This window comes from Pelecanus crispus, chromosome 13, assembly GCF_030463565.1.
Source record: "Pelecanus crispus isolate bPelCri1 chromosome 13, bPelCri1.pri, whole genome shotgun sequence".
NCBI lineage: Eukaryota > Metazoa > Chordata > Aves > Pelecaniformes > Pelecanidae > Pelecanus > Pelecanus crispus.
In genome coordinates this window covers 1,234,549-1,301,743 of record NC_134655.1, presented here as the reverse complement: position 1 = coordinate 1,301,743, position 67,195 = coordinate 1,234,549, and the positions used below count along the sequence as shown (strand labels likewise).

Below are 67,195 nucleotides of genomic sequence, written 5' to 3'. Positions count from 1 at the left end.
CGCGCTCTCCCAGTTTGAATCTTTCTGTTACTGTCACCAGTGCAGTTGACTTCAACAGACACAGCCAGCCTTCCTTTTTAAACAGATCACTATAAAATGATACTCTGCTCATTTGGGGGGTAGAGATGAGTAAAAAACCACTTGCCTTTTTTAACCCCTTGAAGAATGCAGACAAAGGCAAGCCCAGACCACTCCTCACGAGCAGGTTTGAAGGGTAGAACACTCAAGCCCTCCCCGTGTTTGGATCTGCTGGCAGCTAGCCACGCAAAGGCCTTTTGCTGAGTGCAACGTGGCATGAAATTGCAGGGCTTTTTGCTGCTCCGTGCCGGCCGTAGGATTGTGAACCTTTCCGGCTTGCTCTGCACAGGGGGGACACTGCTTGTCTCTTCAGTCAAGGTCTGCAGTTACCAGAGGAACCTGCTGACACTCAATTAAGTATTTAGCAGACTTTGCAGACCCCCTGCTGCTTAATAAGAAACACCCAGAGATTCTCCTTTCAAACACCAACATGTTTTATTAACGTACAGAGGAATAAGAGGGAGGATGTAAAATGTCAGGTTTTCTGTATAAAATCATTCTTTCAAATACAAATTGACTGACTGGGTCTCTCTGACAGGCTGGTGGTGGGTTCGTGTTTGCAGGCGTTAGGCCAAGAAGCCAGCTGAGCCCTACATTTCGTGGTGAGGCTCCTTTGCCTTTCAGTTTGCTGCAATGGATTCGTCCTGCCCATGCCAACATGGTCCCGCATCTACAATGGGCAGCTGCTGCGGCTTTGCTTTTGGCTAATCCTGTCTGGCCTGGTTTCTTCACACTGAAACTGCTCTGTTCCTGGAAGTCCTCTGCCTGAGGAAGCAAGGAGAGGAGGAGCGTGCCCAGAACTGTACAGCTCTTGCCGGTGAATGGGCGATAGGAGCTGGCGGCAAGGAGCCGTCTTTGCATTTGCACTTCCATGAGCAGCTAAAACCAGACTGTGCCTGCATTCCTTCTTTTCTGATGTTCATTACTTTCCCTCTGAGCTGAAACTTGTTGATCCTGCTCTTGGTTGTAGCCTAAGGGAGACCTTCTAGGGCTGGGAAAGTGCCATTTGGATGCCAACACAATGTAAGAGCTTGAAAAGGGTTTGTAGCTGGTATCTCAGCTCTCTTCTCTCCCTCCCCTCTCACACCTGGTCAAACTTTGTGACATTGGTTTTAATAGAAGACATCTGGGAGGAAAACACAAGGGGCAAGTGATACCAAAGGAGGCTGTCGTGGTTTTTTCCCAGGCAGCAGCTCAGCACCACGCAGCCATCGCTCACTCCCCCTACCCTGATGGGATGGGGGAGAGAATCGGAGGAGTAAGAGTGAGAAACACTCCTGGGTTGAGATAAGAACAGTTTAATAATTGAAATAAAGTAAAATAGTAATGATAATAATAACAATATAATAATGATAATAACAATAACAATATACAAAGCAAGTGATGCCCAATGCAATTGCTCACCACCCGCCAACTGATGCCCAGCCTGTCCCCGAGCAGCGATCGCTGCTCCCCGGCCAACCCCCCCAGTTTCTATACTGCCCATGACGCCGTATGGTATGGAATGGCCCTTGGGGGCAGTTGGGATCAACTTTTCTGGCTGTGCTCCCTCCCAGTTTCTTGTGCCCCTGGCAGAGCATGGGAAGCTGAAAAGTCCTTGACTGGCATAAGCAGTGCTGAGCAACAACTAAACCATCAGCGTGTTATCAACATTCTTCTCCTACTAAATCCAAACCACAGCACTGTGCCTGCTACTAGGAAGAAAATTAACTCTATCCCAGCCGAAACCAGGACAGAGGCTGAAGTCACTGTTAAACAGGCGTGCAGCACGCGATAGCAATGGCCAGAGCTGGGATGAATTCATGGCAGTCTGTTTGTTGCAATATTAATAATGTGCAGATCTGAGACTGGTTGGTTTTGAACCATTTAAGGCTAAAATGTTGATCTGAGTGTAGCTGCTAATGCAGACATGATTAAATCCGCTCTTAGAGCATAAAAAGAGACGTTAGCCATTTGGGGCCAGGTTGTTAAGTAAGGTGAAAGGATTCCCCTGTGCCTGTAACTGGTATCGGTCTTACGAATACGAGCAGGTCCTGGCTGTTCTGCCCGTCCTCGGGAGAGGATCACGGCTCTTCGGTGTTTGGGATGCTGCTCCTTACAGCATTACCAAAGGTCGCTGCTGGGAAATGGCCAAGATGCTTCAGTCTTCACTGGAGTGAACGGGAGCTGGGCATTTAAATACGCGAGTTCCCATGCACTCTGCAAGTATGGGACAGAGCAACCCTTGCTCAGCTGCGGGCAGGCACTGGACTGCTGACTGCATGCTTCGCTCTTGTTTCAACAACGTTAAAGCTGACTTTTGCCAGCTGGGACCAACTTTATTTTGCAGCAAGGAGGGCAGCAACAGCTGGGGACAGGTCTATAGCTTTAAACTCCTAAGCTTCTCTTTTTCTTTGCTATTTCACCTTTTTGGCGCTTGTGGCTTCTCTACCAGGAGGACATGCAGAGCTTGGTGCTCTCTCCTGCTTCTTTGAGGCACTGAGTGCATTTTAGCTGGCTCCTGTGTCCCCAAAGTATTTCAGTCCTCTAGAGAACAGTATCTCCCTCCCCCACGTCCTGGTACAATGAGCTGGTGTTCATGTCCCTCCTGGGTCTGGAACGATCTTGTTTCAGGGGAGGTTTAGGTTGGATATTAGGAAAAATTTCTTCATGGACAGGGTAGTCAAGCATTGGAACAGGCTGCCCAGAGAGGTGGGGGAGTCCCCATCCCTGGAAGAGTTCAAAAACCAGGCAGATGTGGCACTTTGGGACATGGTTTAGTCTAGTCTACCCTTAATTGGTTTAGTGGTGGACTTGGTAGTGTAGGTTAATGGTTGGACTGGATGATCTTAAAGGTCTTTTCCAACCTAAACAATTCTATGATTCTATGATTCTAAAGCAAGCTGCTTCTCCTGCCTCTCTCCGCCCAAGGGATCCTGTCTTCTGACAACTCTGGTTCATCTGGCATTATTTCTTTTTAATTAAGGGCAGCTCTGTGACTGGTGTTGGAGGGTCAGGTTGGAACAAAACAGCTGAAAACTGGCACCTGGGCTAGCGAGGGGCGATGTACGTGCCAGGAGGGCAGAGATGGACAGGACAGAGGAAGTCACATTCCTTCCATGTGTGCGTGGTCACCCTCAGCTTGTCTCCAGCGCTGATTTGGGGCTGAAGCTGGCCCTGCTCCGTGCATTGATTGGCCTTGAATTACCTACTGTGACCCAAACTTACCAACTTTACCTGACAGATCTCCAGACCTGACCCACAGCATCCTCTGCTCGCTAGAGTTGTCAGCCTTCTCCAGGTTGTCCAGGCTATAAGGGCACTGACCCAAATCAGCCCCCAGCAAGCAAGTCCCCTGCTTACACCATGTTTTCTCGCCTATGTGACTTCCATGGTGGGGTCCCCACGAGTCAGGGCTACACTCCAGGCTTGCGCAATGCATTGAGGATCCCAAAAAAGAAAGATGTTGGCTCAACCTGTGAACAAAGCGCCAGCCATTTCAGGTGTGTGGGAGGGAAACTGTATCCATAGGGACAGAGCATCCCAGTTAGCTGCTAGCATCCTAAATACTGCCTGTTAGGGGACTTTTTTCCCTGACAAGTGATCTGACACCTCCATGGGCCTCCCCATTGCGTGGCCCAACAAGCAGACCCTTGTTTGAAGTGATGAGAGGTTTGTCATAAGTGGAAATTCTTGGCATTAGGATGAGAGGAAATGGCCTCAAGTTTCCTCAGGGGAGGTTTAGATTGGATATTAGGAGAAATTTCTCTACTGAAAGAGTGGTCAAGCATTGGAACAGGCTGCCCAGAGAGGTGGGGGAGTCACCATCCCTGGAGGTGTTAAAAAAATGTGTAGACGTGGCACTTTGGGACATGGTTTAGTGGGCATGGGGGTGTTGGGTTGATGGTTGGACTGATGATCTTAGAGGTCCTTTCCAACCTTAATGATTCCTAGTTTTACTTTCATTAAAAAATTAATCCAGCCACCAAGCCAGGAAACCTTTACTGGTTTAGTGGTGGCCTTGGTAGTGTAGGTTAATGGTTGGACTTGATGATCTTACAGGTCTTTTCCAACCTAAACGATTCTATGATTCTGTGAAAACCCCCGGTGATGCACGTGGCAGCAGATGGAACGGTCAGCACACCCCATCTATCTCTTCCCACCCTACCAGCCCCCAGCACCGTGCAGCTGCCCTGGCGCCTCCTGAGCACGCTAGAGCCAGAGCTCGGGTGAGTGCATGAGTTTTAGGGAGTACCAACAGAGATGCAATGGTGGAGATGTTAACCTGAAGCAAATCACTCCACAACAGCTGCTTGCAACCCGGCAGGGCAGGCCCTGGTGCATAGGAGAGGGCCAAGGAGACAAGGAGCTGGGCTGAATTTGCCACAGTTTGGGGTAGGGCAGAATTTGGACGAGACGTTGCATTAGGCTTGACGTGCCACTGGCTTACCCACTGCTACATCCTTGGAATGGTATGAGGCGTTGATTTGAAGTCACAGAATCCATTTGCCTGTAAATGTGGACAAATACAGAAATACATAGAACTCAGATTTTTTTTATAAGCACAATCATTAAAAAAATATCATTCTACTAAGATGTCTGCACTGGAACATTTCAGTCTTTATCAGTTTTCTCTGTTGACTTCATTTGTCCACCAAGAAAATGCAGCCAGCTCTAGTGTGGAGCACAGCAGTGGCACTGCAAAATTGTTACAGACAAATCTACTCCAGTGGGTAGGTAAGTTTATAGAAAACGTGCTGGTCTAGATATTCCTCAGTCTTTCTGTTTTCATTGAAACCCATTTCTCTTTCAGAAATGTGATTTGTTTGTAAAACATTTGCACTTCAGTGAAAGCTAAGCTAAAATAACCCCAACACCTGGAAAATATTTTGCTTTATTTGCAGGTCTTTTCTCTTCTCCCTTTTTTCTCTCTCCATTTTTTTCCATGACAAGATGAAAAGGGGAAAGAAGAAAGAAAGAGAGAGAGGTAAGAGAGAAGAAGAAACCAACAGAAAAATCATCAAAAACTTGGTAGCTAAAACTTTCTCATAGGTTTTCTTGAAGTTTTGGCAAGAGATACAAGCATGATTTTTTAGAAAAACATGCTGGAAAAGTTCTCGGGGATTAATTATTTTAAATGGTAAATTTGTGAAAGCTCTTTGCCATATTTTGGTTAGTTCTAGCAGCTCTTTCAGCTGAGATCGGACCTTCTCTGTTGCCTTTTCCACCTTAGTTTGACCACGAGGACGAACATCTCTGTCGCCCTTTACAAATGGCATGAACCTTGGTGTCGTGGTGCTGTGGCCAAGACACGTCGGGGTCCAGCCCCACTGCTCTGTTGGAGCTCAGCCTTGTTGGCAGGAGGAAGACAAACTACAGGCATCAAAATGCAGGGCACCCCTTTTTTCCCTTCAGAGCTGTGGTCTTGCAGGCGATCCCCCTCCCAGGAGCCAGCGGCTGAAGGAGGCTGTGGACTTCACAGCTGCTGAAGACCGCGGATCAAGGCTGGATGCTTTTCTGGAAGAGCACATCTCCTGGATCTCCTCCATTGCATCCTATGTCAGGGGGAGACTTGGCCGCTTCCAGGTTACACAGGGGGTTGGAAAAGTGAGGGCTGGTTCCTTGGTCCCAGCCTCATCCGGATTTGAGCCATCTCTGCCTTCCCTTTCCTGGGCTTACAAACTCTTCCCTGGAAGGACAGCCCCTTGGGCCAGCAATGGTGCCTGGCTAGCCAGGAGCTCGCCTGTCCCTGGGGAGGGGGAAGCTGGAGCAGATGGTTTGGCTGGATGCTGCCATTAGCTTCTGCCAAGGACATCTGGTCCCCTAAGCTGTGCGGTCACATACTACCACCTTGTGCCATACACGGGCGGGGTGAGTGTCACCCCGGCGCGGGGAGCCTGGGGCGGATTTCCCAGGAAAAGGTAAAGAGAATGGGGGCTCTTAGGGCTCCCCAGGTCAGGTTGGTCACATAAAAAAAAGCCAAGTTACTGCTCATCTCTCCCTCCCATGAACAAGAGGATATTTCAGGCCATTGATGGTCCACCAGATGTACATGGTGCCTGGATCTTATCCTGGCTCTCTGCCCAGGGACAAAGTGTCCCAGCAACAGAGGGAGATGATAAGGGATGTTATCAAAGCTTTTCTTTGGCTTTTTCAGCTGGCAATTGTCACTCGTGGTCCTCTCCCTCTCCTCCTCATCCCACATCCATCTCAAAGCGACCACATCTCAACCTTCCTTCCCTTTTCACACAAATCTCCCCACCCCACGTTTCCACATGAGACAAATGGCCGTAAATCACTTGGTTTTCCTGCAAGGAAATGAAAAATCCTAGAAGGATCTGAATCCCCTTCCCCCTCCTCCGGACCAGAGGATGGATCAGCGTGGTTCAGAGGCTGTGTTCAGAGCTAGTCCCAGGCGTCCGTGAAATGCTGCAGCTCCTTCCAGGTGGGTTACGACACGAAGGCAAAAACGATTCAGGCCCAGCCAGGAAACGGCCGTGCGAGAGAAATGGAGGGGTCCTGCCGCCTTGGCACAGTGCCTTCTCCTCTCGGCCCCACGGGTGGCACGGCTTGGCTAAGAGCTGTACTTGTTACTCAAGCGGGAGCTGCTCCGGTCCAGCCCAAGCTCCTGCCCGTTGGCTTTCCACTTCCCAACAGAGCCCTTCTCGTCGGTCGGCGTGATGCTCAGAGCCGGTCTCTGGCACCAGCAGCACAGGCAGGACTGCGAGGAGACAAGAGGGTGGAGAGAGAGGTTGCAAGTGTGGGTTACAGGGTAAAAGAGGAGGAAATATTCCCTTACTGATGTTGGCAAGGCAACCCGTGCAGTGCCAGGCTGAGGAACACAGCCTGTGTTTCTGAGCCTTGCTGTCCTGCGGATCTGCCGGGAGCAGGTTTTCCAAGATAGGGCTGGCGTGGATTGCAAATGAAGTTACCAAAATCTTGGGTACCTTCTGCAGTTGTGTTTTCTTGCCCTTGGGGGGCAGAAAATACGGGTAATGCTTTTTTGCCACAGCAGCTGGGAAGTGATTCCCATCCCATCCCATCCCATCCCATCCCATCCCATCCCATCCCATCCCATCCCATCCCATCCCATCTCATCCCATCCCATCCCATCTCATCCCATCCCATCCCTTTCTCAGGGCTCCACTACTCCTGAAAATTATCTCCGAATAACTTGGGCTCCAAGTTTAAAGCAGCCCCAGTCCCTGGTGTGATGGTTTGCGGGGATGCTTCTGATCCCAAACGACAAGGACTTTTTTGGCTTGCCCTAGGTCCTGCACTGGCAAAAGCCTCCCCGTAGCAGGGCAGCGAGCTCTAGTGTACTCAAAGCTGGGAAGAGAGGCACCTAGCAGGGGGGAAAATTGGAAGGAGAAATATGATCAGTGTATGAGCAAATAGGGGACTCTTGCGGTCTGCTGGCAGTCCTGGCGTGTCCCTGATGGGACACTTGTCTGGGAGCCAGGAGCTGCGAGGTCCAGACCCGTCTCCACCACTGCTTGCTGGGTTTGTTTGCCAAACCACTCTTTACCTTTCCCCTCATCTCATAAGCACACAGTCCACTGCAATGGGGGTGCTTCTGCCTGCACCGTGCCTGGTCCATGGGAGCTTGTGCCCCTGGGACCAGTGTCTGGGAGCGGTCACCATAGCCAGGAGCTCTGGAGGGGTCAACCCTACCTGGAAGCAGTTCTTGAATTTCCGGCTAACGAAGTAGAGAGCCACAGGGTTGATGCAGGAGTTGAGGGAGGCCATGTTGATCCCGAAGTAATCCATCACTAGGAGGAAACTGAGGCGGGAGGGGAGAGAAGAGGGTGGAGGTGTTGGAAGCTCACTGAGTGGAGAACTGAGGGAGGGCTTCCAAACTGCCTGCGAGCTGCCTGTCCCAGCAACCTGCTTCCATGGAGGGCCAGTGACCGGTAGAGTTGAGCACAAAACAGTCCCTCCTGCAGTTGGGCAATTGCCCAACACTTTTTCCTGCCAGGAGCATTTCCCAAGGAAACCAAAAGCATGAGATCTGATTTCCCCTGGTGAATATCATGTTCTCAAACTCAAGCACAGTAGCAGTGTCTGGCCTGAACTGGATTTTGGTGTGATGGGTAGAGAGGAGAGGGGAAGACAGGCACCTGCCAAGTGGCAGAAAGTGTGCAGAGCCCTCAGAGGTGATGCCGTCCCTTTAGCCCTGCAGGGAATGCTTCTCTGCCCAGGAGACCTCTTTAACCCATAGCTTTATAGAGACACTGCAAAATTTAATTTCTTTTGTTCTTATGGTCCCCCACTCCCTTTCTCTGTGCCTGTCAGGAGAGCAATGCCATCTCGAAAGGAGCTGTTGAAACAAGGTGTTTGGAAGGCAACTCCACCAGCCTGCGATGAGCCCAGCAGAGCCTCTGCCCGTGCCCTCAGGACCTCCCAGCATGGACCCCTCCTGCTGATGCCCCTACCTGAGCAGTTCACATCTGTTGGGGTCTGTCTGGTCATAGATAGTCTTTTTGAGGATGCGGCTGAGGTGGAGCGGCAGCCAGCAGAGTGCAAAGATCACCACGAGGCAGAACACAGTCTTGGCCACCTCCCGGCGCTGCAAAGAGAAGGTGGGCAGGAGAGAAGGGATGGTCTGGCTGAGCACTGGAGAGCAGGTGGAGCAAAGCACCATCTCCCCATGCTGAGTATGGGCCCTTCAAGTAATTTCTGTAACCTGATGACCAGCAGCACAGTATGGACCAGCCTCCTTCACGCCCCCTCCCACCATTGCTCCCGGTGACTTTGCTGGGGTGATACTCCCTGGGACATGGGGGCCTCATCCATCCACCCTTCACACTATATTATCGTGACAGCCAGCTGGTCTGCCTCAAGGGATCATTCTGCAAAGTGTGGGAGGGGACAGTAAACTATTCTACTACTTTTTGTGCTCAAAAAACCGGTAGACGTGGCACTTTGGAACATGGTTTAGTAGGCATGGTGGTGTTGGGTTGATGGTTGGACTGATGATCTTAGAGATCTTTTCCAACCTTAATGATTCCTAGTTTTTACTTTCATTAAAAATAATCCAGTCACCAAGCCAGGAAACATAGAATCACATGAAATTAATTACTACTCTCCCCTTAACTGGTTTAGTGGTGGACTTGGCAGTGTTAGGTTAATGGTTGGACTTGATCTTGAAGGTCTTTTCCAACCTAAACAATTCTATGATTCTCTTCCCTGCACGCCTTGTCTGTGATATGGTACATTCAGCATTTGGTCCAGTTTGGTGTGATCTGGGCTGGCACAGCACAGCCAGAGATAAATGACCACAAGAAATTGAATATCAAGCTGGTCCATGGCCAAAAGGCTGGTGGTTTGGGTTTTCCCTAAGACTGGAGATTGTAGAGCTGAAGGCCCATCTCCCTGGTTTAATCTGTGCATCTGCATCAATGTACCAATATCTGTTGACCACTGCGAGGCCATGTCAGCTCATACATGTCCTTTACAGGGACAGGTGGGTGTCCTCCCCTTCGACAGTGCTCCCTCCTAGTTTGGGAAATATCGGAGCTTCTGCCCTCCTGGTTTTCTTACCCGTTTCATGTGGTCATTCAGAGCAATTCTCATGCCATTTCTCTTGCTCAACATCTCGCATGACATGAGGGTGTAGAAGATGCCAGTGCACAGCAAGGGGAGGCAGAAATAGAAGCCAAAAAGCCACCAGTCCTTCACATCACGGTAGAACTGCATGCAAAAGAAAGAGCAACTGGAAACTGGGGAAAGCGGGGGGAATTGGGGCATGAATTGACCCGGTCCCTGACACCGATCCCGGCCCCTACCAGACACTTCTGCTGTGTGGAAGTATAACAGCTCCTGTGCTAAGGGCACATGGGATTATCTTCCCCCAAGGCTGGTGCATATTTAACCTAAGAAGGAAAGGCTGGTTTACATCTGGCTGCCAGCCCAATCTAGCACTCCTGCACAAGAAACAGTTGCAAGGAGCTTATTTGGCAGACACAGTGGGATAAGTTCTGATGCTTTGTAAGGGTCTTCATTCCCTTGCTCACACTTAGCTGACCCTGTGATAAAAGTTACCCATCCAGACTGCAAAGACCCTTTTTGGCCTGCTGGGACAGCATAGCATGTTCTGAAGCTTCCCGAGATACGTCATGACCTTCTGATGTGGATGGTGAAGACACGACACAGCTTAAAGACCAGCTGCCTGTTTTCTGGCCCCACATTCAAAGCAAGTCTGCCCCATGTCACTACAATGCTGGGTCTTCTGTGCTTTGTCTGATACTGCTCTCCCTGTGTTCACCCCGATGTCTAGGAGAAGGCATCTACAGAAGCATCTAATGCTCTAACCAAGGAAGGACGATGCCCTGGTTGCCTGTGTCTCTCTCTCCCTCGTACTGCAGCTGGAGTGGGACAGAGTACATACCATCATGAAGCTGGATTTCTGTTCGGAGGCAAGCATGCACACCCACAGGTGCTGTTCCCAGTAGCTGAGCTCCACCATGTCAAAGGCTATCGCTTCGGGGACTGCAAGCACAATGGCCACTACCCAGATCAGCACCACCTCCACTGCCTTCCACATGGGGATTCCAATCCCCTGGATCCGACTCCAGGATGCCACTGCTCGGTACCTGCCCAACGTGTGAGAACGCAACAGGAGCAGATTGGAGAAAAGCAACCATCAGGAAGGGGCCGAGAAGGTGCAGATTAGAGTTGTCTCCAAAGGCCCTTTCCCTTATGCCTTCCTCCTCCACCCCTGAACCTTCCCCTTCAGTGGAATGGGAGAGACCAGAAACAGGGGCTCAATGGATGAATGTGGTGGTAGCTATCCTTGACCAAGGTCTACTTGCCCTTGAGGAGGTGCCACCCTTCCCCACCACCCCAGCAGTTGTTCCAGCACATCATGATCCTCCCCTCAACCTTTCCCAGCAGGATTTAAACTCTGTCACCAGAGTCACCTCCTGTTGGATTTCAACTCTACATGACAGCACCCAGTCCCCATCTCTGAATTTGACCTGGGACCAAGCCACCCTGCAGTCTGCCTTTTGGTTACAATGAAGGGACATGCTACAGTCAAATATGGGTCAGGCTGGGCAGTGCAGCTGTGGAAGTTGTTTCTTACCTGTCGATGCTGAGAGCACAAAGGCTGAGGACTGTGATGCCCACTGAGGCCTTCTGGATGAAGGGGACCAGCTTGCACACCTGCACGCCAAAGGGCCAGTCCTTTGCCAAGAGCTGGGGAAGAACCGCAGGGTTAACGAGCTGCTTCGGGAAAGCGTGTCCGGCTTCCCGTGTAGCAGGTGGTTACCCACAAGGTGCGAGAAGCCCACAAAGAGCATCTGAAAGCACTCTGAGGTTACCTCCACTGGGATTACGCGGTGTGTGCTCAGCAGTATTTTGTGTTGTACTGGGAACCATTCATTTCCCCAAGGGCTTGTTGTGAAATGAGTTGATGGAAGGATGGTCCAGACACCAGGTACTGACTCCAGACCCTGGGTGGGTTTGAATGGATCTGAATCCTAAAAGCCACAATGGGCTTTGGGTTGCTTTCAGAAGGAAAATGGGTGTCATTCTCTGAAACAGCCAAAATCCAGCAAGGACAGCTTCTTTCAGGTGGCTTTCAAAGCCATGTAGTCTTAAGTCCTTACCGTACTCTGACCCTCTTACCACACTTAGATTCCTTATAGAACACATATTCTGTGGCCCCAAGCTCAGCTGGGGCAAGCAGAGGGTATCGATGGGGACAAGATGCCCTGAAGGCAGGAGGAATCCAGGCCACTGACTCATGAGGATGAGAGTGAGCCTGGGTTCACAACCCTTATATGCCCATGACACCTAAGCATTACCCATCCTAAGGTTGCCCCTACTCAGAGCCGCTCCCCTGTGCAAGCTCTTTAGTTTGGCCTCAGCAGCAAGACAAATCGATCCAGAAGCTCTCGTGGAAATCAGGGTATCAGGTGAAGACAACTGACCAACCCTACCCTTTCCTTTGGTCTGCAAACCTGGGTAGTCCACCCATCTCAAATGTTACTGTGTCATGAGGGAGACACACCATGAGGGAACTGGGCTACTCTTAGGACCAGGTTGCTCATAGTCGGTTTGGGCTTCTCAAACAAGCAACAATTTCTCCTCCAGGAGGTGGCTGGAAGGGAGAGATGCAGAAGGGAGAGGGGCTGCTCAGGTGGCCTAGGGAAATCCTGAACATCAGTCAGGAAATGTCAGTGTAGATGTGGCCAGAGCAGGGAGTCCTGACCCTGGAGATTTGACCCAGTTTTCCTGTTACAAGGCAGGCAACAGCAATGCAAGATGTTGCCCTTAGCCTGGACAAAATATCTTGACTTTTCTTTGTGTTGGCTGCAAGCTGTGCTAGTTGCAGCTCCGAGAGACAGCCAAGTGTGTCTCCAAGCCAGCAGCTTGTGTTAACAGGAGGTGTCCTGTAGATGAGGTCTTTGGTCTAAGCCATGAACTCTGCACAAAGCTCAGTGCAACCCCAGTTGACGCCTGACCAGGACGCAGAGCTGGGTATTGAGCCTGTGACCGGTTTATCTGCCAGCTTTCCTCAGTGAGGACATTCTACAGCCTCCGTCTGGTCCCACATGCCCCTTGGTTCAGTGTCTCTGAAAGAAGCCCCTGTTTTATAATACAGCCCTCCTCCTTTCTCCTGGATGAGTCTTCACGTTTAGCTAGAATGAAAAAGATATTTGCTTGAGGCTGATTAGCTGAACTGGGCTGGGAGAAGCATCCCCAGTCCACAAGAACAATAATTTTTGCTCAGCTGAAATAAACATCAGGTTGTAATGTCAGGAGACTGCAAGCGATTCTTTTCTTGTGATTTTAGATGAGATTTAAAAGATCTGGAAGGTTGTGTGCTCGTGTGTGTGTATGCATAACACAGCTGTAGCCGAGAACACCTCTGCTTTCCCAGGAACGTACTCTGGGCTTTCTGTCTGTTTATGTTTTTCTCATCCTTTCAAGAGCAGAAACACCCGCCCCCTCTCCCTTGCAAAACTGGAGCCTGCAATGAAGAGCAGAGGAGAGGTATTCCCCAGGGCACCGAGGCAGGTGGGAGCAGACACCATCCCTGCAATCACGAGGCTGCCGCAGCGCTCGTGCCGCACGGAGCCTACCTTATATACGTTGATGGGCAGAGCAATGAGGATGTAGAGAAGGTCTCCCAGCGCCAAGCTAGCAATGAGGACATTTGGCCCATTCCTCATGCACTTGTTCTTGTAAATGATCCTCAGGAGCGTGGAGTTCCCGATGATACCAACTATGAAGATGGTGCAGGACACGATGGTGTTGATGTACTTGAAGATGTGTCTGATATCTGCAGGCTTCACGCACACGGGCAGCAGGGGTGGCTCAGAGCTGGTGCTCCTGGGCAGGCTCTCCGAGTGGTTCAACAGCTTGGCATCCTGGAACAGGCTTGGCTGGACCAGACTGTAAGCCTGCTCCTGGCTAAGCACCTCAAAGGGGATGGTGCTCTCCTGGAAAGCCCTTGGGGTCTGGCCCTGTGCCCTGGAGAAGAGGCAAGTCAGGAAAATGGCCAGAGCAGTGGGAGCAGAGATTCTTGCCATTGAGGACCAAATGGCAAAGCTGGGTGCAGAAGTCCTCGCAGTGCTCGTGGGACGTCCTTGCTTGGGTCTTGGTTGGATCTGCAGATGGAGAAAGGGGCAAAGGAGAGGAACTGGTTAGCAGAGGAAGGAGCAACAAGATGAGACTGAATGAAAGCAATTGCTGGAGAAAGCCCACCATCACAGTGATCAGAAATAATGCCAGATTAGATCCCACCTGGTTAAAGCAGCTGACTCCTGTGGGTGGGAGTCTTTGCTGCTAAAATTAAACATGCCTGTTCAGAAACACAAACTAAAAGGAAAACAAGCAGTCTCTTACGCCTCTTACACAGTATTTCAGCAAACGAGGGCACCTGCCTCTTCTCAAGTAGGTGTGTTGAATCAGCTGTTGCACCTTCCGAGGTTGGCAGTGCTGCTCACCCAGCAAATCTGACTTTTCTGCCCAGCACAGCCTTTTATGCCCACCCCACACTTCTCATTTAGTTTCTGACTGTTTGAAGTAGCAGTTTTGGGGCACCTGCCCTGGCGATGCCTGCACATCTGGGTGATTCTGCAAACCCCATCTTGGGGTCCACAGAAGCAGTGGACCTTTTCTTCCAGTTCATGCCTTGCAAAAACTGGGGCAGCACTAACATCCCACTCCTCAGCAGCTCCCATGGGCCGCCGTACGCCATCTTTCAGTGCAGAGTGAAAAGGCTCAGCACAGTCTTGCTGGGAACCATGATGGGAAAATACTACAAGGGTTTTTCCAGAAATGCTGTATTGATACCTGACATCTTATTCCAATTTATGTGCAAGTAGAACAGCCCCTTCTTCCCCATCCTTATCGTAGTTAATTGAACCACTTCCTTTCCAAATCCACTGTGCCCATTCGATCTGGTACTCGGGGATATAAATCTCCCTGTGCTGTTTGCAGTTTTGACTGCTGAGCACAGTAAAAGGTCTCTCAAGCTCACCGAGGCTCGAGCACTACGATTAAATATCACCAGAGAGGATTCTGCTTTGCAAATCTCAGACGATGCTTTCAGGCTGGGCTAGCCACGCTGCTGCTCCACAACCACATGAGGAAGCTGAGGATGGCTGTAGCACTGCCCTGGCATGATGTGAATTTGTGGAAGGGGCTTCTGGATGATCCAGATATGACCACCTCTGGGAAGCGAGCCCACAGAGGGCGTGGAAGGTGTCAGCACCCTGTCAGCCTGTGCCCCAGCACTGCCTGTGCCACAGACAGGGACGGATCTTGGCTCTCCTGGTTAGAGTGGGTGAAGGACATGTTTCTCAAACTATGAAACTTTACAGCTTTGAAGGGAAGAAAGAATGTTGTGCTTAGACAGAAGCAGGAGCCTCTCCTTGCTTCCCTGGGATGTGCTCTGCTCCAGGGGAGCCAGTTAGGCAGGGATCGGGGTGCCTGCCTGGGATCAGAGATGGGACTTCAGTCTCCACTCTGACTCCATTCGGCAGAGTTGGGATCTGAGCCCAAACCAGCTGTACCCCTGGGATCTGCTCCCCAGGACTGTTCAGCCAGGGCATTCCTGGGTTGCAGCACGGTTCCCTCTGCCCAGGACCGGGGGGACGGCAGGACCAGCAATGCATATTGGGGGGACCATGCTGTTCCCACTCTGGAAAGGCAGGGCCAAGCCAACCATGAGGACCGCTAGGTACAACCGTAGCTTCTCTAGATACAGCTGTGCATTCCTCATGTGTCAGGGGCTCAGGCCAGGCTTTGCAGAAGTGTCTGTGCCTTTCTGTTGTTTGGAAGACTCCAAGCATGATCAGCATGAAGCTGGGCTCTTTCCCAACAAACCAGCCTAGCCAGAGCTACCCTTTTCTCAGTTTCACTCTACTGCTCTTGCCAGAAAATCTAAATCAGGCTTAGTTCTTCCCGACCCTCTTATGTCCTTCGGTCAGGTCCTTACTACTTTAAACTGTAAACAAACAGTGCTAGGAGGAAGCCAAAATTCATTCCCAGTTACATGTCAAATATAGGCAATAAAATAACCAAATCCCTTCAGTCACAGTTTAGACCTCATGAACTAGAGAGTTATGTTTTCAGTTCTGTTAAAACCACCACATTTTACAGATGTTTCTTTTCTAGTTTGAATCCTTATAACAGCACCTTAGATATGGTTTCACCACAGGAAAGTTAAAGATCCCATCGCTTTTCTTTTCAGCTCACTATAAGCATGCTTCTATCTGCTAAAATATTCATGCCTGGTGCTTAGCAATGTTGTGTGTCCTCTGTGCCTTTTACCTTTGCAGACTCAAACAGGTTTGCAAACTTATCTTGCAGATAAGCTGCATTGGTGTGAGCCAGAACAGGCACTACAAAGTTATCTGCCTGCCTCTGGCTGAAAAAAAAGAGCAGTTTCCAATGACTTGAAGAGCATTTAGAGAAGAGTCTCTATACGGTGGTTGGGAAATAACATATCTGACCTGTAAGCACCCTGCTCTTGGAGGTACGTAGGTATCGCATCACTGAGGGATACAGCCAGGTGTGTGTGATCTGAAAACGGGGGAAACCCTCAGCCCGTACTGCTCCTCCTGCACGGGCAGAGCTAATTTCCTAAGGAGGGGATGGTGGGATGCCAGCTTGTCACCTCGGATAGCTGGTATAAAACAGTATGGGAAGGGACTAAGCTGTGCGCCAGAATAGTTGGCTATTAAGGGGCCTAGACAAGGAGGAGCCTCCTTCCACAAAAACCCTTTGGAGATGCATTGGTCAAAGCTGAGGATTCATAAATTTGTCACCAGTCAGTGTGTGGAGGGGAGTGTTCCCACCTGCTCGCTGGAACAATCTTGGTCCTTCGTGGCTACGAAAGTCCTGGTACCCTCCCTGGTCTCAGCACATCCCTTATCAGCTGATTGCCAAATCTGGGACCCTGTGACCAGAGAAACTTCTCCGATACCACCTTCTTCCTGATATTTACCTAAGCATCTACTCCAGCTGCTGTCCTGGAGACAGCTGGCCAGGGTGGACTTTGCTCTGACCTGTTTTGATGTCGCTCTCAGCCGTGACTCCTGCTCAGGTGCTGGGCACCCCAATATGTTGGGGAGGGGGGGAAGAAAGGGAGGGAGAGAAAGGATAAATAACCTGAAGGAGCACAAACCTGACTCGTTGGAGACCTGGATGCAAATCCCTGCTCTGACTCGACGCAGGGACTTTGGCCTGCACCCTTGCTGAGGTCCTCAGCTCTCCGTCCTGCCCCAAGCTACACCAAGGGCAGCTGTCTGGTGGGTGGGTGCCCTGACCAATGCCCTCCTCTCCTCCCCACCATGCCCACAGGGTTGGGGCTCATAGGAGAGGGCAGACCCAGCTCGGAATTCCTACCTGGGATCCCTGAGGGTCTGGGCAGCTCACAGGAAACAGCTTTGGATGGCACAGACCAACGTCTGCCACTCAGGGCTGTCTGGGGGCTTGGGGAAAGGCGGTGACTCCTCGAGTCAGCAGCTGATGGAGGGGTACCAGAGCATCCCTGGAATTTGGTGTCCTGCAGCAGCGGGCTGCTCCTGTCTGCTCTCCCCGATGCAGGACTACAGAGCCTGGTGTGGCTGTTCGGCCCCTGGGTATTTGGCAGCAGAGCTCACGTGAATACATATCACAGGACACAGCTCACTGGATCCTGCCCGTCCCCTACACAGCGCAGCTGCAAAGCGCTGAAGAAAAAAAGCACTTCTGCCTTGTCTTGCCTTAAAATCCAGCAATTTAGTAAAAGAGAAGCATTGTTTTCTCCTGCTCAACAGCCCATTTACTTCTTGCCCTCCGTACTGCCTCTCACATCTCAGAGTGCTTGAAAGCATAACCCTTTCTCACTTGGGGGGGGGAAACTGAGGCACAGGAGCATCAAGAAGCTTGTTCAGTGCCCAGCAGAGGTGAAGCCAAAGCCAGCATTGCTTGACCCCAAATCCTCTGAGCTTTGTTCATGTTGTTGATCATCTGGGGAAGTGACTTGGTGCCCGAAGGGGCCATCCCCATCCCATCTGCTCAGCTGGGGCTCTTCTGCCAGCAAATAGCTTAAACGCACGAAAATGGAAATGTCCTTTACGCTGCGCTGAGTCCAAACCGCAGCTGAAACCGCTGGAGTCATGACGTGGACATCAGAGAATGATTCCCAGAGTGGAGATGAGACTGAAGACCATCGCCATAGCCCTGCACCGCCTGCTCCTGTCTGAAAGGTGCATTGCGTGGGCCGGGGGGCTCGGGGCTCCTCTTGCCTGGGAGCCCAGGAGAGCCGACCACATCCCAGGTGTTGTCCTCATCTCAAGCCAGCCTCTCCCACCACGGCACGCTGCCTGCTGTCCTGCCTGTAGCAGGGCAGGCTGCCTTCGAAAGCAGCTCCACTTGCGCTCTCCTGCCAGACTAACCTTGCCAAACGCAAACCAGACCTTTCCTGCGGATAAACACCTCTTGCAGCAAAAATGCCATGGGTGGGGGAAAGGGGAGAGAAAGGCAGATGATAACACCACACCACCAGCGGCTTCTCTGACCTGAACCCAACCTAGTCCGCAAGCAGGGGGACCTTCCCCGCAGAGGTGTGCTGGATTTCGTCTCGTGCACCCTCTCCCTGCCCACTTGTTAGACCTTGCTCAGGCGCCATGGTCCCTTCAACGCCTCCCCCAGAGTGGGGGCTGGTGGGGGAATCTCAAAAACATGCAAAAACTCACCCCGAAGCAGAAAATCATGTTGGTTGCAAATTAGTGCATGGAACAGCAAAGCGTTTCATCGGAGTTAAGTTACCTTCCTCGTAACCACGAACTTTGGGTGCTCCTGGGATCAGTTTCTTTCTCTCTCACGGCTCCTTCCCACCGCACGGGCAGCTGGGCATGTCCCGCAGGCCCTGGGAGAACTGCGGAGTTGTAGATCCTGGAGTTTGCTTTTGTGTGGGGGCTCGTGCTCGGGGGAACGTTTCTTCCCTCTCGTGACTTGCTGAGGTCTCTCTGAATGGAGTGGTTGGTTATATAGAAAATCGCAGGGCTCCCCCTGAGTGCAGCCCCTGCAACCAATAGGCGAAGCGCGGGACAGGGATGTAGGAGGAGGGTGAAGCAGGAGAAACGCAGGACAGCTCTGTGAAGGAGATGAAAATAATAAACAAATAAAGCTCGAGGGGGAGGGAGGGAGCTGAGGGAAGGCTGCTGACCGCAGCGCAGCGTGCCTGCTCGGCATGTTGTAGTGACGGGCTCGGAGCAGCCCCGTGGCTGTGCTTTGGTGAAGGAAGCTGCAGCCCTGACCACCTTTGGGGAAAAGAGGCATCAAAGGCTTCTCTGCCCCAGGTGCATAAAGCCAGCTGCTCTGCCTGCAGCTTCTGAGGAAACATTCAGGAACAAGATGAGTACTGCAAGCAAGGCAGAGGGGACCTGTGGTTTCCCTTCTAGCAGAGAGGACAGAGCATAAGTCCTTACTGAGGTGCCGGGGAAGGACAAGCCTAATTTTTCCCTCTAACGCGCTCTCCCCAAGCCCTGGTCTAGGTAAAGCAGGCTGGGAACCATTTTCAGAGCATGCTCCCCTCTACAAGAAGTTGCACTGGTGCCTTTTCACGTGCCAGCTCTGGTTTTGTTTTGCTGCAGTTTCTCTGCATCCTGAACTGCCTGAAAAGCAGCATGCGACTGCTCAAGACACAGGGCAGAACGCTTCATGGCTGAGCAGCCGGTGCTGCCGTAGGGTCACACCAGCCTCCGCCATCAGCCACGCACCCAGTCCAGCCTCTGGACGTGGTCCTGGCGCAAAGACTCTGCTCTCCACCTGCCTTTGAACAGAAGATCACGAGCAGTGCTTTCACGAGACTCCTGTCTTTCTCCAAACCATAGGAACCTGTAGACAATTTGTGCTGCTGCACAGCCTGTGGACAAAGTCTCTCCCAACCTCCTTGGCTCATCTGTTTGGAAAGTTTCTTTCCTCACCATGCTGTGAACCTGGCTGTTCTCAGGAATGGGAGATTCATTTGGTATGTGGCAGGCTGTTTATTTAAAAAAATGCCAAATCACCTTGCTCTGGGATCCTTGATGGCTCAGAAATGATTTGGCATGGTGCAATTATACTAAGTCAAGGCAACTTCACTTTGAGCAGGAGTCCCTTTGCCCTTTTAGCCCTGAAACAAGGACAGAAAGAATAGGTTCAGACTCCTTCCCAAATCAAAGGCATCTCAAGTGGAACAAGATGATATTTCTCTGACACACTAAAGGGTCATGATGGCATCCAGGGGGACCTGAACAGGCTGGAGAAATGGGCTGACAGGAACCTCATGCAGTTCAACAGAGGGAAGAGCCAAGTCCTGCCCCTGGGGAGGAAAAACATAGATCTCTTGTAGGAAGGCATCTCACAGCCTTGCTCACCCTTGGTATCCATCTCTGAACTTTTCTCAGTTGTATCACATCATTTGTGTATTTTTTTATCTTCAAGCCATGATCTTGTCTAATCTCTTTTCTTACTATGTTTTTGCTTACCAGTCTTCAAAATGTAATTGCCAATTAAGTATGCCTGGCATTGCAAATATCAGATAAAGTGTTTGTTCCTTTCTACTCTGTTCTTCTTTTTTCTCACCTCTTGACTGAAAGTTTTCAACTTGGGAGCATATGCAGTAAGTTATTAAAAAATATATTTTTTATAATAACCTAGTAAGTTCAAAAACCAACAAAGCCATGCAAAGCTGCTCCTATGTCCTTGATTATCCTGTAGAAGGATTTTTGAGCAAATCTGCTGTGATCCACTTCTGGAGACAGACTTCTGTGCTATGGGCTCATTTGGCCTGACCAACTACAGACCGCTTAAGCTTGTGCCACATGACAACCACAAACACAAAAGTGACAAGTAATTTCGATTCATCAAAACTCAGAGGCAAACAAATGACTGTCATCACCCTGAGGCTGGGGGAGACTGGGGCTGGCTGCATAGCCGCACACGGGGAGACATATTCACAGACTTATGGATGAACATGTTTCCACGGCAAACAACAACTCTGTGCTTTGCTGCAAACTCTACGTTCACACCGGGAAGCAGCACATCAGGCGGTGTAACTCAGGAGATCCATGTCCATCCTGGGTTTGCAGACCCCTTTGCAGCCCCAGTTAATATTTTTCCTCCTGGTCAATCACGAGGCCACTGAGTTTAGACCCTAATGCGTCTGACTCTGATCCCTGTAAGCCTCTGAGCTGAGCAGTTGCCCACACAGTATCTTTATGGGATTTATTTGTTGTGTTTGGAGCACAGATATTTCTGCTGCGCACTATTGGAAATGGTAGGTTGGACTCCAGCTGTTTTCAGCCCTGTTGGCCATTGTTGGTCTTCAGTTACTATATATTAAAATATGTTTTCATGGATCTTTGACCGTTTAGTGCTCTGATGACACCAAATTGTTGGAACTCTTAGTGAGGATTTTGCAAGAAATTATAAGACTGCTCTTTTCTAAAGGTAACGCAAGAAATGGATAGATTGACTCGCAGTGGTAAAACATCTGGACACATTTCTCCTTCTGATTTTCCTTTGTTGTTGAGATGTCTTCAGACTTTACACTCTTACCTCCAGAATCATGGGCTTTCTCTTTTTCTGTGTCTCATGGCTATAAATTTCTCTCCCAGCTGCTCCCTCAGCTAAAAACTCTTAGGAAGCCATGCTCTTCTTCTCCCAGCGCTGCCCAAGTGTCCTTTGTCCTGGGGATTTTGTGTCTTCCTAAGATCCTGGAGTAGCATCTGGTTTCTTTGCCCAACATCTGGGGCAATTCCAAGCTTTCAAACCCTGGCAATTCCCAGACTACAAGTGATCAGACTGAGTTTATGATAAGTTATTTCTGGTCTGTTCTTTAAAGAAATGAGATTTATGTGACCGTGCCGTCTTTCGTTCATGTTTCCTTCTTTCCAGTGAGTTTAATCTTGGTTTTGATCAAATGTTTCAAAATGCCAAACATGTCCGAGAGAACATGTTTTGCATTGTATTTCCACCAGCACAGCAGAGAGGACAAACCCAGACTGGTGTCACCAGTAGCAGGGAGGCAAGCAGAGCTCAGCTGTTGGTCAGTGCAGGGGTACGTGCCTGTCTGCACCCAGAAATAACCCTGGCAAACACTCCTGTGATGGGAGCATGTAAGGGTAGGAGCAGAAACCAGTAATAACCCAGGTTTGGTTTGTCACTTTATTCATGGGACAAGTTTGTTGCTCTCCAGGGAGAAGATCCAGCTGGGCTGCAACATCTGCGTGTGGTGGCTGCTCCCTGCTTTGTCAGCAGAAGGATTAAAGGGTTAGATGTCAAGATTCAGAGAGTTCATAAAATCAGCCCTAATTCCTTAACTCTCCCTGCAGAGACTCCTCAAATCAGCTCAGTTTTGGTGCGCCAGACACCGAGGAGGACTCCTGGCTTGGCTGGAACCTCAACAAAACACCTCACAGCAGAAGGTGGGGATCCTATCCATCCTGTAAGAGGAAATTTTTCAAAGACACCTTGGAGGCATGGACAAAAAAATCCTCATTAATGTGGAATGTGCAAGTAAATCTTTTCTGTGGCTCTGAGGAACTTTGTCCTGGTCTTGATATGGATCTTAGTCTTTAAACTAGGTAAAGTGAGACGACAGAAGAGATTGATCAAGTGTCCTTTAGGAATTGAGAAAAGAAAAAAATAACTTAGTGCAGAAGCATAAGTAGAACTAAATCAATGAGCAACAGATCTTGAAAGTAATAAAGGACTTCTAATTTCAAGAGGTAATGAAGATCAGACCATGACAACTGAGACAACTCTCGGCAGGGAAAACTTTCTAGTGTTATTGTTGGCACTTGCCAGGCAATATGATAGAAGAAATGCTACATTTGCTTTGGTTGATAATTGACTCCAGCACATTCAAATTTGTTGCTACCCTTTTTCAGCCCTTTTCATGGGGATCATGAGTGAACTTGTGCAGGATCTCCACTACTTGTGGGAGAACTGCAGAAGTTCACAACAGAATCCTGTTACATGTATACCCTGTTACAGCCTTTTTTCTGAGAGGGTCCAGACACAAGAATGGGTTAGACTCCCTCTCATCTTGAGATCTGGCCAGAGATGCCAATGAGAATTTGACCAGCCTAGTTTTTCTCAGCGGTCAGGATTTGTAAATAGGGTAGAGATAATCTGTATTGGTTGTTTGGGAACTTTCTTCCTTCTTCGTGTGAAAACAAATTATCTGTGTTTCTCCACTGAATCATTTCCATGATTCCTTGAAGATGTGATGAATCAGAGCTGTGGATAATCAATAGAAAAGTTATGTCTTTATTTACTGCATACCCTTGTTTATTGGAGACAGCTCCTCACTCAGAAGAGCGGAGAACAAAGGCTCCATTCAGACTCTTCTCTCTTCATCCTATTAAGCATCCCAAATTGGATCTTGGGATCTGTCACCCTCCCATCTCTCCTTGCATTTCTGTACCCTGGTAGATGCCTGTGACACTGAGGCTGGGCCTTCGGTCTGGGCCAGGGTGGGAGCAAACAAGTTCATTACCGGCTGGCGTCTTTGAAGGGCATCAGGAGGTGACCTCCCACTGCTCCCGAAGGGAGTCTGGCCCTCGGTCCCCAGACAGATCAGGAAAAATGCACCTCAAATAGCTCATCTCCGCCTAGGGCAGAAGTCACAGCGGATCGGTTGATGCCTCCTTTAACCCTTTGGCCTGTTTGGAGGGCTGCAGCTTTTCCTTGGCTCTCTTCCCAGAGCACACGAGTCTGCATGGCACTTCTCCTCCTGACCCCACTGGGGAGGTATCCTGCAGCCCTATTCTGGGACAGTCATGTTTCTGCATGTGACAGAGGGATGAATGAGCCTTTCTGTTCTGCTGGAGACAAAGAACAGCTCCAGCCTCCTTTGGAGACCCCCAGGAAAACAGCAATCTTCTTGTACAGCCAGCTAGTGTCCTTGAAACACAATTCAGTTTCAAGGCTGATGTTAAGGGTCACTGAAATTATCAGAATGAAGAAACTACTTCTGAATTAAGCCACTGTACCATCCGGCAGCAACCGGCAATGTAGCATCGTGCAGGCAAGCAACAGCTTCATGGGATCTGTTTTGCACAGACGGCCCTTACATTTTCAAGATGACACGTCAAGTGTCATTAATTTGGCTTTCTGCTGCCATTTGTGCTTAACTGATTCCCATGCAAGCAGCACAGAAGGTGGCTTGGCAAGACTGGCTAGTCCTGTGCATGGCAAGCTCAGAGGAGCCATAGCTCAGAAAACCACCGACTCCTCATTGATATACTGGACGAGGGGGAGATTGATACTTTGTCTTCACGCTACCTTTAAGTCAGGTAGATTGATCTGCAGCCTGGAGCTAAGATTTCATTTGGAAATCAGACATACTCTCAAGTCCTTGAGAGAGCATCTGGATGAGATCCTGCTAAAGACCATCATCCATCTGTCAGTGTCTCCTGCTAATGCTTCAATCATACTTGTTGAGAAGACAGACAGATCTCTGTTGAAATGAAATACCACAGCCTTATCGTATCACAAGAAAGAGCACATAGCTTTTGCTTTTAACTTAGTGAGCTGCTGGAAGGATGTGCTTTGAAAACTTAACCTCTGCAGCTAAACTTCAACGGCTTCTGCAATTTACTTTCTATGCAAGAAGCTAAGGTGTGGAAAAATCACAGTTTTGCACTGTGTAGGCACCTCGAGTACCTGATTCATCTCATCCTCTTACATCCCTTTGTTCCTCTCAGCATAGGCTTTGGATCACCTAACGCCCATCTGCCTCAACAGCCTTCTGCTCTTCCCTATTCCTACCTCACCTATTCCTGCCCATACGATACTCGAATATCACAAGAGAAAGGGCTAATAGGTAAAACCTAAGCATGAATTTCTTAGTTCATAGCAAAGATCTTGTGAATGAGTGTAACCAAACTATGATGGAAGAGGTCAGCCCAAGATGAAGTGGATGGCAACCAAGTTTTGGGCTGTTTGTGCACTCTGGGACTATCTTTGACCAGTAACTTTAGGTCCAGCATTCCCAGTTTGAGCTACTCATAGGAAGTAGTTCTCCAGAGCTCTGAGCTAAAATGGAGTTTGCACCTGGCCTTTGATCTGCAGCCCTCCTGCTCATCTTGGAGTAAGTCATCCCAGTGCTTGGCTTTTCCTGGGAGCTAACTTTTTACTTTTTAAAGCTGTAAAGTAAAGCTAAGTCCCATGATACTGTGTCACAGCAAGAAATCAGCTTATTGGTGTGATCAGCATGTCTTTGTGGTCTGGAGAGAGGCACAGATTAGGGAATTAGCTTTGCCAACTGTGGGAACGTGTTGATAGCTTCCTAGTCAAAGCCACTGGAACTGCAGTCCTTAAAGCACTGATAAACAAAAATAATCGCTTCTGCTTCAAGCCTGAATCACTGGGTTTAACCTGCAGATAAATAAATTTGGAAGTGTCCCACAGAGTCTTTTGTGCTCTGTTTTTTGTGCGTGATCAAATGAGAGGAATCAGATCATACAGGTATGGTCATACAGCAGAGAAATATCTGGAAGAATCATTTAAGATTCTAAAACCCCTCTAACACAGGGACACACACACACACATTCACCCTCCAGCAAAATGAATGCAGGTGTTTACCCTGAAATGTGTTCAGGCCTGGGCTGGAGGTGGCTGTCAGGACCCTTAGGGCACTAATTGGTCTTAATGGCCCTGAGCAGCCTCACCTGAGACCTCCACCCCATGGGCCCTGGAGCCTTTTCCAGTCCAGCTATAGCAGTCCTCGTCTCCAGTTCAGTCCTGGCTCTGCCCCTGCTTAGTTATGGGTTCTGTTGAGCTGTACCCTGACCTGTGGGCTGACTTGACCTCAAAACGTTCTTTGTCACCATGAGCTTACCCAGTGATTCCAGCTCTTGGTTGAACCTGGCTGCCTTCTCCAGCCCAGCTCTACTCACCTTGCTCAGGTACTGTGGGACAGGCTCTGGCTGGTGAGGCTCTGCCTTGCTGGCTGGGGTAACCCCTTGGCTCTCTGTCCTTGAGGGACCTGCTGGTTTTTGTGGTGCCCTGGTGATGGGATGGTGCCCTGTGGAAGAGGCACAACTCTAGGAGCAGGGATGTGGAGGAGGGCTTTGTGGCTGAGTGTGGGGCGGGGGAAGCCTATCTCTAGAGGGAGAAGCTACATCCAAGTTGAGCTCCTCCTGAGCTCACCTTGAGGAAGGAATGGGAGTCTGCCACAGCGACCATCTCATTGCCTGTTCCAGCTCCTTCACATCATCTCTCCTCTCTCATCATAGGACGAGAGGAAATGGGCTTAAGCTGTGCCAGGGGAGGTTTAGGTTGGAAATTAGGAAAAATTTCTTTACGGAAAGGGTGGTCAAGCATTGGAACAGGCTGCCCAGAGAGGTGGGGGAGTCCCCAGCCCTGGAAGCATTCAAAAAATGGGCAGAGGTGGCACTTGGGGACATGGTTTAGTCTGGTCTACCCTTGATTGGTTTAGTGTGGACTTGGTAGTGTAGGTTAATGGTTGGCCTGGATGATCTTAAAGGGCTTTTCCAACCTAAACGATTCTATGATTCTATGATTTCCTTTGCCCTCCTGCCCTGCTGCAGTGCTCTGGTTGCCTCCATGAGCCCTCCCACAGATCCTGCCCTCCTGCTCTACCTCCGGTCTTGACTCATCTGTTCCTACACTGCTCTGAAACGCAACATGATGAAAAGTTATCGTGCCTATGGGAAGCAATATAATCCAGTCAACATCACTTTCAGCCTGACTGTAATTAATTGTGCTAGTTAGCCAGGGAGCTGTATCTGCTTTTTCACCCCCTGTATCTCCCAGGGTGTGAGTATGCAGTAGCCCAGATGCAGGGAGTGTGCTGTAGGAAGCAACATACGGTAGCGCAGGGATGCGTGGAAGGAGAGAATGGGTATTCATGCAGACATCAGGTACAGTGGCTGTCCTCTGGGACCTGAATAGGAAAACTCAGAGACAGTCCCTCAGGAATTCAAGCAGGTAAAACATTCTGGAGAGGAGACTGCTGGAAACCTGCAAGACCAAATCCTTTGGAAATATGCTTCTCTAGGGCTGCAAGTGGGCAAATCCTCCTGCTTTTGGGAGGCCTGTTCTCATCTGACTTAAATGCTCAGTGGTTTTTTGTTTAGTGATCCTCCAGGAAGGCTTCCATTTAGTTCTGGGGCATTAGGAATGTTGACATCGAAAGCTCAGAAACTGACTCTCAAACTGACATCTTCACTGGTGTTATTTAAAAAAAAAAAAAAAAAAAAAAAAAAGTTGTGCCTGCATTTCTAGTCATACTCCTTAAATCTTGCTGCCAGTGTTCGCTTTACCCTGCCTCTTTTGCCAGAGAGGTCTGGAGTCCTGGAGCACAGCTCTGGCATCTTTCTGGGGTGCTTTTCTGCAGCAAATGTTTTCATTCTTGTCAAGCTCTCTGATGCTGCTGATCTCTGGACTTTGTCATATCCTTTACGCTCTCCAGGCTGATATCCCCCAGTTTTAACCCCTGGCACAACCAACGTAGCAATGGGCAGTAAAGAGAGCAAATGATGGTGCCAACACCTACCCTGCCCTCTACTCATGCCCTTTCTTGTGGGTAGTCTGAAGAGATGCTCTTTTGGCATGAGAAAGCTTTGAAGCACTTGGATGAAAAGCCCCACTTCCCCCATACTTTTGTCAATGGTCTGCACCCCTGACCGGTACCAGCCCAAGAGGAATTACGGGTAACCTTGCATGGACTCTACACTACAAAACCTCCAGCAATTCCAGGCTGGATCCCACCACACTCTGCTGATGTGCTCCTTTGCAAAGGGCTAGAAAACAGTAATTGCTTGAGTACTTGCATCTGCCTGTGTGTATATGCTTGTTTGCAGCCACATCCCTTCCTACTGGTCAGGGAGTGAGTGTGGAGGAATAGGCTTGTTTAAAACACTTGGGGTGCTGGGACTCTTCCTTCCCATTGGAGGAGGGGATGTCTCAGAAAGCATCACTGCGCTGCAAAGCCAGATCACTGCTGTTCCCACGAGCCCATGCTGACCCTGCACTTGATGGTTGGGTTTTTTTTGGTTTTTTTTTTTTTTGCACATAACTTTCTTATCAGGTGGGGCCAACTGAGGTCAAGCTGGCTGGGGATGACAGGGCATTTGCAGCTCTGACTTCTGAGGCATGGGGAGTTTCAGGCCAGTAGTCACAAGTAGAAAGGGATGCTTGCCAGCTTCTTCTCTTTGAAGATTGTCCATTATGTCCTAGTGTCAAGTCTGAGGGTGTGTGTGTGTACGTGACTTCCTGCTTAACATTTGATAAATTTGGGCTTGCAATGAGCAGAAGCCTCCTGTTGTCTTCGGATGCCTTAGGAGAAGGCCCTGACTGCAAGCTGTCGGAGTTCAGGACTAGTGTACTCCTCATGGGTGGAGGGAGCTGTTCAGAGATGTCCACAGTCTCTGGGACCTTCTTTACTCCAAAGATGTTGCTGAACCTGGTGTGATGGGAGGATGTTGATCCTAACCTTGATGGAAAGAGGGCTTGTTTCTCCAGAAACCCCACAAATCCTAAGAATTCTCCAGAGCCAGAGGGGAAGCATCTATCAGGCATTTGGACTGGTGTTCAAGCGAACTTGGCTTGTCAGTGAGGTGCGAAGGGCTGAGAAGTATCCAGCCTTCAGTGTTGCCTTGCAGCTCTTTAGAGAGGGACGTAGTAAAGTGCTGGATAGGAAATCATGTGAGAACAGTATCCTTTCTGTATTGCGTCTGCTAGGGATCTTCTGTTAGAGCCTTTGGAAGATCTGGGTTAACTTAGGTTTTCTGATCCCCCCCCCTCAGTTTTTGTCAAAATTGGAACCCTCTGTGGAAGTGTTCCACATCTGGTGACAGTGCTCCTCTTGTCCCCATTGGGATTTGTGGTCTGCAGTGAGAATAAATCCGGTAGCCTTGTGCATGCAGCCTTCCTCTGGAAGGCAGAGCACCCAACTTCCAAGTCCTCTGCCAAGGCTGGGCCAGGGGTTTGAACTCGCATCTTGCCGCGGTGAGCCTGGCTCTCTGCTCAACTTGGTATTTAGTTATCACCTATATGAAGAAGAAATGTGCTAGTAAGAGGATGAGAAAGGTCTATTTGAAGCATCTGTTGGTCAGGCACCCCCAGAGCTGGGGGACTGAGGTGCAGGTCTTTGGTCTGAGTCGGGAAAGTGGCTTGTTTGCCTGGTGTGCGTAGTAGTGAACAAGCAGGGCTCAGGATGCTTTGTTCTTCAGCTGGGTGAGCTGTCATTGTGGTTTTGATGTTCTTACAAAATGAAAGCAAAACTGAAACGGCTGGCTGAGCCCAGTGCAGGGGGACAGGTAAGGGGTGTTTAGTTCAGAAAAATCTGTGGAAAATAGGCAAAACTCACACTATGAAAGGAGAGAGTACATCCCCTGGCATTCCATAACAAGAAATCGTCAGGGCTTGCCCTGATAATGAAGCCCTACAACTGAATGGAGGCTGCTGTGTAAATCTGTTCTCTAAACCAGCTTTGGCCTGTGACAGGCTTGGTCAGTTAATGGATGGCAACCAACCAACCAAAAGCACAAGGTGAGGGGGGGTGGGGGGGAAACCCTATAATGATGATAGTTGTTTCCTATCAATAAAAGTAAATAGCTGGGGTATTTTGGTCTCTTCTCCCTGGGAAAGTGGAGGGAAGCTTTCAGCTCATTTTAGGTGTGATTGTTTCGGGATTAAAAGCCATCCATAAGGCTGGTCTGTCTTAATGCGTTCAGAAAGTAGCCCATGGCAGCATCTTCTCTGGGGCCCCCCAAAAGTTTTAGTCCCCTGTTGAGTTTGACTTTGGGATGAGTAGAGCTGAAGAGACCGGTGAAATACTCTGCCAGATGACGTAGCACATTTTAACTAGTTTTTTTTTTTTGTTTTAAAAAAAAGTGGCTGTAGGTGGATGGAAAGGAGCATTTTGGGTCCTCCTAACCTGCAAGTGCAGTCCCACCCTTTAGGACCACAAGGGCAGGATTGCTGCTGTCAAAATGGGAGGTGACTTCAGCTGACAGAGTATCCCCCCAACGTGCTGGTGCTGCACTGTCTGAGGTAGCACCCCTCTTCACCCAGGGCTCTGCCACAGCTCCCAGATCAAGAAGGTCCCTGGTCTCCTGGACAGACGTGGAACTGCGGTTCCCTTAGTGGCTCATACATTGGTCCATAGCTGATCGGGTGGACAGCGTGGAAATGTAAGCGTGGCACAGGCAGCATTTGAGCTTCAGCTTCTGAGCTCTTCCAGGCTAGCCAGGTGTGCTGCCGGGACGTGCACGTGGCTTCACAGTGTGGGACAAGCAGGAGATGGTGCTGACTGTGTATGTATGAACTGCTATTATATGATAACATACACTAGAGGATTAATAGTTTTTCACGTGTGCCTGTATAACCTCTGAAGACTCAGACTAAATAGCTGTGCTGCCTTAATGACTATGCATTAATCAGGTCTATGGATTCGGAGGCATTTCCTACTGGGAATCCTGTAGCTCTGTGTGCCTGATTCAAGGAAACAACAGAATGATGTTTTGCCTGTGAGCACAGAGGGTCCTGCCAAATTACACCTGCCAGATTGCCTGGGCTGCCTTGTTGCAAATATCTTGGAAGCGCAGGAAAGAGAGTGAAATTTAGTGCATTAACACAGAAATGTTTTTTCTGCCAGCATTCTTTCATCTGGATTTTATATGTCACAAGGTGCATTTCCTGGAGCTGTTTTGGGAAGATCTCATAGGAACCTCCACTGGAAGCACTGATGCTATTAGCTAACAAGCCTGAATAAAGGCAGGCTACTGTGTCTGGCAGCAGAGCTGAGATGTAAATATTACATTTATTTCCCTTTAGTAGCTCTTTGACTGAATTCTACGTATTGTTGGCTTTAATACTGACAATATCATAGGGCTTCACAGAGCTGAGCAAACTCTCCTGCCCTGTGTAATTGCTATAGCCTTTAAATAATCCTTTGCGTATTTATGCAGTACCATTATTAATTTGACAGAAAATGAAGGTGGATGTGGGGTTTTGTTTAATATCTGAATGTTGCTTATTATCTTCATATATTTGGGGGGATCTGTTTCATTTAAGTAGCTCAGATTGAGAACTGGAAGATGTGAATATTTTGACTTCAGGAACAATCTTCCTGGGGTGTTAAAAGTCAGTAAAAAAGTAAATCCTAGCACTGTCAGCACAGGCATAGACCCAGCTACTTCATGTACAGCCTGCAAAGAATATGGGGACACCACCAGGTCCTCCTGTGATGTTGCCAGCATGGGGACTGGAGACAGGCTGATCAGCTGGTACAAATCCTCATTGACTTTGGCAGGACGATGCCAGCAGAGGAGCAACGACAGCCACAGTACCCAGAAGCTCAGTGGTCACTTCTCTGGACTGTTTCCCAGTCTCTCCTACCGTCCATTCTTTTACTTCTGCTTTAACAAGCTTCTGAGAAAAGTTCGGACAAATGGGTTATTGCTCCTGAAATAACTGCAGATAATTATATGAAGATTAATGGCTGCCTCTTGAAGAGCCACCAATGCAGGCTTCTTCATCTTCAAGTACTGATGACCTTTTCAGGAAATGGCAATGAGGAAACACAGTGGGAGATGGATTGGGTAAACAATATGTAACTCGGACTTTTTAAAACTATGGAGAGAGCAAGATTGATGTGATTCCCCACATTCAACTCTTACCACCCTCCTCGCTGCAGTTTGCAGACAAACAGTGCTCGTTGGCTGTGTACCAGCAATAAAGTCAGAAAGGATCAAGCACAAAACGCCTCAAAGCCAGTGGGAAAATGTATTGGGAGTAAGAGAAGGCAGAGGAAAACACAAGCGTGTATTGCCTCCCCTAACATCTGATAGAGGACACTTTCTTCCTACCATGTGAACTTTGGTTATCCCTGGGGAAAGTGAGTAAAAGCCAAAGATGCAGTGAGGAACCCAAGGCTACATTCACTGTGGGCTTTGCCGATAACTTTCAACAATTTGGTAGCCAGCTCACAATGAGCCATGAATAACCAGAATTCAATGTAGATGCTGGCTAACTTACAACCGGCCTGTTCCAGCACGTGCTGGCTTCAAACTCACCCTTTGAAACCGGACCCTGCTAGAAGAAAAGCAGGTTCATTAATGCCATCGAAGAAAATTGAGAAATCTCTGCCCCTGGAAGTCTCCACTGCCAAAAGAGGATCTGACCTTTTTATTAAGAGGTCTGCAGTGTATGGAGACTCTGCAGTGATAGGGAGGAGGCTTTGTATAATACCGGCTGAGTTTCATTGCTCTACCAGTTATAGAGCCACCCCAGAGTGGTGATTAGATCAGGGATGGAAAATGCATTAGGAGCCTTGTGAGGGGATCACACCACTGGCTGAATCATGCCACTGGGATGTCTCTAGCTGATGGTGAGAGCCTTACAGGTAGGCAGCCCCATGCCATCGTGTGTGACAGTCGTCTTTGGGCCAGGCACTGGGTACTTGAAATTAGTGTCCTCAAAACAGTTTAAGAAAGAAGAAAGTAGGCATGAACCTTCTCATCCCTATTAGTAATGACCTTGCTGCTGCAAGGTAATCGTGAAAGAAGAGGTGGAAAAAGCAGTTGGTGCACATGCACAAAGCTGGCTTTATACATTAACTGTCAGTTTAAAAATCCATTCATCCACAGAAGTAAACATCCCATTTAAATGCCCCAAGGTTGTCTTCATGGCAACAGCAGATAGCGGTCCTCAGCTCCATTCCTGAACTTAATGCCACTAACCTCCAAGTCCCTTTGGTAACTCTGGTGGCCATCCTAAATGTCCCACTCATCATGTTTATGAGCGCCCATTCCAACCAGAGCGGCCAACTTGTCCTTGCTAGCTTCATGCTGGAGGTGATGTATTGACAGAGGCAACATGAAACTCGCCCCCAGAGTCTAGGGTGAGTCAAGTGACATGGGCATACGGAGGGGCTCAGAGAAGGTTTTCATCCCACTGGAGTGGAGCTGGAATCATACTAATGGGGGAAGGAAAAAAGATTACAAAAGAAGGAGTTGCCTTGTAAGTTAAGGATGGCCTAGAGACAAAACCCAGTCATGCGTGTTAGGACTGACTGGTTTCATGTGAGATTTCTCAATAGTGTCTCTGTGCGGAGGAGACACTGGCCCTCTGTGGAGGGCTGCACATCCCAAGAGAGCTGCTGGGTCACAAGCAGGCATGTGACTGGAGACTCTTACCCCAGTGTGGGGCCCCACCATGGCCAATCCATCTTGATGGTGGAGTTAAAGATGGTGCGTGCAGGGACATCCTGTCTCAGGAAGCTTCTCCCTGCTCCATTAACTCCCACAAGCAGGAGAGTTAGAGAGGAAAAGGACTTTTTTTTTTTTTGGAGGGCTTCATGTTAAAAATGCTCTCAATGTCCCATCTTAGGCTTTTAAAATGTTGTTTTCTGGGGAGCATTGTAGGCTTCTGCACACAGGAGCTGTGCAAAGTGGTTCTTGCTGCTATGGACTGATGAGGAGAAGGCTTTTCTTGTGGATACTTCTCATTTGTCACCCACGGATCCCCTTTGGGATTTAAGATGGGAAAGCAGCATGATATGGACAGTAGTTGATGCCCTCTGTTTAGCTGCTAAACACGTGATGGTGGGAGGTTCCTTCAGGCTGAGATGTCTCTCCACAATGAATGCACCATGGACCCTGAGAATACTCACGTTGTTACAGGTGAGACAGCCCTGTGTACTCTGACAACCTATGGAAGAAAGGAGCTGGTTCAGAGAGCTGAGATGCCACGAGAGTCTCAGCACCCATCTGTAAGTAGATCAAAGATGGGGGAAGGAAAGAGCACCAACACAGAGCAGATGAAGTGAAAGTCAAGTCAAGAAAGGTGTCTTGGTGCTATGATAAAGAACTATAGGAGAAAACAACGCTTCCTACACTGAGCCAGGAACTTTATCACAGTAAGAAAAGTACCTGGACCCTCCCAGACTATCTTCTGTCTCCTTCACTGCAAATCACCATCAGTCTTCTCTGATCTTCCTTACCTGCTCTTCCTCACATGTGAGAAATCTTCTGCAACAGGGAATCCCAGAAAGCATCTAGTCCGTCACCTTGCCTCCACCCACAATCAGCTCTACCTAGCCCACTGGTAGGGGTTTGTGCATCTTGTTCTTACAAACCACTGGGCTGAAGATGTCCTGGCATCCAGAGGCTGCATCCAAATGCTTCACAAGCCTTTTCATTCGAAGTTTTTCCTATGGCAGGTGCAGCCTGCCAAACTTGGGCAGGTAGTTTATCTGTCCCGGGGTAGTTTCCCCCAGAGTAAGAGCCTGCCTCCAGTCGATGGCAGGATGAAGTCTTTGAAGATCCCAGAGGGAGATGCTCTCTGCATAAGATTAGGCACAGAGGAACTGAATCCTGCAGCCAGGTGCTTGTTCCCCATCCTGTGCAGTTTGGAATGCCTACAGTGTCATCCCAGTCACAGAGGTGGTGCCAATACTGACTGAGTAATCCTCCCCAGGTGGTGGATTAGTCAGAGCTTTCATATCATGACTCCCTGGGATATGCCTGCTGTTCGTGTATATCCCACAGATAGACTTGTCATTGACATCACCTATATTGAGGTAACTAAGTTAAGATCCTAGCCCTGCTTGCTAATTAATGGGGGCTCTGAATCTACTGGTGCTGAATTGCCCTGTGGCCACCCCACAGACTCTTGAAGGCTGATTGACCAACAATTTCAGGTGTGTAGAGTAAGGTGGTGGGAACCCCTTCCTCCCAAGAACCCACCTGCCCTCCAGTTTTAGGGGACACTGCCTTAGCTGTGCCTGGCATACGCAGTGCTGCAGGATGCAGAGTAAAGAGATCTCACCGGTGGAGGACTGAGATGAGCCCCCAGCGCTTTCCACTTGAGGAGGTGAAAGCAAGAGTAGAATAACAAATTGAAATAAACCCTAGGAACCTAATTCACCCTCCTGAACTTTGATGGGACGGTGGCACTGCTCAAAGGGTAAGCTGGGTCCTGCCTGTTTATTTTAAGCTGAAAGCCAAAATGATCACGCTAGTCACTTAAAAGAAAAGTTTGTTTCTGTGTTCTGCTAATTAACAGCCTCTGAGAGGCACCCAGAACCTATCTCTGGGGCCCAGAGTGTTGCAAAAACATGGAAAGGTTAATTGAAGGCAATGGGAAAACAAGAATCCCAGCTTTAACCTTCTTGGTCTGCCCTTGTTATGTGAACAGCATGATGCAGGCAGATTTAATGACTCCTCATTACCCTGCTACCTAATTAACCTTCTGCCCTGAAACACAGAGAGTCTAAAAAAGAACCTCCCTGCCCAGGAACCCCTTCTGCTAGCAGCTCCCAGGGTTAAAGGAGACATCTCCAGCATTGCCAGGCTCAAATCCCTGCATGGCTTCCAAATGATTCCCATTAAACAGAGAAGAAGGGCAGTGGTTTGGTGTCTCTCTGTGTTGGGATGGCTTCGTGGCAGCTAGCGGTGTTGGCTGCAGGGCAAGCTGCTTGCCCATGATCCCCGATGCTGAGATGGGAGCTGTGTGCCACTGGAACAGGCAAAGGTGCAATTTGTCATGGTAAGGATGCTCATGCCAGAGTAAGGGTTGGATGCGGGTCAGAGGGATGGTCTAGGGAGGGCAGAGAGCTGCCCCCCTGCACCCACAGTCACGGGGGAAGGAGCGGAGGCAGTGTCTGCTCTTCCTGGCAATGATGCTTTCTGCTGGCAGTGGTAGCAGCTACCACTCCAGATGCCTGGGATTGTCTTGTCAAGTAACAGGCAGCTGCCAGTTGTTCTGGTTAACAGAGCAAAAAATGTTACTTTTTTTTTTTTTCTGGATCAGCTTTTGTTTCCCTCCTTACCTCAAATGTTGCTTGCAGGTGAAATCAAGGACCGCCTCCTTGATTTCGCCTCCTTGATTTCGCCTCCTTGATTTCGCCTCCTTGATTTCGCCTCCTTGATTTCGCCTCCTTGATTTCGCCTCCTTGATTTCGCCTCCTTGATTTCGCCTCCTTGATTTCGCCTCCTTGATTTCGCCTCCTTGATTTCGCCTCCTTGATGCCTGCTGCTGGGCAATGGGTTTGCACGCACCGCTTTGTCAGGTTCTCATCTAGCTCACGCCTTTGGGGGTCCAACCTATAGCCACAACTGTTTTGGGTATAATTTAGCTAATTTGCGTGCCCCATGAAATTAATCACTGTCAGTCAGTTCTTCAGACACTAGCATGATGTTAGCTGTGCCCGCAAATAGCATCCAATCTGTAATCAGAAATTCAGGGGGCATTAATGCAACCCCCTGCTGCTCCAGCTGCGTGGGACCAGGGAGGAGATCCAGCTTCAATGTGAGGTGTTTGTTCCACAGGGTGATTTCCATGGGAGTCACCTGGCAGTCTGAGAGGTCTCTGGTATCTGTTTTCCCATGACAGTCAAGGTGGTGATAACCAAGCACGGACTGCATGGGTGTTGCGAATTGTGGGCAAGGTGCAGAGACCCGTGCTTCCAACGGAGCTGTTGGGAGCTGCCATTGCTTGGTGGGGTCTGGCCCTGCCTCTGAGGGGTGAAGGTTATGTCGCCTGTGAGAAAGCTGAGCCACCAAACATGAGATCAGTCAGTGCCTTTTTGGCTTTTGTTGCAGGAATTAGAGGGTTTTTTCTTGTCCCAGGCTGGGACGAGTCAGTGAGTGCTAAGTATGGGCAGAGAGCATATGACACTGTGACCATAGTCTCCAGCAGGACTGTTGAACACCTCGGTTCACATTAGCTCTCCTTCTAGGAGCAGCTGGGCAACCATAGAAACTTTGGGGCAAAATATGGGCTGTGGAGAGAGAATGAGCAGGAGCAGAAGCATCTCAGTGGGCCACAGCTACGTGATGGGAGAAAAATGCAGAAGCCAAAATTCAAGTGAGATAATGTCACCCCAAGCCCTCCTTGAAAGTGCAATGGTCTGCAAGGCTTATCTCAGCTTTATTGGCAGTACATGAGTCTCTTCTTTTCATGTGTCAATGAACTGCAGAGAAGAAAGGACTCTCTGGAATTCATTCTCCAGAACATTTGCCCAGAATTTAACTTCTTTCCGTGCTGCTGGTTTGCTCATATCCTGCCTGTCTGTATGGAGAGATATGGGGTCATTGGCATAGGCTGACCTGGACTGCTATAAGTCCCAGCATCTGTATGGTATGTTCGTGTCTGTGTGTGTTGGACTGGGACAGAGCCCACACATGGGATGCATGAGAAGGGTGGTGCAACAACTCCTTGTGCCTTTCTTCTCTCTCCCTTCCTGGAAACTATTGATGTTGTTGCTACCGAACAATGAGAAAATGACTCCCAGGGCCAACTGCTTGGGATGGAGGGGTGGTGGCAATGGTAACAAACCGAAGGGGTCCTGACACGCTGCACTGAACGTGAGCTAGTGGGGTCCCAGCCCCACATACCCCTCGCTTCCTTCCCATGTACTCTGGTGGTAGGAGAGGACACTGGCAAGAGTATGCAGGACAGCATAGTTTCTGGCGAAGCTTTTTTGGTGTCCTGACAGGGCTTAGCTGTCTTTCATGTCCAGTCAGCTATGAGTGCTTGGCCTTTCCCCTCGTGCTTGTATCTCTCTAACTTACAGATGTGATACCGTAGCATCAGGAGGTGCAATACTGGGAGTGCAGGTCTGTGTCGGGTGCAATGCTGTGATGGGGTGTGACAGCCCTGCTGTGCTATAAGAAACTGCTCTGCTCTCAGTGTGGCCCTTTATGCCCAGGAATCCTCTGGAAATGGTGGAGTTCTGTCCTCAGCTCTGCAACTGGTGGTTCACTGGAGGGCTGCTACCACGGCTGCCTTTGAGGGGATGGAGGACCACGTCCACCTGATGGTCAGAGGCTGCTGGTAAGGACTTATGGGTGGACACCATGCTGGGCTGAATTCCTTTGGCTCTGGCTCCTCTCAAAGCTGGTCTGCAAAGGCTAACTGCACCTTATGTCTCAAAAGCTGCTTGTCTGTCCTGCAAAATCACAGTGTGTGTTAGACAAGCAAGAAGGCTGCAGGAGTTTCTAACAGCCATCTGGCTTGGTCTTTCAGGGAGGTGTGTGTAGAGTCCATCCCAAACATGCTGAACACGGTCTCCTTCATGGCCCGTTCCCTTAACAGGAGTGATAGTGAGATAAAATTGTCCATCTCTGGACTGAAGGGCTGCCTAGGGAAGGGTTTGGGGTGCTGCAGGACCAGGTGTCTGGGCTGCCTGGTCTGAAATCCATGTTTGTAAACAACGGGAGTGGTATTGTGGGTCGGAGGCAGAGCAGGTCCCCATGGGATGGCAAAGCTCTCGCCATGGGTTGCCCCTGCAGCCTGGGCTGCCCCTGGCTCTGGTGTTCAGCTCCCGCTGGTGAGGAAACCTTCCTTAGCCAAGCACGTGGAGGTGAGCACAGCTGAGCATCTCCTCTGGGCACCCCAGCTGACTTCCCACCACTCCCTTCGCTATTACCAGGGTGGAGCGACTGGACCACTGAGTTACAAACCCAAATGGTAGCTTGGAATAACTACAGCGGGAGGTCCTTCTTTGCACCTGATTGCCGAGACCCTGCCCCAGGTCCCCAGCCCAGATGGAGAAGGTCTGCAATCCTGTGTGCTACCAAAGCACCAGGAGCCAACGCAACTCCTCCAGCCAGAGCTTTCAGCTGCCTGCATCTGGCAGGGCCCTGGGCTGCTGCCTGCACTCCAGCCTCAGGGCAAGGGGCTGGTGTTGGCCAGAAGATGGTGCTGGTAGGAAAGTGATTAAAGACCTTGCTCCGTTCCTGATGGTAGAGTTTAGATTCCACCCCCCCTCCCACCCACCCACTCTCCTCCCTTCTATAAGAAATCCTGTAAAAATAACTCAGCATGTTTAATGATCTACCATGCAGGGCCCACAGAGTTATTTATTACATCCAGCAGGTTACTGAGAGCTAAACTACAGTAACTCGAAACCTGTGAGGCGAAGGCTGCTTCTGGGCAGAGGATCCTCTGGGCAACTAATGGAAGCATAACCCTGATTGATAATGGTTTTAGGCTTATTTATTTTTCCCCAGGATCCTTCTCATGACATCCTCCTGAATGGTTGGGCCAGGCTAGGCTGTCCCACAGTGGGGGTAACTCTGGGGATTCCCCCAAAAAGTAGCAAATGGGGTGGGGGGACCCCATCCTGGGGAAGATCTTTTTCGGGGTGGACGTGTCCCTCTTGCAAAGGCTGTGAAAATGCAGGAGTTGTTTCTTTCTGGTGCAGCTTTGGGCATGCCTGTGCTGCGTTGTCCTTCTGGGGGCAAGTCACCTCTGCAACAGGCTCAGGAGCCACACCAGCATCTCTGGTCCCTTCAGATGCCGCTGCTCTCAGATTCTCCTGCCTACGCTGTCTGGCAGTGCCTGCAGGGATCCCAGCTCCTGGTGCAGGGGGATAACCTGCTCCTATGCCAAGGTAAGAAGTAGTAAAGCCGTCGGCTATCACAGTGCAGGCTGCTTTCCTCCTCCCGCCTATGCACCTACATGGGCTTGCCAGGAGCCTGGGATGGTGGCAACCCCATCTGGCCTCGAGCAGCTGGGCAGCAGGGCTGCAGGGACTGAGCCCATGGTACTGCTGACTTTTGGAGATGCGCTCCTGGAAGTTGCTTGGGATGGAAACAGCGCCCTTTCCTGCGCTTCCCTACCAGATGTCAGCGCACAGCCCTTAACCCTGCTGTAGATGGGACACGTTTCTCACTGTCAAAGTCCTTGCAAGATCCAAATGGTTATGTATATATAGCAATGAGCAGAGCTCTGCTTTAGTCCGAGTACTGTGTTGCTCTATCACATCCTCAGCCCGCTAGTGGCTTTTCTGTGAATATCAAGCAGCCCCTACCAAAGGCAGAACTTGCTGCATTTGGAGCTGTATCTTGAGAGCTGCTGCACGGGAGCTGATTTCTATGCCAGGTCTTTTATTCCAGTCTTCCAAGCTGGGACAATTTATACGAGAGAATTGCAGAAAGTTAGGAGCAAGACTTTCAGTTTGCTGGAGCATGTGGCTGAATCCCACTACCAGGAGGAAGCTGCTTTAGAATCGCATTCAAGTGCTAACCAGGAATGCAGAGGCTCTGCTGTGAGTGTGATGGTGGATCAGGGACTTGGCACTGAGCAAATTACTTCTGCTTCTTGGTGGGTACAGAATCGCCTCCCTCTTCCCACGGAAAAAGGAGGCAGCTGAAGTGGTAGAAGCACCCTGTGTCCCTTGTGCCCTGGGGACATTGCTGAGGCGTGCTTGGGACGGGGGCTCAGATCTGCCTAAGCGCCTTGCAGAGCTTGCTTGGAGGCTCCATGCCTCCAGCTCCCAACCTGCAAAACAGAGCAGTGATGTTCCGTTCCTGCACCACCCAAAGGCTGGCGTGCCATGGGGCAATCCCACACACGGTGAGCCCCATCTCTAGGGCCAGGAGGCGTTACTCTAACTCCAGCAAGGGAGAGGGGGAGCAGGACACGGTCTGGGTGCTCTTGCTGGCAGTGAAGGGACCTTTCCAGTGTTGCCTGTCCCTTCAGGTGAGGCTACTGGGGGTCATGCAGCAAGACCAGAGCTGAGCCCCACTTGTGTGACCTGGACTTGCTGCAGGAACAGCCCAGCAACGACCACAGCTTGAGCCTGGAGGTGAAAGGCTGAGCTGAGCCAAATCTGGTTTATATTCCCTGCACACCCAAGAACCCCAACTCACAGAAGAGCGAAGGGCTTCTTCCCAGCCTGAGTAATGCCAGTGTTTGGGACTCTGCCCTTTGAATGACTGGGTGTGCCCACAAACCCGCAGGGAAGAGCGAGTGCAGTGGGCTAAGCGGGTCTGACTCTTCTGCCAGGGTGTTGTGGGATGGGAGGGGAGCAGGCTGGAATTTATTCTGAGCTCATCAGAGAATTAAATCATTATACTCCAGCATGAGGATTTATGGTTATGGCTCTCAGAGCCCACAGCACACATCAGGTGAGTGGGTGGGAGCCGGTCCCAGGTGCTGTGCAGCATCAAGGGGAGCTGGTAGAGAGGAGATTGTCCTTATGTGTGTCTCAGGGGCAGGGGCTCCTCCAGGACCATTGTCCCTTCTGGAGGGGGGCTACTCAGTTTGGACATCCTTTCAACTGCAAACCGTCTCCACTGGGATCCCCGGGCCTATTATAGACTGATTAAATATTAAAACAATTCATTTTGTACTTAAACTGTTCCGAAGGCTCCCGCTGATGATGACTTTGAAGTCTGCGGCGAAAGGGTTTGCTCTCGTTTTCTCCTCCCCCCCCCCACCCGCCGCTCCATCCCCAACTTTCCCCAGGCAGGAAGGGGAGGGTGAGCCCTGGCCAGGTCTGGCTCTCCCAGCGCCAGGGGCTGGGGTGTTGCTTGAGATGGTGGAGGGTGTTTTGCTCCATGTGTGGGAGCTTGCTGGTGCTCGCTACTGCTGGAGCAGGAGGAGAGCCGTGGTTGCTGGAGGCAGGGGCCAGGAGAGCCCTTGGCGTGAGCCAACAGTGTGCTCGGGGTGCGGATGCTAGAAGGGGCAGCGGAGGGGCTGGGATGGCAGCAGAGCTGCTCTCCTCCTCCGCGGGGACAGCAGGTCCCTGCTGGGTACTGCTGGTGTCCTGAGAGCCCCCGGGAGCTGAGCGGCATGGTGCTTTCATGGCAGGGAGGTCCACGTTGGCTGTCCTGCACGCCGCGCTCTCCTGGCAGCTGGAGGCTGGCGCACGGAGGCAAAACCACCCCACGCATCACTTGATATCTTCAGGGCCTGAGCCTGCAGCATCCTAGATCGGGGTGCAAAGCCTCTTTTGGCCTTGGTGACCCTGAGCCACGTGGCGTCCTGCCCCCCAGGTTTTTGGGGCGCTGTGGGTGGTAGCGTGCGTGCTGCATGGAGTGACGCCCACCTGCGAAGTGCACGGCAAGGGAGGCGTCGATGCAGCCTGGGAGGGCGGGATGGTATGTTGTGAGTCTCTTCCATCAGGGTTTTTTTTCCCCAAAAATACCTGCCTCTGCCCCAAAGGAACTGGGGATGGAGACATGCGAGAGGCACCCAGCCATCAGGGGTGTCCGTCACCATTCCTTCAAGGGGTGGAGTTGACCAATTTGGGTGAGCTCAGGGATTGTCCATCTCCGCATTGAGCTTTGTCTGGAGCCAGCCTGGCCTGCGGCCATTTCTCCTCCCTGTCCACAGTGTCTCAGCAGTGAGGTTTCTGTGCAGGCTCTGTCACCCTGGGCATCACCTGGAAAGAGCAAGAGGAGCTGGACCCATGCCCAGGTCCCGGCATCTTGGACAACCTCATGCTCTGTGTCCTGCTGCAGCAGCAGGAAGGGGAGGACAACTGGGAGACGAGGGCGTGCTCATGGTCTGCTGGGGGCAAGGTCCAGGGTGGGACCCCCACCCCTGGAAGGATGCTTGGGTACCTGGAGGGCTCAGGGCTTAAATTTCAAGCTGCACCCTGCCTGTTTGTCCGCCTGGTCCCAAGCCAGGAGCCAGGTTGCAGAAGTGCAGGAGGGCCTGAACTTCCTCTGCCTGCTGCAGATGAAGGAAAAGGTGAGTGGCAAATATTTCGTCTCCCCAGCTGGATCTGCCTTCCTTCCCCCTTTCCTCCCCCTTCTCCAGCCCCATCTTTTACATCTGTTGTATGTGAAATCCAGCAAACTCTCAGCAGAGCTCATTACTCACGGCACATTGCTCTGAAGAGGGCCGAAAGGTCCTGCACGTAATGATTTGGAGGTGATTTGTATTTAAGACGCTTGGCTTTCAGATGCCAGGAGTGGGGAGGGGAAATTAAATAATTGAAAGCTAGTGGGGAAGGGAAGGAGAGAGCCCTGGATAGAGGGAGAGGACAAGAGTTTCTCGTGATCCAGAAGTGCTTCAGCTCACCTGCATCGGTTGCACAAGATGCAGACTTAAAACCCAAGACTCAAGGAAAATCTTCCTCGCATCCGTGCAGGATCAGAGCGTGCCCCAGGGATGGGGCCAGGGGTCGGCTGAGATGGATGTACCAAGCGGCTTCTCCGGGGATGGCTGATGCTCGGCACAGCTGACCGACGAGGGCAAAGGGTCTGGCCCAAGTAGGACAGGGGATCGCCTGCCCTCTGGCCCTGATGTCTTGGTGGGGTGTGATTGCCTTGGCCACACCAGACTGCCCTTCCCTCCCCTCCTTTCCCTGCCTTTCCCTCTTGCCGCCTCCCCCAGCTCTCTGCTTCCGGCAGGCTTTAAGCAATAAAGCCAGTTTTCCAGCCCTGGTCCCAATTTTCAAGCAATCTTGCTGGCAGCACCTGCAAGGCTGGAGAGCACAGTGCTGTCCCTGAGCCTGTGCGGACGTGGTGGCCCAGAACCACGCAAAGAGCGTAGCTTGCTGAGGAGAACTTGCAGTGGGAGCCTCACAGAGTGTTCCTCAAGACCTCAAAGCAAAAGAAGACCCCATGGGGGTGATCTCTGTTGGGTGGGTGGGGAAACTGAGGCACAAAGGGTAGAAATGAATTGCCTGGAAAAAGGGCAGGTGGGTTGAATGTTACTTGCCTGAAAGATCAGCAAACTGGGATGTGGAGCTTAGGCTTGGTCTAAACCAATGCTATTCTGCTTTCATACGTCAAAGCTCCTTTCAACCTATTTCCTTCTCTCTTTTTTTTTAATCAAATTGCCAAAAAACCCAAAACTTCCAGTCTGGTCTGGTTCTACCTAAAAATAAGTGCAACTGAACGCTGCAGGTTTGTGGCAGGAAACCAGCCTCCTGCTGATTGCTCCTGCTCCTCTTTCTCTAGCCGGGTGCCAGACCCTGGGTCCCCCCAGCAATGCTGGGCTTTAGCGGGATTTGGCACCCGCCTCTGGCTTCTGGACGCCAGTGTACGCGTGCAGGGTCCCTTCTGCACTTGAACTTGAAGCTTCATTTCCGAAGCCTGTTGTTAACCTTGACCCAGACTCATGCCTTGCTGCAAATGCATGGGGGGAACCTGTTCCCCAGCCTGGGAAACCCTCAGATACCGATATCCTTCCCAACAGCCTAACGAGCTCCCAGCAATCCTCCGGTCCCCGAGGCGTGCAGATGGCCCATTAGGCAGTGCATTAGCGCTGGGCAGGCGACTTTTATTCAGACTGGTCAGCCTAAGATCTAAGAATCAGGTCAGATTAGGCTGCCTGATCCCAAGCTAACCAGCTGGGCGACGGCCAGGGAGAGTGAAAGTCAAAAATCAATAGCCTGGGAAGATGTGATGCTTTTCCACGTGCCATTCATGTATTTACCATTCATGTATTTACCGACTCTGTGCAGGGAGCGGGGAAGTTTTAGGAGCCTCCCCTAGAGTCTGGTGTTTAACCCTTGCGTATTCTCTCCCCCAGTCCAGTTTTCTCTCCCAGGGTGCGGGCGCAATTCACGCGGCGTGCGTCCTCCCAGAGCAGCGCATTTTCTGCCGAAAAGCCATGCTGTGGAGGTATGCGCCTGGCTCTCATGTAAATAGGTGAGTCTAAGAAAATTAGTTTTTCTTAATCTAGTGCCAGCTCAAAGAGGAATCAAGCTTGCGTTGTCCCAAAATTTCCTCCTAGATTAAAGTGACTGGGAGGGCAAAGGGCTGGGGGAGGTAATAACTCCCTACTGTTGAAGGCACTGGTATTCCGGCCCAGCACCCGAATACCTTTCCTTCAAGGCTCTTGGGAAAAACCCTTTGCTATTGATTTTTGGGGCCAGGACAAACAGCATTTTTGTTCTCCCTACCCCCGCTCGGCTCTAAAGTGCATCTGGGGCTGGAGCCGGCTCCGCAGCTGGTGCCCTCTGCTCTGCCGGCGACTCGCAGCCGGCCCTGCCCCGAGCGGCTCGGCGGGAGGTGTCCGGCCATCCCTCCCTCCTTCGCCGTGCCCAGCAGTCAGGGCAGATGGCTGGGGCTGGGGGTAGCTGCCCACCCCTGCAAGCACGGGGAGAGCAGGGCTTTCTCTTCAGAAGCGGTGATTAAAAGCACTCAAGCGATGCTCCGCAGGCTGCAGGAGGGCTGTTGCTCCCAGCGATGTGTCGAGCTCCGTTGGGGATTTATATGGCGAGATGGAGGTGTAGCATCTTCTACCACTGAGTCCTGCTGTGGGGCTCCCAGGATCGCACCCTGGGCATTTGTACAGGATGCTCGAGCCCTCTCCTGAGGACTGGTGGGCTGGGAGGTGGTACCTCTGCTTTGGAGAGAGGTGGGAAACGGGTTCCTGGCCCCAGACTCTACTGCGGCAGTGCGGGGGGTCATACAGCTGAAGGCTGACCATCGGTAGCCCTGCAGCCGCTGAGAAGGTGCTGGAGTAGAGGAAAGGTGTCAGAGGAAAGCTCTGGATGCTGCACTGGAGACAGCAGGCAGGTTGCTGGTGACAGCACTGGGACGTGCCAATAGCTAGTGCATTCCACTTGTGGAATGAGATGCAGGGCTCCTTGGTTTGTTTTTTTTTTTAAAAAAAAAAAATAGAGCTTACTTAAAATGACTCTGTCCTGTGTCTCTAGGACCCTCCTTGCCTCTTCTCAAAGCCTCACGTGCGCAAGACAGGAGCTATCCCCTGGTCCAGAAGCACAGTCCAGATCCAGGTTCTGCTCAGCTAAGCTCTCCGTGCCTGTCCCCAGGCAGGGTAAGTAGCCTCTGCCCTTTCCTGCTGTGTCCCTGGCGTGCATATCCCCGTGTATGTCTTCCCATGCCTGCTATGCATCACAGCTGCGTAGAGAAGAGTAAAAGAAAAATGTGTGTTCAGAGGCAATCTTTCTGATGTTTTTCTGGCTTCCAGCAACAGAAAGTTTAGGATGTCCCATGCCAGCAGGTTTTCTTGGGATGGCACAGGTCTCTGTCCCAAATGCACATGTTCTCTCTCCACTGATGACTTCTCCACATCCCATGACAGAGTTCCCCAGCTGGCATGCTTGTGGTGTGGGAAAGCACTGCCTTTTGCTTAATTAAATCTGCTGACAGATGAATCGCCCCCTTATGTGCCCATATTGGCTTCTCTGGGCTGTGTTGGCTGGTGAGCCTGGATCTTGTACTTGGGATTCAGGGTTTAAATCAGCCAGAGAGATGGACAAAAATTATACAAGCACGCCTGGAAGGTGAGGTGGATGGATGGAGAAAAATTACGCGCACACATCTGGAAGGTGAGGTGGGTGACCTCTTGCATTATTCCTGATAACACATATTGCCCTAAATTTCTTAGAAAATTTATTAGGTTATATGTAAAAAAAAAAAAAAAAAATTAATAATAAGGACAGAATAAAGACATAGGGGATGTTCAAAGCATTGCATCAGTAGAAAAATATTCCTGGGAAACAAAACCAATGGTAAACAGTATATTGCAGAGCTAAAGAAGAACAGCTGGAATGAGCCCTTAATATTCATTATTAATACCAAAGCCGTTTATTTTTTACATATTAAATAGGTCATATATCTCATCTAATAAAACCTCTGTGTATGGTGCTGGCTCTGCTGGGCTGTAGAAAGATTTTGCTTTTGAGGTCTGAACGGAGAGTGGGAACATAGGAGTCCCTGCTTGGGCTGGGCAAACCATGTTACTCAAAAATTATAGCCTTCAGTGAGGTCGCAGGAGGGCTGAAAGTGTCTCCTTTGTGTGTAACTGTGTGGCCTCTTCTGGCATCTCCCAAGACATGGTCTAGAAATTTGACCAAGAGGTGTGTTCAGAGCAGGGGATGCAGGTTTAAGTCTCGGCCCATCCAGGGATTCCCTGTGTCAAGATGGATAAACCACTTAACCCAGACTGGGCTTCAGTCTAGAAACGGGATTGCACCATCCAGCCCTTTGGGATCCTAGAAGTGACTGAGAGGGACGTGGTGACAGCAAATGCTCTTTCCCCCTTCAGAGACATCATTCAGCAAATATCTACAAAGCTTCCTGAGCTTTAGAGGCTGAAATCTTGAAGTTAGCGGGATGCTTAAGTGCATTAGGACCTAATTGCTGCCAAGTCCAGGTGTCGGGGGGAAACAAGTGTTGTACAAAGCCCCCAGCATTTTAAAATCCCCATCCAATGGCATTAATCCCACATCAATCTACTTAGGCCTTCCAGGAGCTAAGAAAAGCTGGGTATCCTCACTGAATTTCCTTCCAAATGCAGTGAAGCCCCTATTCCTAACCTCACAGCAATGGGAAGTACACCACCGGGCTCCAGAGCTGATTCTCTTCCCATCCCCACTAGCCAGCTGGGTGGTGTGGAGCAGCCCACACCCACCCTTCATGCCTCAGTTTCTCCTTCTTCCAAATGAGAGGTAATCCCCCTGGGGTGACCTTTTGCTTTGAGGACTTGAGATGAGCTCCAGGAGTCAAACACGTTGCACTGGCAGTCTCTTGCAAGTCCAGGACTAGACTTGCAAGAGAGCAGAGAAGGGGAGCGTGAGACATGTGAACAACGTATGGGGTATGAACAAGTCTTGTAGGGTGGTGATGAGCAGTTGCGTTAAGTCTGATGACTTCAGCCAGGCAGTGAGTTTTCAAGCTATTTCCAGTAGATCAGATATGTTCATATTCTTCAGGGCGGTGAGCAGCAGCTGCTGAGCAGGTCTGTCTGTGCTGCAGCTCTGTGAACTCCCAGGCTCAGGCTTGCTGTGGTGGGAGTGTTCATGCCATTGGCTACAAACAGTTTGGTTGCAACCACAAGAGGTGGCAAATGAAATCTGCAGATGCTGGAGTGGTCAAGACCCAAGCAATCCTGAAAACCGATGCTGGTTTCTTAAAGCTCCCCTGCTGCTATAGTAACACCGCTGCTCACCTACTCAGAGGTGGTGGGTCCCCCCGATCCCACCTACCGACCCCTTTTCCTTACATGGGAACCATGGGGTTTCCATGCCTCCTGGTGAATGTCCCTCTGCAAATGCCCTTTGCTGTTTCTCATTTCCCTTTTTGCTTGACCCACACCTTGGTGCAGGAGCCAGTCCTGGGCTCCTCTTGGCTATCAGAGGGAAGCAATCCCCATAGGATGGGCTTGTGGACCCTTGTCCTGGTGAAGACATGGTGAATTTTCACTTGTTCCAGTTTGTACCCGAAGTCAGACTGCACACGTTGGCATGCTTACTGGCCTGGTTTGGCCTCGTGCATGCTGGTGCTCTCCAAGATGAGATCCAAGCAGCATTTGGGGTGGCCTAGGCTAGCAAGGCAGGTTCAACCATTCTCTTCAGCAAAGCCCTAGAGTGAACATGGGTGCAATCACAAACGTGGGACCAACCCCTTCCTGGGTTTGGGAGCATAGATATGTTCTGAAAGTCGAAGCAATCTAATTTTCAGGACTAGGTATTGCATCATTTCACTGCTTGCACTGAAACTCGTGTACTTTCCCAAAAGCTATCAAACCCTTCCCGCAGATACAAATGTACCTACCTAAAGCAAAAAACACTTCTCCACCTGACTGCGGTCGCTGTGTACGCACTGGTGTCTGGCTCCTTGGCTTTGGCAAACACGTGTGCAAATTCATCTTTGCATTTGGCAGCTCCGGCGCTGGGGCCAGGCTCTTTTCCGTGCACCACATAAATACCATTCACCGTGTATTTACATTGAACATGGTGCCCCACTGTACATAAACATTTAAAACAAAATAGTCAGCCCCATCACGAGCATCGCTCCAAGGGACGGCAGCACATTGCAAACATCATGTAAGTAATTTGTTCGACATTGGTGATAATAAGCTACACAGAGCAATAAGGACATAAACACAGGCAGGGCTTTGTGTGAGCATGGGTGTGTATTTTTTTTTTTTCCTCCCTTTATTTTCTTTTTTTTTTTTTTTCTTTTTTCCTAAAGGAACCTTGGGGGTGGGGGGGGGAAGGCATGAATGATTCATAGATGCAAGGGGGGGGAAGATAGAGAGAGAGGAGGGGGAGAGAGAGATTAAGAGAGAGGAGCTTCAAAGTGACTGGAGCCGATTTGAAGTCCTGAGCGTTCCTGTGCTGGGTAGGCCAGCAATTCACCAGAGAGGCCCCGTCAAGCTCCCCCCACCCTCCACCCCGGCCTCATCCCTGCCGCCGCCTCCTCCTCCTCTCCCGCAAACACAGCCTCCAAATCACAAGTTCAAAGTTCACCATCATCTAATGATGTGAAGGCCTCCCAGACCCTCTGTGAGTGGCATCTGTTTATAGGCATGGCCCTTCCCTGGTGGTTTAGCCTGGCTTAAAAAAAAAAAAAAAAAAAAATTAAAAAAAAAAAAGAGGAGGAGGATGAATGGAATGAGATGCAGGGCTCCTTTTTTAAAAAAAAAAATTAAAAAAATCTACTGGTGATGAAGTGCCTTTGATTCTGAATATTAAAAAAGCCCATTAGATTTAAATGTAATGAGAATATTAACGCTACTGCCTTGATTTGTATTCACTGGCTACCATGGATATAGTTTGGGAGTGGGAAAGAAAAATACAGCTCGTGCCTAGGCGGAAGCTGTCGCCCTCAGTAGGGAGCGACGAGCGCGGGCAGCGGAGGGAGTGGGAAGGGACTGATTTTGCCCCCCTCCATCCCGCGATCCCAGCCATCGAAGGGATGGGGACTTTCAAATGCGTCTCCGTGCTGGCAAAACTGGTGGCATCACCACCGGCACGGTTAAAACTCAATGTCCTTTTGCAGGGAAATTTTGGTTCTGCTGTGCTCGGACAGGGGAATTCCTTGTCCATGGAATACGAGTCTTGAAACAATTTATTTCTCTTTAATATCGTCTAAAGCGCCACTAAAATTTTGCTCCTTTGGTTTGATGTTGTAATTGAATTGAATGCATGTGCTATCGTGATAAATCTGCAGGAGAAATAAGTGATGTCTAGAACAAGTCCTGTAAGGCCCGTTATTGGTTATGTGTCACAAAATAAATGACACTATAATGAATGACTAATACTCTAATTAGCATTACATGCTCACTTTATTTTATTAATCAAAGGCAGTAACATTCACTGGCCTAATGAAACAGTTTGATGTTTTAATACTTCCGAAAGAGAGAAAGAGATAAGGGCTCAGTACTAATTAGGGTAGCAGCTGATTTTAGAAAAAACATCTGAAATTGTTGCCTGGCTAAAATAAGGATATCAAACACTGCAAATGTTCCAATTTGCAAAATGAAAAGAACAGAAAATAAAATCAAAAGCTTCAAAATAGTGTTAAAAATAGAAGAAATTTCATAGTTGGCCATCCTACCATATCATAATATGTCATGACATGTCATTAGCACTAACAAGTAATGAGGCATGCAGAGCTCCAACAGAAACATAAAGAAATGATATTGAACCAATAATGCTGCCACAAGTATTAATCCAAAGTTAATATTTAATTTCCAAGTGGACTTTCAGGGATTTCTAACTTATTTTTAGGAAGTGAAATATTCTAAACCCAGTGGAAATCAAAATCAAATGATTTTGCAAAAATGTTTCGGTTTTGACCTGGGCTTTTTTAGAAGGAAAACCTCAGTGCTGAGGTTTTCTAGGAGCCCAGATCCCAGCAGAGAGCTGAGTAGATATTGAAACCCTTAATGAATAGCTGCAGTGTAGGCAATGATGGGCTATTTAGACCCATCCATCGAAGCAAGAAGTGCTGTCCAAACACAGAAAGGAGGTGACACAGAGCAAGGAAAGGCTTGTGCAGGAGTTTCTCTTAAGGCTGGGCTAAGGAAAGAAGAGTTTGACTAAGACAGGAGCTAAGGGGGAAATCCTCTCTTCTGAGCATGTGTCAGGCAACCCTCCAGTCATTGCTCAGACCTGGGTTGTTCCGTGGCTTCCCTTCCTTCCAAGCATCCCCCCCTTCTTCCGCCTTGCTGAAGTTACCATCTATAAGGGAAAATGTAAAGTAAGAGCTTGATGTCTATTACTGCAGGTGAAACGGTGATCAATCCTTGAGGCAAGGCCTGTTAAACCTTCCAAAGACCACCTATGACCAAGAGCCTGGCTCTCTACTCTGTCCCAGACTGATTGAAGTTTGGAGCAATAACTGGGGGTTCCTCAACCCCTGACAGCGCTTTGGCTTGAACCAGCTGCTCTTGGCCTGTGCTGGGACCTGAAAACTGGTGAGTTATTGCTCTGGACACCTCTATGATGCTTTCAACAATGCCAAGGAGTGAGGGATTTATGGGGATCTGGGACTCCGTGGTTGTACAGCAACATAGGTCCTCCATGCAGATGTCCCTATACTTGGCTTGTCTATGGCAGGAGGAAGGGATGGGGACAAATCCTGCCTCAGGAGAAAGATCATGAGAACATCCAGCTGTTTGCAAGTTATGGTGCAAGCCCTGGCCTACGCTGTGAAAGACCATGGGTGGATGAAGCAGCAGTGGTAACAGGACAGTGCATTGTTCAGCCTCTCCTTGTCCAGTAACATGGAGCAGATGCTGTATCAGGCAGCGGTAATAGGGACTGAGGGAGAGGATGAAGTTATCACGCCTTTAGCCTTCCACGATCTCAGAGGTAGGAACAGCTGTTAGACCCATCTCAGGAACCACAGAGTCACCTAATTGTGGTGGCAGATGTAGGACAGAGGACACCCTGGAGATGACAGTATTTTACTTCTTGGTAGAATGGATATAAACTGGATGGGTGCACAAGGAGTGTGTCTTGCTGGGGAGCTGTGGAAGGTGCTACTCATCAAGTCTCAAAAAAATGAAGAAAGTCAGGGTTAGAGTGGGCTCAAAGCAGTTGAGCTTGGCATAGCTCTACAGCAACAGCTAACACTAACTTGAACAGGTCCAGGTTTCCATTCATAGTTCTTAAATCAATCTCAATGTACAGAGGGGCAAAGTAAGGAATAATACAGCATCAGCGCCAGGTCCAGATACTGTAAGATACATGAACTGTGATGCCATGGTCAATCTGTTGTCCCACGACCTGGCTTCTCTTTATCGCTTCTTGGCATGTCAGACCTGGACAGCTGCTTTTTCCTTGCTTGCCTGGCTGTGAACTTGCCCAAGCTGCCAGCTGGGCTTGCTCTGAAACACTCAGACATTCACAACAGGAGCTCAGTTCAGGAAGGTCGTGAGTTATCCTAACACCAAAATATCCCAGCTCCCTGGATAGTCAAAAGGGAGGACTCAGGGATGAAGTCTGACCACCTGCAGAAGGTAATGACCTCTGGTGGTGTGCCATGGTCAGTCTACACTATGTAGCAGACCAGGACAGCAGATGGTCCAAAACTTTCCTTGTCCTCATAAACTGAGGCATTCAAGGGGGTGGACCAAGCATGACCCTTCTCCTGTTGTATTGGAAGTCCCTTGAAAATGTCGTCTCCATCTGACAAATGATGAGTAAGAACTGATGTAAAACTGATTGTATCAACTCCCAACTCTTCTTGTCACTACCAAACTCTGAGCTGAAGTTGCACCCTTTTAGCAAAGGCTAGTGGAGCTCTCGAAGTGGTTGAATTCAATGCTGCTTGGCCAGCTGGTGCTAGCAGAGAGGCTAGGCGGGTACGTTGCCACTGCAGACTGTAATGTGATTTCCCCCAGAGGAAAATTCCCGTTGCAATGCACAGACACGCAAGGAAGCACAATTAACTTCACTGGAGGAGCCTTAAGCTCGCTTTCCCTGAGTGTTGTGTAATTAAAACCTCAGTCTTGTTAATACATTAGTGAAATGTTTGCATATAATTCATCAAATGTTTATGAAAATGCGTAACAAATAATCCTGACAAACAAGTTGCTTAATTGAGATAAGGGATGGGAAGCCTTGTGAATTTTTAATAAAAAGGGGGAAAGAAAGCATGCTACGTTAATCAGATGAAGTTATCTCATTCAATATTTTCAAGTGTCTTCTCTAGTGCACATTTTATTTAATATATTACACAAAAGGAATATCTTGATCCCCCAATGAGATTTGCATAGAAAACCCACTCTTGCAACAAACATACCATTGGCTTGAGGCATTCCCTCAGCTATTGATCGAAATACTATTTTTTTGTTCTTGACAGATAACAACAGTAAAACCTGCCTGGAATTTGCACTTTCTGTAGCTGGAAAAGGAACAACTAATGCCAGCTGATGCCTGAGTGTCTTTCTTCAAGTGAGTAGTTAACTGTGTCCTATAGCATCAGTGATGATGTCAATACACATAACACGGTGGCTAACTTAGCTTTGTTTCCAGCTGATCTTAGACCACACAGAAGCAATGTCAGGCAGAGAGCCTTTCACTTACCTCGGATACAGTAATTGCCTGCTCCTTTTTGCCTCTTTTCACCCAGGCTAATGATCTTGGGGTGCTTTATCTCACCTCTCGGGAGATATCTGAAAATTAGATGTCCAAATCCAAGCTAGGCATCCCAGGCCAGTGGAGAGAAATGGGACTCACGTAACCTGCCTTAGATACCTAGCTTTTGACTGACACAGGTCACGAGCTGCAAGTCATTTTTTTTCTCTCTGCTCATTAGGGTGACAGGGAAGGAGAGAGGACCAGGTCAGACTTAAATGCTTCGCATCAGGTGTTTCAGTGAGTACAGAGGTATCCTGTTTGGATGGGGCTCTGAGCAACCTGATCTAGTTGAAGAAGTCCCTGCTCATTGCAGGGGCCGTTGGACTAGATGACCTTTAAAGGTCCCTTCCAACCCAAACTATTCAATGATTCTATCCTACCATGGCCATCTCCTCTTGGAGCAAGAGGCTGTGAGTCCATGCCTGTTGCAGATCTCCCTATCAGCATAAGAAATCTCCACCAGCGAGTTAGGTGCCGGCATGTGCCATGGAGAGAGATAGTCTGGACCCAGATTAGCTTGGTTTCTTTCCCCCACCTCCTCATAATCACATTGGGATCATACAAACATTTAAACCTGAATTTAGTGGGAGGAGATAATTGTTCAGAAGTGCAATGTTCAAAGGTCAACCTGAACTTTCTAATCACTGAATTGGTTTAAGTTTTAAAAGTAATGTAATGATAGACAGGAAAAAAAAGTAAGGCTTGGGAATGGAGAAAAGAGAAAGAGTGGAACGGAAGGAAAGGATGGATGGAAAAGAAGGGCTTGGAGCTGGGAGAGGCAGAGATTTGCAGCCTCACCTGGAATACTGTGTCCAGTTTTGGGCCCCTCAATACAAGGAGGACATTGAGGTGCTGGAGTGTGTTCAGAGAAGGGCAATGAAGCTGGGGAAGGGTCTGGAGCACAGGGCTGGTGGGGAGCGGCTGAGGGAACTGGGATTGTTTAACCTGGAGAAGAGGAGGCTGAGGGGAGACCTTATCGCTCTCTACAACTACCTGAAAGGAGGGGGCAGGGAGGCGGGGGTCGGTCTCTTCTCCCAAGTAGTTAGCGATAGGACGAGAGGAAATGGGCTTAAGCTGCACCAGGGGAGGTTTAGATTGGAAATTAGGAAAAATTTCTTTACGGAAAGGGTGGTCAAGCATTGGAACAGGCTGCCCAGAGAGGTGGTGGAGTCCCCATCCCTGGAGGCATTCAAAAAACGGGCAGAGGTGGCACTTGGGGACATGGTTTAGTCTAGTCTACCCTTGATTGGTTTAGAGTAGATTTGGTAGTGTAGGTTAATGGTTGGAGTGGATGATCTTAAAGGGCTTTTCCAACCTAAACGATTCTATGTCTGGGGAGAATAGAGGGGTGAACTTGCACGCTGAGCCATCAGGTCTGGATTAGAGCACCAGTGCATTGTCTTGCTTTGATTTCCCTTGTGGACCCTCATATCTCCCGCACGGTCCTTCTCTGGTCCCAGTTCCTGGCACTGCGGCCACCCAACGCGCTGCACACCATGTGGGCTCTTCTCCGTCAGTGGCTAGAAGCAGGCAGGGGGAAGCTGGAATTAGGAGCTTGAGGTGAAAATTGCTCAAGCCCAACAAAGCTCGCCCTAGCACGTTTGACCGCACTCACGAAGTACTCGCACAGAGCAAGCCAGTGATGAAGAAACATAGACTACGTGGTTTAAAAAGCTCCCAGCCCAGAGTCAGCATTTCTGTCCTGACCTGCCTCATGTATTATTTAGCACGGGACTTGTTGATGCGCACTTATATTTTGCTCCCAGTGGAGTTGATGATCTTCTTTCCCCTGCACGGCCTCGCTGCTCTCTCCCCACACAGACGCTGCGGTCAGTGGAGTGTGGACAGAGCAGGGCTGGGCTGGTGCTCACCGCTGGGCAGTTAAGGATGTGGGGTTAGAGGGGGGACGTCATGGCCATGGCTGGCACTGGCAATGGTAGGGGTAGGAGTAGGGGGCAGAGATGGGAGAGGGGTCTATGGGAGAAAGAAAAGTGGGAGAAGTACGGTTGGAAGTGAGTGGTGTTAATGAAATATTCAGCAGTGGTGGGCCTAGACGCATTGCCGAAATTGCAGAAGCAGAGGTGATTAATATTTAACAGGGTAAGCTGCCACTTGGCTGCTTTCTGCACATAGATTCCACCCCCACATACACACACACCCCCTTTGTCCTTCTTCCCACCCTCCTCTGACTCGCCCAAACTCCTGCCTCCGCCGTGCTTCGCTGGCTCAAGCCAATGGCTACCTCTGCCATGGTGTGGTTGGGGGAGGTTCCCAGGCCCCTGCGTGAGGTCTGCCCAAGGGAGGACAGGTCCAAGAGTTGCCTGGTGGGAAAAGTGCCAGGAGGGGCGGGGGGGAAGGTAGTCGAGAGAAAGCACATCATTTATTTTTCATGGGGATGGGAGAGCAGGTTGTCCTATTTAGTCACATTAGATGCTCTGTTAACACAACAGGAAGAAAAAAAAAGAAAAAGAAAGGATGAATAAATGCTTGTAGCCAAAGAAGGCTGTTCTCTGGTTCTCTGGAAAAACAGGACTGGTCTTTCAGGGGGTTAAGTGTTTTGGCTCCAGCTGAGTCTCCCTTGGGGTGTCCCATGTAGATGATGACAGCTAAGAAGTCAGGGAGCGCACGCATCTCTTCATCAGCTGGTTGGGTGCAGGCGGAATGGCCCAAGGTGTGGGCTGATATTTGGGACATTCCCACCCACCCCTCTGTCTCATGTGGAGATAGGTGGGTGCCAGCAGACTGGAGGAGCTCTCTATAAACATCCTCATAGCTCCCTCCTTGTCATCTTGCAAACCCTTCTTTGCTTGGACACCTTCTCAGGAGCTGTGATGGTGGTCATGCTGTTACTGTGCTCACCAAACTGACTACGGTCTCCATGGGTTGAGCTTTTTCAAATCGGTTTCCTTACATCTGCTGCCTTTTGTTATGCATTTGGGTAGATGCTCTTTGATCTAGGAGTCATCTCTGCACTCAGGATTTGTGATGCTCTTGGTACAGAGAGGTTTTAGTCCACTTATGCAACTTCAAGGCGGTAAATCAACACAAATAGATAACAAGAAAATGTGAAGTTCAGTTACCCATTGGAATTACTGATACAAAAATGACATAGAGCAGAAAAATGTCTGAAGGTACATTGGGGACTTGGAATGGTCCAAGTCCTGACCTCAGCCTTCTGCATCTGTACAGCTGAGATTCCTCAGAGCAGGTTCATGTCCCAACCACATGGGTTTCAAAGATGCACACAGTTAGTAAACAGGAGTCTGTCATGGGATCAGTGTGTGGACTCCAAACAAATTACTGCTAGTTTGAGGGCAAGGTGTGTTGCAGGAAAGCTGGTCTAATCCAGCTCCGTCCATGAAATCAGGAAGAGAGGGTCCCACTAGCAAGGAAACCTGAAGGTTTCAGCGCATTTTTAAAAGCTGGTGAAAACTGAAAAAGGGTGTGAGGAAAATCTCTTTTCTTTCCCCCCACATCTCGCTCTATATTTCAGATGTTGGGAACTCATCTCCATTGAAAAACCAGCTTGAAACATTCTGCTTGGCTTCAGTTCCTGAGCCAGTTCTCAGGTGTTTAAGTCAATCAATTAAGCAGCATCATCTAGCCCATTGCCTTCACTCTCTCTCAGACCAGCAGCATCCTGGAGGAGCTCTGCTGGCTTCAGTGAAATGACTGACTTTTTCCAGTCTGCATTTCAGCGTGTGGCCCAAAGAAGAGCACGAAGGATGCCCTGGAGATGCTGCTAGAGACTCTGAAAAAATGGGATCACCTTCCAAGGGTGGTTCGTATTTTAGAGAGACAGAATCAACTTCCAACCAGAAACGAAACCTCAGACAACGTGTCTCCTCAGTTGAGTGTATAATTTAAAGTAGGAGGAGTCAGGACAGTTGAGGAAATAGGATGCGATGGCCATTTGCTGGGAGACTCTGGACCTGCCTTTTCTCCTTAGGTCTGCATACAGTTTGGCTAGATGGATGCCTTATGCAGATGGGTGCCTGTTTTGAAAGCTGGGTGTCTCTCATGCCATGTTTGCAGCCCAGAGCTCACCCTACACTGCCTACACATTCATGGCAGATGAACAGTCGCAGGAAACCCCCAAAAAGGCAAGGAGTCATGTGCTGGGCTGTGAAATGTGCCACCCGTGCAGTGCAAGTCAGCTACCTGCCTCTGCCAGATTCTTCTCATATGCAACCAGGGTGGCAGGGGCAGAAAACCCATCCCGCTCATCCCTGCTGCTGCCACGTCATGCCAAGAGTTAATCGGGACAGATGTAGAATGTGAAAACCGGACACGGGCAAAAGCTGGACCGTCTGTGGCAGGAGGAGGAACCCCTGTCGAAAGTCCCAGAACTAGCGAGAACAGACGACTTGATTTCTATTGTGTAAGTGGGGATTTGTCCATGATGGTATAGTAACAACTAGAATTAGAAAGGAATAAAGAGTGAATTCTTCCTTCATCCCAAGTGTGTTCCCTCCAGGGCAAAGGTCAAGTGCATTGTGTGGCAGTGTTTGGATTCAGAATAAAATAAGTGACAAGGGCGAAAACCTAGGGCATGCACAGGGACTGAATAAAGAGGAGTGTGGGTTAGACACCAGAAACCACTCTCTCACCCTAGGGGTCATTAACATGTGCAATAGGTGACCTCATGACATGGTACAGGGGCAATGGAGACACTAATGCGAGTCATTTAAATGCTGGCTTGAGTGTACTCAGCTATGGATAAAAGCATATTTCTGAGCATACCTAGTGGTAAAGTGACCAGCTCCTCTGGTAAAATGGAGATGGGCCCCCTTGGTCATATAGTTTCCTGGGATTTACTCTCAGCTACGTTCTTTCTTTCCCCATGGAAAAAGAGGGGTTTTTTTGGTGTCTCTTCAGATTATCTGCCCATCCCACATGAATTCCATAGGCAGAGTCCACTCAGCATTTCCTGAAGCAAATATACTTGTGAAAGAAAGGGCTTCAGCATACAGCATGAAACGCTGATGGAGATGGAATTTGTCCACAGCATTTGTAGAGGGAGAACTCAGTAACTCAATAAAATTCTGGTAAATGATGCTGGAGGGAGACCTCGGAAAGTTTGTCCTTTGTTATGAAGGTGGATCAAGCCTAAAGCATATCCAGCTGGAAGTCTGTCTTGCCTGTTCTTCCGCATCTCCCACAGATGACCTTGTCCACCGTCTGTGCCCAGTCTAGTTCAGTGCTGGCCGATCTGCCCTTTACTTAACGTCCAGCTTGATGATACCAACATAAGACGCTGAACTGCACAGACTTTGCCTTCCTTGGCTAAGGAGGGAGTGAGATGGCTCCTAGCATAATGGAAGCATGTGTGGGGAGGTGCAGTTTAAGCCAAGAGAGAGTTTCAGTCTGACCTATAGATGGAATAAGTCCTGGAAGGTCTGCAGTGCTGCAAGCCTTTATTGCATCTCTGCTGTCCTTAGCCCTGCCTTCCAGCATCTTCAAGTGTGTGCAAAGGGGCTCTCACATGCTAGCCTGTGCCCTTCTGAAATTAATTGGCTAAACCGCACTTTGCCTGAAACGAATTCCCCACCAGGACATGGCCTTCACGTTGCCCTTTTCAGCTGGAACAGGATGGACTCAACGCCACACCCTGAGGACGTCCTCCTGCCAGAGAAATATGCACGCACCCTGAGCTGAAGGCTAGCCACAGAAATATGTGCTTTATAAGTGTGCTTGAGTGGGTAATTTACATCTTTGCAAACATTCCTGCAAGAAGTGTGCTAGTTTTTATCCTAGTTTTGTGAGAGCGTTGCCTGTGTCATGATGCCACCTCTGTGTGTGCAAGCACATCTGTCTGCCCCACCATAATAACAGTTATTATACGCCAAATTTACAGATTTGGCGGAAGTACGCAGATCTCACAGTACAGGTTTCATGGCAACTAGCAGCCATGTGGAGAAAAAGGTCTCATGAACTATCCTACTGAGGAAGGGACTAGTCTGTGCCCAGCCCTCATGAGACACCTGAACATCTACCCAGCAGAGATTCTGAATACCCCAAATGCCTCCCTTCTAGTTAATTAGATATTGGAGACTCCAGTCACACAATGCAAGTACACTGGAGAGCAGTCTTCATTTATCTGGTGGCTCAGAGGACCACTTGCTCACTTTGAAGATGCCATCATGTTTTCTTTGGTGTCCTTCCCAGGTGAAGCACCTGTCCTGTGTGTAGCTTGAGTACTAAAGCAAGCCTTTCCCTGCGCTGGAGAAGGTGCCTGACTGGAGGAAAACATTTTGTTGTGATGGTGGGTACAAAAGCAAAAGTTTTCTGTCCTATCCTGAGTCTTACAGCTTAGGGCAAAATTTTACTACCGTAAAACATAGTGAAGGAACTTTTCTAGTATCCCGTTGTGGCTTCAGGCTTGACTTTAAAGAGTTCCTTAGACTATTGACTGATTTAATTTATTTATTAGTCAAGAGCTTCTTTGAGGTCCTATCATCTCTTTCTCAACTAAACTTCAGATAACCTTTCTTAGAGCTCAGGCTCTTTGGGGCTGGCCAACAGTAAAGACAGGTTTGAGCTCCAGGCTCATGTCTGAAGTTGGATCTGGCTTTGGGATTTTGGCTCAGAGCTATTCCATGCTGTGATACAGATATTCTCAGAAAACTGGAGATGTTCTTGGGAGATAAACGTTCAATGTGGTGGAAATCTGATGGGAGTAAATGATGTAAGAGAGCTTCACCCATCTGCTTCAAAGCCACATGAATACTAGATGTCAAGACTGTTGAGTCTGGATCTAAACAGTATCACAACTCCTAAACTAAACCATGACATCACCCAAATTCAGCATCCTTCCTTTTGATTGCATCCTTAGTTTTTCCTGTCTATAATGTCACTGATTCCCTTTGAGACTGTTCAGTAGCCAACACCTCAGTGTGGCAAGGAAGACAAAATTCTGCTCAGCAGGTTCTGCTCTCTGACAGGGATGAAATGCAGCCACAAAGGGATGAGGCATGTCCTTGTATCAAGATTTTATCATGGCATATTGAAGAAGGCTTCTTGGAGACATTGACAGAGAGAAACCACAGGCAAAGGCTAACAAGAATTGCCGTGTTAACTCCCCTGTCCATGGCAAGGGTGCTGCAGGGTGAAATGTTTGGAAACAATTGATGTGCTCTTATACCAACATGACCTTTGAGAGTGCCAGGCTTGTAACTCAAGCATTAATAATGGATTACCAAAATCAACCAGCTGCAAGGGAACCACTTCTCCCTGCTTAGATAATTCTCCTCCCTGAGAAGAAGAGCTATTGATTTTGATACTGATTCCTTCCTCCCCAGTGGAAGGGCTACACCCCACCATCGCTGCCTGTGACAGTGAGCTCTCCTGATCTGCACACACCGTACACATCAGCCATGTTACTCTGCTCCAGCAGTAGAGACAGCCCTCCACTACAACTGAGACTGCCACTGAAAGCTGTGTGCACTTTTATTTGCTCGCCAGAAGATCCAGTCAGCTTCGCAATTCAGCGTTGGTTTTTCATGAGACTGCAACCAGGCAACATCTCTGGGCACCATGCACCTGGCTAGACCCATGCCGACTTTGCAGTATCCACAGCAAAAGGGGCATGAGTGAATATCAGCTTTGTTCTACCGTGTGCATGCAAGCTAGTTCGTGCAAGCACCCTCACACACACCCCCCTTTGCTTCACTGTCTTTGTCTGTTCTGCTCTCCTGAGTCCATATTTGTGTTCTACCATGTGCGCTTGCATTTGGCAATGCTGAGATGGAGCTCTGAGTACGGTTATCTGTGTGTCCTGCTTGAGCTGCAATCCCCGGTGGGGCTGGAGGGAGGGAGCGGAGCACGCTTGGAGCTTGTTCATGATGAGGAAGTCTTATATTCATGGATTGAGCTGAAAATTGGTGTCCATTTGGTTTGGGGCCAGCCTGAAACAGGAATCATTTGCAAGTTTGTGACACCTATAAACAGAACACTTACTTTCAATCTGTTTTCCAAAGAAAAAAGATGAATGTAATCACACAGTTTTGTGTGTGCATTTACTACCTGTCTTTCCACCAAGTGACACTTGAACTCATTGGCCAGCTTCAACCACTTTTAACTATGGTTGATAAATGCGGTCTAAAAAAATAGGATGAAATAAAGCAGTCGGATATAACACCAAAACCCTACTAACAGCCTGAGAGAGGGCAAGCCTGCAGCATGTGTTCAACCTTAATGAGACATTGGAGAATCCACCTGGGAGAAGAAAGACGCTCGGAAAGCCCTGGGTGTGGAGCATCTTCTAGTCTGAGTTCACACTGCTGCACACATCAGAGAATCCAACTACAAGAGGCAAACCTGCGGGGAATTGGGCTTCATTAGTTCCTCTGCTTGCGGAGTAACTTGTTTTCTTGGAGCACCTTTCATCTCTTTGCAGGCATGAGCTGCGGAAACAAAGGGCTGGATTCCTGACAGGATTTAGGGTGCCGTTACAAAATGGTGGGAACAAGGGTCCTCTTTTATCTGACAGCCCCACTGGAAGCCAGCAGGGATGGGATCTGAGACACGGCTGCGTGGATGGGTGCTGAGCCCTCAGGCTAGGCGAGGGAGGTGACTCTCAGGCTGGTTGGGAAGGGACGTCTCGTGAATCTAGCCCGAGAAATAGAACCCCTTTTTTTTTTAACAGAAATGCTAAAATGAGACATTTGCGTAGTATGAGTCTTGTTCATGGGAAGAAATGAGATTAAATGAATAGCCAAAATAACTCCATGGTACAAATGGGAAGGAACCCCTGGAATTTGCTAGTTTAGGGCATAAAAATTATTTCTGGAAAATACAAAGAAACAAAAAAACCACCCCAAAAGCCAACCTCTTACCTGCTACAATAACCTGCAGACTGCTTGCCTCCTGGTCTTCTTGTCCTCCACAGACATATCTTCAGACCAAAAATAAGCTCTGTTGAAGTTCATTAGGAAGCTTCGTAATGAAGCTACTGCACATTTACCATAAAGTAGAAAAAACGCAGCCCTAAATTCTAAGATCGGCAAAAACCTGCCCTTACCTGACCCCAGTACCTCTACTGAAGTACCCAGTAAAAACTCACCCAAAGAGCCACGAGCTACTGGCTCGCCACACGCCTGGCTCCCTACCATTTACCAGCACACTGATTTTCAGAAAGCCGGCTAATATCTGAAATCCTTGCTCAGAGGCAGGTGGTACGATGGGAAATCCAATCATTTGATACCGGTCAGCAAGTGAGCGTTGCTGAGCATATGGGTTAGTCAATAATTGGCTTTAATTAAGTAAAAGTTGTTTCATTAATATCGTTTTAAATGGATACTCTACAAAATCTGCCTGGGGGAATCTCAGGGTTAGGAAAGCCTTACGGTATATATTATTGCAATATAACCGAATAGGGGCTGAGATACCAGCAGGATGAGCACAGGAGAAAAAAAAAAAAAAAGCAGCAAGAACACAGCCTCATTAGCTGCTCTGGGCTTGAAGGAACAAAAGTATTAGCTTAACCCAAACCTGAGTAGGTCAAAAAAGATTTTTTGAAGGCAAAAGCACATTCTGTGGAAATCTTACGGCTAAAAGCAGTTCCCACTGGTTACGTCTGTATCCACCTCATTTCCTTTGGTGAGTCCTGCAGATGCTGGAAATGTGGTTGAACAGCAGGCTCTGGATCCCGAGTGCCTTGTCCCACCCATGAGCTTCATCTCGGCCCATGGTCTGAGCAAGGCATCTCCTGGGTGCCCCTTGTAGCCCCCCGGGGCAGGGGGCAAAATGAGGACAGCTCTGGGGGGGTGAAGCCAAGCCTCCCATTTTGCCCAGAGCTCTGAAGGCAGCTCTTCTCCCCCAACCAGCACAGAGCAGCCTCAGCTTTCCACCTGGCACATGGTAGGTCTGGGGAGTCGCTATGTTCCTGGGCATAGACGCGATTTTTTTGAGACCTCAGGACTGGGGCTGCCTTTTCCTCCTGGTAATCTGGTTATTCCCGTACTGAGCCGGGACTTCCTATGGCGATTCGCTTGGGGAATAATAAAAACCCCAACTAACCTCTTTTTGCTTTTATTACCCCAATTATTTCTGTCCTAAAACTACAAGCAATAAAACTCTTCTTTTTACCAAGAAATGGATTTAGTTTCCCGGTTTTCTCTGGGCTGGGACATGGCTATCACATGGATAGCCCAGCTGCCATGCCTCGGAGAGCACCGAGCTGGGAAATGCCTTTTCCTGTGGATCAAGTCAGGAGTTGGGGTCTTGTCAAATACTGACTGAAGTGTGCTCCTGGGTGCCATCAAACCGCGTACCTGCCCCGCATGCTGGGGCTTCATCGACGGCGTTTTTGCTCTTGGCAAGACGCGGAATGGAGCTGTGGGTATCTCCAGCTGAAAAGCCAAGCACTGGAGGAAGGGACACTGTACCTCAGCTGCGTCCCGTAACCCTGTGCATGCGCAGGGAGATGCTGAGGACTCCTTTGTGTATTTCTGTAAGCAGCATCTTTTGGTTTCAGGCTCTGTTTCTTTTCAGATCCAAGTGGTAAAGGCTGCATAATCTTCAGACCGCTGCTCCTTTTTTTAAAGTGTGTTGGCTTCCCCTTCTTCAGTATTGGCTGCGACAGTCCAGGAGTAGAAGGCTTCTGATTAACACATTGTGCATGTAACCCGACATGTTGCCCAGTTTTAATATGCTCTTTTATCAGGTCACCAGTCCCTTTGAAGGTTCTTTGCATATTTCCAGAGCACAATATCTACAAACAACTCCTGCTTCCTCCCTTCTCAGTCACTTATGCCCGTGTTGACAATCTAAATACTACATCGCCTGATCACCAGCAAGTTTCTCTTTTGACTTGTGTCCTCTTGAGTTAAAAGCAAAACAAAGCAAAACGGGAGGCTTCTGCAATGAGACTCCTGCCCTGGAAACTGCGGCCAACCAAAATGATAAATCTGGCCTCTTGCTCTTCAAGAACTGACTTTCACTTGCCTGAAGCAGGTTGATGATGGGGTGGTGCTCACCCCAATTTGCGTTACAGTAAGTAATTGAAATTTTTGCTTCAACCTTTTTATTTAGTGCATTTTTTAATTAAATTAAATTTTAATTTAATTTTTAATGCACAACTTAAAAATTAACCAAATCAGGTTGTTTTATTTCCAAGTGAGACTTTACATACAGCAAAAACACAGAGTGTAAATAACAATGTGAGTAGATATTGGGGTAAATATATGCACTATTCAAGGATGCCCATGGCTACAGAACTGCCCTGCCCCTGAGGAGGTGCCGTATGGAGATTTCTGCGTTTTCATCTCTACGGCTCTACACACTGGTGTGGAACGGAGCCTTTGGCATTTTGTCAAGAAAAGACCAGCCTCACTGAATCCTGTGGATCAAGGAATATGCTATTTATTAAAATTGTGCTTCGGCCAAACACAAACTGTTGGACACAATCCAGGAGCAACCCAATGAAACCCCATGATCTGTGGTGCAGAAAAGACTGATGTACCTTCCTGTTCCTGGGAAGTCCAGGTTTTTGTTGCAATTGATGGAAAAAAACCAGTCCCTTTGGCAGGCGTTTTTTGCCAGCCATCTCGCGCTTCAAATTCAGGGTGAGTGAATCAGCTTTGGGCAGCACTGCTGTCCCTCTCCACCGGTTGCAAAGGGATGCTTAGACTCAGATGCCTCATTTTTGGATGGGTGAAGCTGTGAGGTGTATTTTGCATGTGAGGCTCTAAGAAAGACCTCTGGCTTGCAGCTGCAGTGTTACAGTTGATGGGGAAGATGCCTGGTGACACCAGGATGCTCAATCTGTCCCATCAGGTGTTCTGCCAGCAGGGGAAGGCAACCTGCTGCCTCCTGGTCATCCTGACGGCAGAAGCAGCTTAGACATCCATGCTGTGGTCAGAACAAGAGGTTTGGGTTATTGTCCTAAGTCAGACCCAGAAGGTCCCCCAATACTCCCCTCCAGTGGTCTGTGAAGTCCGTCCATTTCTCACATCAATCCCCTTTAACTACCTGTAAAATCCAGCTATACTTCACAACGTTGTTTTTTATTCTGTCATCCTCTGACACTGGCGTCTGTCACATCTGGACGTTCCTTCTGCCAAGACCAGTAGTTTGAGCTCCAGCCAGGAGCTCACCAGTGGCCTAGTCATTTGCCCGGGCCACTCTCCAAAACATGCCGTTAGGTGGTAAACAAATTGACCAAGCCCCGTGCCAGAACACGCAAGGTTACGTGTAAACTGCGCTGGTTTTCAGCCTTCTTTTTACTGGTGCTGCAAGAGAAGATGAGGCAGATGGCTGACCTCATCCTTTGGAGTGCTCCTGCAGATCCTCGCCTCGCGAAGGCTCCCCACAGCAAACCTCCAATAGCCCCTCCGCTCTCCCCAGCCTGGGCAGAGCTGGAAGCCAGCGTCCGGGCGTCCCGGCTCAGGCGCCTGCCGAGCAGTAGCAACGCCGCAGCCAGCGATGCCCTCTCCTCCCGGCCCTGGCTGGGGGTTGACCTGGCCCCCATGGCAGTGACCACCTCTTCTCTTGAAAGCAGCTGGATTTTGGCGTGCTTCTGTAAGGGAAAGGAAACCTTTTTTTCTTTCCCCTTCTTCTTCTTCTTCTCCTGCATTTTGATGGGGCTTGAGATCTCTCGGAGGAAGACGCTCTTCCCTTTTTATCAATTAGGAGCACACACGCGCGCTCTCCCGCTCTCTCTCCCACCCCTACTCTGCTTTCCTCCCAGCTTCCCTTGGCTGCCCGTTTCAGACAAAGATGTGTGAGTTCTTTGATCTGCCTGGCAGCCACCACTGGGGGATTGGCTTGGAGGTTAATTACACACAGGCCGTCTCCAGCTGTGGCAGGGAGCCATTCGGCTGGAGAGGGAACTGTCCCTTCTCCCCCCCAGCTACAAACTTCAAGGGGACAGGAGGGCAAGGAAGGTACCACTGAAACCCCTTTTGATATGACAAACGGGCTCCTTGCTTGCCTCTCTGGTTCTTGTTTTGTTTGTCTAACTGGTATTTGAAATATGGATGAGCTCTCAGTCCTGAGGGTCCAGCCACTGTCTTAACAAAACCTTGTCTTCTTCCCCACCGCTTCCACTTCCCACCTGGGCAGAACTGGAGTTTAGCTCTCCTGTCTGTCTGTCTTGCCCGTCCGTGTGTCCATGCCCAGGAGCCCTCTGCCCACCGGCCCGTGTCTCAGCCCATCTCGCAAGGAGATGCGGAGGCTGGACCCCATGCTCAGCCCATGACCAAGCAACGCTCTGCAGCTGTGGCAGAAATGGGGAGCCTCGTCCGGCAGACGAAAGCCCTTCGAGCTGGTGGCTGGCAGCCGGGAGGTTTGCATTCAAACCCTCTCTCTAAGGCTGACTTGCTCTGTGATTATCTTTTTTCTCTTCTTTCTTTCTTTTAAAGCCCCTTAAATCCCTATATGCCTCAGTTTCCCAGTCTTCACAATAAAGGCAAGAAACATTTATCCGCTCCTCAGGGTTGGATTGAAGCTGATTGATTTGCTTGTCCAACATCCCAAACAAAGTAGTGCCGCCAAAGAGAGCTGTTGATGTAATCCCCCCTGCATTAACAAAATCCTTCCCAAAAGGAGCTTACATAGATGCTTCAGGGCAGGGTGTGGCTGGAATTCAGTTGCTTTTCAGTAGCTCATAGGCCACTCCATTGGCTTCTGGGCTCCCCCACCATATCTAAGTGCGGGGCTGGAGTCAAATGATCCCATGCAGTGAGCAGAGGGAACCTCAGGCGACGAGATCAACCCTTCAGTAAAACCAGAAGTGGGCAATAGTCTGTATCCTCAAGGGCATCACGCAGCCTAGACTGCACCCATCCCAGAGTACAACCCCGTGCTTGGATCTGGGCCTTCCTCCGAGCAGATTTAGGGCAAGATCCAAATTCCTCATGCAAAATGTTTTTCTACTGCAGTCGAGAACTACAACCAGCTCTGCTGCCTGTCAGTGGAAACTATCAATGTCTTGGGGCAAAACATGCCTGTCTTGAGACTTTGCATGAAGCCAACCTGCTCTTGTGCTTGTCGGGGGCCGTGAGTAGCGCTCAGAGCCAAGCAAGGAGAGGGCACGCTTCTGCATATACATTTCTGCTGGCAAGGGGAAGTTTAAGCGTGGCCTGTGCACGGACCTATAGGTGCATCCCAAGCCCTCACACACCGTGACGGCATTTGAACTTCTTAGACGCAGGGGCTGCCGATTTGCACAGCAAACCAGTATTGCATCTAATATTGGTTATCTTGGTTAAACTAACAAAGAGCTGTAGCTTAACCTCCTCCTTGGTTCCCCCTCCTTTCCCTCACCACCCACACACTGCCGGGTGGAGGAGAGGCGGCTCAGCGGCTTTCTCCATCCATCCTTCCATGCCAAGGGCCACCCCATGGGCACCAAGGGGCTGCAGAGCAGTGCCCAGGACACTGTGCATGCTGGAGGGAAGGGGCTGCACGCCCCTTGGATCAGGCCAAGCTGTCTGTCTTGGCTGCCCAAGCTGAGACGCTGTTCCCATCACGCAGCAGCAAAGCGATTGTTCTGTGCTGCGGGCCTTTCACGGCTTCGTAATGAATAGGGACACAGCTAACATTTTACAAAACGCTCCTTCTCCCTGGGAG

General features: G+C 49.5%; 1 protein-coding gene across 1 annotated transcript; it reads right to left on the bottom strand.

Annotated features, from left to right (window-relative positions):
• Window positions 1-6,631: 6,631 nt before the first annotated feature.
• On the bottom strand, window positions 6,632-18,380 carry LOC104034912 (endothelin receptor type B). The gene is made up of 8 exons (XM_075720561.1): window positions 18,331-18,380; window positions 13,149-13,676; window positions 11,144-11,256; window positions 10,448-10,652; window positions 9,601-9,750; window positions 8,493-8,626; window positions 7,732-7,840; window positions 6,632-6,778 (listed from the first exon to the last, which is right to left on the bottom strand). The coding sequence occupies exons 2-8, from the start codon at window positions 13,596-13,598 to the stop codon at window positions 6,632-6,634; spliced, it is 1,308 nt and encodes a 435-aa protein (XP_075576676.1). The 5' UTR covers window positions 13,599-13,676; window positions 18,331-18,380.
• Between the last annotated feature and the right edge of the window lie 48,815 nt (window positions 18,381-67,195).

Coding starts and splice junctions, on each gene's coding strand:
- LOC104034912 (XM_075720561.1), bottom strand. CDS start 13,598: ATGGCAAGAATCTCTGCTCCCACTGCTCTGGCCATTTTCCTGACTTGC. Junction 11,257..13,148: donor TGCCCATCAACGTATATAAG/GTAGGCTCCGTG, acceptor GTTCTTCCCCAG/CTCTTGGCAAAGGACTGGCC. Junction 9,751..10,447: donor AGAAATCCAGCTTCATGATG/GTATGTACTCTG, acceptor TTTTGCATGCAG/TTCTACCGTGATGTGAAGGA.